The sequence below is a fragment of the Musca vetustissima genome, unplaced genomic scaffold (assembly GCF_032173495.1).
Source record: "Musca vetustissima isolate MV318-11 ecotype Yass unplaced genomic scaffold, APGP_CSIRO_Mvet_v1 utg283607, whole genome shotgun sequence".
Lineage (NCBI taxonomy): Eukaryota > Metazoa > Arthropoda > Insecta > Diptera > Muscidae > Musca > Musca vetustissima.
Genome location: NW_026881135.1, coordinates 36707 through 108795, shown reverse-complemented (window position 1 = coordinate 108795; position 72089 = coordinate 36707). Strand labels below are relative to the sequence as shown.

The window sequence follows — 72089 nt, the reverse complement described above, 5'->3', positions numbered from 1 at the left end:
AGTTTATAATTATTATGTAATTTATAAAATAACAGTTCATGGTTAATCCTATACAAATGGTATATGTTTGATTTCGCTGAACAAATCCCTTTATTACAATTGAAGTAAAGTGTATAAGATTGAAAGACCACTACGATATGGACTTAAAGTGGATTGAATTTTGTGTGAAGTGACAGCAGTAATTAATTTTTCAAGCAATTCTATGACATAACTTAATTTTGCAATTCTACTATAGTTTGAGACGTTTGATAGACTACCAGACTTGTGTAACGGTACTATAAAAGATTTCTTACAAACAGTGGGGAAATAACGAAAATTTAAGGAATAATTAAATATATTAAATTAAATAAATAGCAACGTAAGAGGCGCTGCCAAAGTGTCAGAACAATATTTGAGAATTATGCTTGGTATACTATCTGGATCTGGACATTTAATTGTTGTTTGTAAAAAGGCATATATATTTGATATATTTTGGATAGTTCATAAAGATATGAACTTATGGACAAACTGCATATGAATAAGTAGTGACGAAAAAAATTGCAAAACATTCTGCTATTTCGGAGTTTTTTACGAACTCCTTATTGTTGCATTTCAAAATTGTGAGTTTTGAGGAGACTTTTCTTTTTAAGTTAACCAACTCATAAAATGACTTTGGAATAGTTTTAAAATTATCTTTGATCTTGTTTACGTAATTATTATACAACCTACGGGATTCTATGGTAAATTTGGACCCAGTAACAGAATAATTAGCGTAGTCTATAGATGACGCAGACCTTTTATATTTTCGAAAAAGTTTATTTTTTATTTTTTATATTAGATAACTCACTCGAAATCCATAGATATCTGTCAGAATTTCTAATTGTAACAGTTGGACATTTTGAAATAAATTTATTTAGAGATTATAAAATTGTTGTATTATAAATTCAAAGTCAGTTCGACTCGTACATTGACATGCATTTGTCCAATTTACAGGCGAAATAAGAGAATTAAGCTTTTGGAAATTTACTTTTTTATAGTTAAGACTAGTTTTGAATGAGTTATTTAAACTTTCATTAATTGTGGAATTATGTCTCATGGTTATATATAATGTGGGACGATGACTATCTTCCAGGTATATGTACCCCGGAAGATAATCATCCAGGTATTCTATCATTACAATTTAAAATATTATTTATTTCATTATTATCAAATGTATATTGGTTTACCTTTGCTTCGGATGTCAAAGGCGTTAAACTTTCTGAATCGGACAATGAGAACCATTTTACAGATGGCATATTAAAATCGCCAAGAACTAACATTCTATCGGAAGCATTCATAATATAAATAACTGAGTTTATTGCTCCTAAATGCTGATTATAAATATCAAGATGTGATGAGAAAGGTATCAATATATTGTCCTCTTTCTTGAACTTGCCTAAAAATATAAGGAATTAGTTTCTAATTTAATTAAACTTTGCATTACTTATGCATTTTCTTCCATTTTCTGTAATTTTTATGCAACTTAATATCACATTGAACTTTGAAATTAAAAAATCTTTTGAAAAATGTTTGTGTTTGGTCATAGATACAGATACAGCTAATATTACCGGACACTGTTCGTGACGCAATACTCCCAGAGGAAACAGAGGCTTTACGAATAGGCATCACGCTATCTTCAGAAGAAATTGAGATAGCTCGCCAAAATTAGGCATAGAGTCTTTGGTCCGCAGGCAGGTCAACTTCGAAGATGGGCTATATCGGTCCAATTTTCGAAATTTTTCTGGTAGCCCCATATAACGGCACCCACCAATTTTCGATAATTTGGGGTTCTTGAGCGCGTCTTTCAACCGAATTCGCATAAAATTGGTACATTGGCTTCTTTTTTGGGTACCAAATGTCTGCACATTAAATTATAAATCGTTTTTCAACCGAATGGAATTCTAAGACGATTAGCCATCTAATTATACCTCCTGAAGGAAAGAATTGAGACAGAAAACAAAAATATTGGGTTCGAAATTGACATATGTCGGTCAGTAATTAGGCGTAGCCCTCATATAATTATAACACCAAATATTCGATAATTCCAGAACCTAAAAGAATCTACTCATTTTACATGTTTTGCAACTTTTTACTCGAAAACCGTTCCTTAACCCACAAAACTGGTAAAACATTGAATCAAATTTAAGAGAGCACAAAACAAAATGGCGTTCTCTTTGTAAACTTTTTAGTCGAGAAAATTGGCCGAGTAAAAATGGTAAACAGGAATGCTGTTATGTCGATTTTGAAGTATTGCCATCTAATTTTGGCATATTTACTAGATTTCCGAACTTTTCAAATTATTTTGTACTCTGAGAGCAATTTTGAAATGTTTCCCTTTTACTAGATTTATTATTAAAAAAGTACTGGAACAGACCATATGTAATCTAACTTTGTAATCTAAATAGCAGTAGCTTGAGGATTGTATATTCTACCATGCGTTACATGGTATAATAATAGAAGGTAACAGCAAGTGTTGTTGTACAACAAACGATACAACAACCACATGGAAATTTGTTGTTGTAAGTTATATTAGTGTCAACGTCTTTTGGCAGAAAAATGTAAACAAACAAACAAATTATCAACAAATTATTTTATTTTGAAAATGAAATATTTTCGAATCCTAAAAATAAAATTTGAAAAACATGAATGAAAATCTATATAATTTATATTTCTATCGCTTCCACTTCTTTCCTATAATTAAGCCATTGCCACTTATATGTGTAACACCTATGAAAATGCAGTTAATTGCGAGTTGTTCCATGAAGAAAGATTTGCTTCCTCAAACTTTCCCAGTAGGCAGATTGAGTAAATTTAATACGGGAGCACATTTAATAAAGAACAATTTCAAATTGTATGTGTTCCCAATTTTCCTGTTGGGTGATTTTTAAAAACATAATTTGTCATATTCATATTGACACTAGTATTACGATGGAATCAAATCAGCTGGGATTTGCTGTTACCTTTTATAATTGTACCATGCATGCGTTATTAGGGTATAATGTTTATAAGTCATAGAAATAATCATTTCAGACCCTATAAAGTGTAATTCTTTCACGATTTAAGCATTCCCGACTGTCTGTTATAATCACTCTAGTCTCTAAACGAATTGAAATAGATCTCCAAAATTGCATAGAGTTGTATTTTGTCTGCAGGCAGGTCAAGTTCGAAAATGAGCTATATCGGTCTACGTTTAGCCATAGCCTCCATATATAGGCATAGCCTTGTTATTTTGGTATTATCAAGCGAATTCCCTGAAATTTTGTACAATGGGTTCTTTTTAGCTACCAAATGTCTCCACTAAAAATTATAAATATCGGTTCACTTTTTCTGATAGCGCTTTTCAACCGAATTCGGGTTCTTATTGGTTACATCAATCCACACACATGTCTTCGGGAACCTATGTCAAATTGAATCACATATGTGCATATTTAGAGTTGTTTTTCGAAAACGCAATATCCTAGGCTCAATGTAATACATTAACTCAACAATTTCAAGTACAAAAGCAACTGTGCATTTAATGACACTTAGTTTTAAAATATGGTGACTTTTTGTACCTCATAGAATTACGTTTATTATAAAAAATTCCCTAAATTTAAAAAAAAGTGTCATTAAATGCACAGTTGCTTTTGTACTTGAAATTGGAAAGCGGTTAAAATGACTGCCTTCGGCGTTCTAGTGTTAAGAACATTGTGCAAAATTTGGTTTCAATTGGCATACGTTACGCTATCCTATCGACGCAGAAAGTGATTCTATGGATATTCTCCCGTTGCCCTTTGCTGTTACAAACACAGTGTGGTAAATAAAAACTGCAAAATGTTGCGTGAGTTTCGTGGCGTAAGTGAACCAGAAAAACCCTTCGCAGAAAAAACAGGCCAAATTTTGAAAGTGCAATAATAATGCTTGATACTTCTTATTTAGGTAAATATTGTTTAATGTTCAAAATGTTCACACAATTTGTAGAGTTTTCCCATTCTAAAGTCATGTATATTTGAAGTCGCCTGAGTGTATTTATTAGCGGTGAATTGTACAATATATAATTGTGTTTGATTTATTTAACATATAAAGTTTTATTTTGGCTCCGAAAGTCTTGTAAGTTCACCGAAATCGGATTTACTTAAATTCACATGAATTAGAAGGTAACATTTATTACTTCCAGGAAACAGCATGTGCATCAATTTTTTTGAGGATTGCGAGGTTTAGGTGCCTTCCAAAATGAAGGTAAGCCAAAATGTAAGCATGTGATTGGCCTGCTTTGCGCCCTAGAGAAGAAATTATTTATACCCTCCATTTTTATACCCTGCACCATAGTATGGAGGGTATATAATTTTGTCATTCCGTTTGTAACTCATCCAAATATTCATTTCCGGCCCTATAAAGTATATATATTATTGATAATTGTAAAATTCTAATGCGATCTAGCCATGTCCGTCCGTCACTTGTAATCACGCTATCTTCTGAAGGAATTGAGGTAGGGTGCTGAAATTTTGCATAGGGTTGTCTTTTGTCTGTAGGTAGGTCAAGTTCGAACATGGAATGCATCGATCCACGTTAAGGCATAGCTCCCATACAAGTGTACCATCCAATTTTCGGTATTTGGGGTTCTTGAGCGAGGTTTTCAACTCAATTTTTAAACGAATTCGCTGAAATTTGGTACATTGGGTTCTTTTTGGCTACCACATGTCTCCACTGCAATTTATAAATATAGGTCCATTTTTTCGGGTAGCCCCCATATAAGGGCACCCCAAATTTTTGGTATTTTGGGGTTCTTGATCGCGTTTTCAACCGATTTCACTGAAATTTGGTACATTATTATTTTTGGGTACCAAATTTTTCCATTACAAATTATTAATATCGATCCACTTTTTCCGGTAAACCCATATAACGGTCCCACCTATTTACGGTATTTTGGGGGATTTTAAGCTCGTTTTTAAACCGAATTCGCTGAAATTTGGTACAATGGGTATCAATCTTCTTCACTAAAAATTACAAAATATAGGTGAATTTCTTTGGGTAGCCCCCATATAAGAGCACTTCCAATTTTCTGTATTTTGGGGTTCTTGAGCGCGTTTTTGAACCGAATTCGCTGAAATTTGGTATTTCGTAGTCGCTTATGGTAAAAATCTTCCTACCAAAAATTATTAATATTTGCCCTTTTTTGGGGTTATTCCCATATAACCCACTTCATATATTAAAACATTTAGCTGATTAGTTCCGTGTGTAGGGGTTTTTCCCATATAGGCGTATTCTATAATGTATGGAATTCTAAGACGATCGGTTGTAATCATTCCACTTTTTAACGAAATCCTGATAAAAAAAACTCGAACCTGACGTTTATGAAATATATCGGCCAGAATTTAGGCATCTCCCCCATATAATTATACCTCCTGAAGGAAAAAATTGAGAAAAAATGAAGAATATTGGGTTCGAAATTGACATATGTCGGCTACATTAATTAGGCGTAGCCCTCATATAATTATAACCCCAAATATTCGCTACTTTCTACACTATGTAATCTAAATTTCAGTAATTTGAGGATTGTATATTATACCATGTGTTATTAGTATCAGTCCACGCTTTGGGGTTTTCATTAATTCATTTTGTATTTGGTGTACACAATGGTTTACATTATCCGATTTGTAGGATTACAGGTTTCCTACGGAGGATATCGACATAAAGAACTAGAACATAAGGTTCTATAGTGAACTATATATGAACTATAGTCCTCATTTTGGCCTAGCCCCCATATAATGATGTTGACGTTTTGTGGCCGAGGTACCAGACCAAATGGCCCCATATTCCTCAAAAATAACAGGTTGTACAAAGTATGTTTCAAATAGGATAGTCCGTTCGCATGATATTATAAAATTAATTTTTGGAGGAGTGGGCCGATATTCCTCATTTTGGAACATGTCTATGTTTGGAAGAAATAATCAGATGTGCAAAGTTTGAATGAAATCCACATTTTCTGAAACGGTTTTGGTCCATAGAAACATGGGGTCTAGAACCCATGTTCCGATGAGGAACATTTTCATCGTATCAAAGTCTATACATTAGCCATAAGGCTGAGGATATAAATTTCCATTAAAAATGCTGACATTTGTATTAGGTGTACTATATGGTTTACATAATTGATTTACTTTGTAAAAGGTTATCTTTTAACCCAGCCCAAACATAAAAACAAACACGAAAACAATCCAACGGAGTAAATTCAAAAGGATTTATTTCGTAAGAAGTCATCCAACTCGCCCAACCGGTATAAGCTCTACTCTCTGGAAAAGACGCCCAAGGATCTACTGACATAAAACAAAGTTATGTAAGTTTAATACCAAATTGTGTCCTGGTGAAAATAATAAGCTCTACTCATCTGTTTTTCTATTTCGAAAAAATCAATGACGCTTTCGTTTAAAAAAGCGTTCAAGGATCTAAATTAAATGTAAAATTTTACTGACATAATATAACATAAAACAAAGTTATGTAAGTTTAATACTCATTGAAATTAACAAATTGTGTCCAAAACTGGTGAAAATAATAAGGGATTCTTTACTTAGTATAGTGCGCATTTAAAACATTAAAATTTTTGTGAAAAACAAAAACGCAGTGATTAAGATTGTGTTATACTCGTACCAACTTTTATCAAATAAATTGTCGTCCATTCCCATAGGACAACCAGATGTAAAACCGTATGAGGAAGTGAAAATTTATTCAACGATAACATGCGACGTGTCGCTAGATGTTATTAAATCGTTGCCCGAATTTGACGGGAAAATAGAAATTTATGTGTCGTGGAGACAAGCGGCACATACTCGTGTAAGGTTTTTAAATGATATGATGGAAGTTCGAGGCACTACCAAGCGGTTTTCATCATTAGGAATAAAATTAAAGGATCGGCAGATGCAATTTTAAAGCTATCATAAATAGGCTAGATTTTACGTATTCAGACAAGGCGGACAGTCAGTAATACAATTTTATGATAAAGTGGAGAGGAAGTTTTCATTGTTAACTAATAAAACTATTATGAGTTATGACAGAATTCTAGCTTTAGCCATCAATAACAAATACTGACAAGATGCACTCAGAGCATTTGTTTCCGGATTAAGGAAACCTCTCTGTGACGTACTCTCCGCGGCCCGCGCCGCTTATCTTCCCTCAGCTCTAGCCTTATCGCAAGAAGTGGAGGCGAATCATGAATGATACGTTTTTGCTACATTGTTTGCTAATAGGAATGATGAAAAAAGAGTAGGTCTGAAACCTCACAAAAAAATTCAGTTAATAAAACCGTCTGATTATAGTTATAACAATAATCAACAAAACTATCATAAACACAAAAACCCACATTGTGAAAAGGGTGCTGATGCTAATTTACAGCCTAGAGATCAAACCGAAGAAATGGACTTGGATCCAACGTCGTCTAAATTCAGACAACCGACCAATTATGGTAACGGTAGAAATTCTCACAGACAACCATATAAGCGTCAAGCAGGGTCTGACCGGAGTACTGGCCCAAAATTCCAAAAAGTTAATAACATAATTCCAGATGCTTATTCAGGAGAAGAGCAGGCGGAACACTATGGTGACCTACCTCAATCTAAATTTGAAGACATAAACAACGAATACCTACTACCGTTTGTAAGCAGTAAAACCAATATGCCTTTTGATTGACACAGGGGCTTCCAAAAATTATATAAACCCCCTCCATGAACTGAAACATATAATTCTTGTAAGTACTCCTTTCTTGGTTCACTGTGTCAATGGACAAACACCTATTAAACAAAAATGTTTCGTAAATTTATTCGGCATTTTCATTTTGCCAACTTTAACAACATTAGACAGTATTGTGTTCTTAGACCTATTAAAACAAATCAATGCCAATATTGATTTAAATAATGGATTCATCCTACATAATTCTGGCCCTGAACTAATTGGATTTTTTGAATGTAAAGATGTTAATTTTATAGAAGTCGATAAAATTGATGTGCCTTTCGCAGTTAAGGCGGATTTTCAGAAAATGTTAAAAAAACGAATGAAGGTTTTTGCTGATCCTAAAGAAGCACTACCTTACAACACAAATATCGTTACTACCATTAACATGGAGAACGAAGATCCTATTTACTCTAAGCTATATCCATACCCAATGGGAGTATCTGAATTCGTAAACTCAGAAATAAAAAGTTGTTGGCAGATGGTATAATTCGACCTTCGAGGTCAACTTTTAATAGCCCAGTATGGGTAGTCGACAATCTAGGCAACCGAAACAAACGCCTTGTTATAGATTATCTGAAGCTTAATGCCAAAACAATTGGTTATAAATATCCCGTTCCGAACGTAACAATGATCTTATCAAATGTAGGTAATGCAAAGTACTTTACTACTTTAGATCTGAAATCCGGGTTTCATCAAATTGCCATTCATTGCGACCTACCTGTTTTGGCTCACATTCAACACGATTTGAATGAGCTAAATACAATCGACACCCAGAGAAACACGTTATATGAGAGACAACAGCTCATTTTTATGCCGGTGAAATTCTACATATTTACATTTATTCAACTGATAAAAACATTTCTTAACTTGCGTGGATAAATTCGCTGCGGTACAGCCAAAAGCGATCAGAACGATTCTGGACATAAAATAGCCAATTCTCCAATTAATAAATATTTTTCCAAACACCAAAAACACGTTTAATGTCGAAATTTTCAATTTACCTCCTCTACACAGCACCGCAAACGGGCAGATAGAGAGATTTCAAAGCACTTTTGCCGAGATCTCAAGATGCCTAAAAATAAAAAGGAAGATCGATGATATTGTCGAATTCATCATACTATCGACCATAGAATATAACCGAACAATTCATTCTGTCACGAATGAGAGACCTATTGATACAATACATTCTGCACCCTCTGAGGTAAGAGAAAAGATCAAAAAGCGAATCTGCAACGCGCAGAACAGGCAGTTACATTACATTAACAAAAGTCGTTATGACAAAGTTTATAACGTGAGAGACAAAGTCTTTATTAGGAATAATCGTAGACTTGGAAACCAAATGACCCACTTTATAAAGAAGCTACTGTTGAAGCAGACATGGTGACAACTGTTCTAATAAAAGGGAGGGTGGTCCATAAGGACAACCTAAGATAATCTTTTCAATAAGATTTCTTTTTAATTTTTCTTCTTCTACTTTTGTTATACGTAGGCTAACACTACAATTGCTTCTTATGATAAACCTCACATTCGGATTATATCCCAATATTGGACGGTAATGCTATTATATGGAACGAATATGGGTACTTAAGACATACGACAAACCTTACAATGTACTCTGAGATATTAGACGAAACAAAAAAACGAAATATTGGAGGCCGACGTACAGAGGGTTAGAATAGCCTGTTTTCTTGGATTAATTAAAAAAATTGCAGTATCGTTAAAATTTTTTGCACCCGTTTACCGTATATAAAATTCTACATCACTACTGCCGTTAAAATAAATGTCAAAAGTGGTCTGGTGTTTTTGTAGTGAAACTTGAAAATCAAACTTCATAGAAATTTTTGTGCAAAAAGGCTGAAGAAAGTAAAAACGTTCCCGGTGAAAATTTTATTTATTTTAAAAAGTATTGTAAAAGTTAAACTTTTTTCAATGGAACCATCAAGTTCAGGTTATTTTGCAAATACTTCGTTAACATTTGAATATCAAATTGTATGTGGAAGTGCTTTAAATGTAGTTATTTGTCAAAATGCCACAAAATAATATTTTTATATTTTAAATGGATAAATAGTTATTATTCGTCCACATTCGTGTTATAATTTTTAGTTTATATTAAAGAAGACATAAATCTGTTTTATATGAGTCTAAACGCAACCAGAGAGTCACGAGTCAGCGTCATACTTTTTCGCCGGCGTGAAAACCAAACGAAAGAGTTAGCGTTAGCGGCACAAAATGTTAATTATTTGTTCTCATTTTTTTACAGAAAATTTTACGTTGTGCAAACCAAAATCCATTTGTTATTTAATAAACAATAATGTCAAGGAACTTGGATAAAATTATTGAAAAAATTATTTTTCTTCCATTTTATTATTAATTCGTTAAAAAAACGTTATTAATTCGTAAAAAAAACCTCCACAATCGTTGAAAATATGGTTTTTTTTTTAACAGCACTGCCATATGTTTTGATATAAATTATCATTGCAATTTGGTAGCACTGTTGATTTTAACCTAAAATATGGCAACTCAATTGAGAGCAAATTTGAGTATGACGCTGAGCAAAAATGAATAATATCTAATCTAGCGTCAAGCCGCTAGACGCGAACGTCAGCCGTCGCGATTTCCCGTTGCCAATAAGAAACACACGGTAAACGACTGTCGCTGACTCTGTACTCTATGGTTGCGTTTAAACTCTATTGCAAAATTTTGCGCTGCCCTTTTGTGCCTTTTAGTAGCCATTCATTGTTTAATACAATTGTTGCGGCAGTCAAATTAGCTAAAAGTCACATTGATCTCGCGACTGGTGCTGTTGTTGTATGTTGTGTTTTGTTGTTTTTCATGTTATTTTTTTAAATTAGTTTTCTCTAATTATATTATTGTTGTTATTTTTGTTTCCTTTAATAATATTCTTTATTACAATAATATTTTGTTTTTGTTTATTTTAATAATATTCTTTGTTTTGACAAATAGTGATTTTGTTGTGCAGTTTCAAGTAATCGGGTAAAAGGGATTTTTGATTAGCCTTTTTTCGAACGTTGTTTTTTATAATCGTCGAAGCTTATGATGAATTTAAACGCTCAAACAATGAATGACAAGATGACATTTTAACTGAAGAAATCAATAAACGCACCAAAACGCTAAAAAAATCTGCCGAAATAAAAAAAATAGATGTTAATTTAATAAAAAGTGCACGTGTTGGTTATTACTGTATCCAGTGGCCATGAAATTAATAATGAAAATTTTCAAATATATGCACATAATACAGGACGATTTTTGTTGAAAGGTATCCTTGGTAAAATATGCCTACCACTTTGCACAATTTTTTATTCACGGACCCGAAATTGTGTCAAATGCCCTTTTACATATTGAACAGTTATCAGAAGTTTTTGATGATGCGGATGATGATGTGGATGATTAAATTTAAGATGTATAAAATATGTTTAAGTTCTCATATTGTACTTGCACTATATACCTACACTGATATTTGGCATTACTTAATAAAATTATACTCAAATATACTTAGAAAACATTTTTTAACTTATGTTAATGGTATTAACTGAAAAATAAAGAAAAATTATCCTAACATAGCTTCATTGATTTGATCCAAGAAAACATGCTACTCTAACCCACTGTGCGACGTATTGCATATTGATACCCTTTTAACAACACTCACCGTACATCATCGGCATGCGAGAAGCATCAATCTTATAGGCACAGCACTGAAGGTTATTGCCGGTACACCGCATGCTGATGACTGGGAGGATGTCAAATTGGTCGAGAAACAACTTGTAGATTCCAACAACAGACAAATATAAATAAATACGAAAAACAGATTCAAATATAAAAGTTGGCCAATGCAGTAAACACAATTTTAAATACAGAACGAAAGGTACAAATTGACACTGTTAAACTGTTTGAAATTTTAAAAAAATAATTCTATCTGCAACTTTGGCTAAAATCAATATTATAAGCCCAACAGTTTTGTACCAGTATTAATTAAAAATGTTTATAAAAATCAGAGCAATGAGCAATATACAGATTTCACAATATCAGAACTAATGTATTGGCCTAAAGTAAAAGTAATACGAAATGAGTATTGTTTGCATTTTATCATTAAATATCCCATTCCAATGCGAACATGTCAGAAAATTTCTTTATTCCCAGTTTCTCACCGTAATAAAATTATTCAATTCACTGACACCAACACTGTGGAAAACTGTGAAGGAAAGACTTATTCAGCAACAGATTACAAGCACGCAATATCTTCAAACTATTGTCAACAGATGCCAGAATCAACCTGCGCTCAACAAATCATGCCGGGTGGGAGAGATCGATGATAGAATTGTCATTGTGAATGACGCTATTGCAGAAGTGAAAGAAGCAAAAGAAAATGTAAGAAACATAAACGGCACATTCCTCATAACTTTTGAAAAAATGTGACTGTCAAACGGAAACCAGGAACACTATTATTATTAACAACCACAGCGAAATTTTAAGTTTATCATCTATCCATGAGATTAACTTGCAAAACTTATAATATGTTGGCGACCTTGAAAGAGATGTGCAATTAATTATAGTTTGTGTTTTGTTTTTATGATTATCAGATTACTCTACTTCACATCTTTCTAGCACATCCCTGTCAAACTAACAGGCAACAATGTTGTGTCAGCAATTTTGGTTTTATATGATTTAAGTAGTTTTAGTAGAATAAGTTTTTGATTTTAATAAAGAAGTCAGTCAATCAAACTCACCAAAAGACAAACAAGTCGTTCATTGTTAACTTATATACAGTAAAATCGCGATGATTCGTAATGTCAAGGGACCGACCTTTTAAACGAATTAGCGGGGTTTCGAATTAGCGGGGGGAAGAAAGAAAAAAATACGAATTTACGAGGTTTTTATTCAATATTGAATATACATACATATTTATATTTATGTTTTTTTTATATTTAAAAAAAAATCAACTTAAAATCAATTAATTTTCAATGAAAATAAAAAATTAATTCATAGAGTATACAAAATTAAAAAAAAAACTATTACATATGTATCTGTGGTATATAACATATAATTCAGATAATCTGTGGTATATAACAGAAATTCAGTTTTTTTCTGCAGAGAGTTTCGACGTGATTACGTTGTCTAGCACAAGCTCGATAAGAGTTCTGAATCGTGGACTGGCTAACATTTTTCCAAGCTTTGTCAGCAATGTTCATCGCGTGCAAGATTGTAATTTTGTGTTCCTTTTTATCCTCAATCCTGTCTAAGAGTTGCATTACGACTTCATTGCGATAGAAGGATTTAAATTTTGTATGATGCCCATATCTAGTGGTTGAAGCAGATAAGTTGTATATCAGTTTCGATATGAAATTTCTGCGAATTGGCTGGATATAGAAATGATTTTTTACAGCTTTAAGGTTTTTTGCAGCTATAACATGTGCGTGTCGGATACAACATTTTTCGATGAAGATAGAATACAAACTTTGTTTTATTTGAGTTTGCCATCTCAAGATCCGGACATAACAGCATTATAAAAAAAATCTCATATTAGAGTCTGTATAGAAACATATGTTAATTTTGTCACGCATGCGTTACATATTATCTTACATTATTTAACTGCACTTACCACGGGATTCTGTTGTTATATATATAGGTTTATATATATTTATATGTAATTCTTAGTAAGATATTACTTTATTCGAATTTAATATTCATTATTTATATTGGTTGAGCTAACAGCGTTCACACTTATGACAAATGACCCTATAAAACTATTAAATATATGCCCATGTATATATATATATATATCGTTAGATAAATTGCAAAAAGGCGTAACTAACAAAAAATTGAAAATTGAGTTTTTGAATGAATATTGTGAATGTTAATAAACTACATGTGTTGACAAAGTCAAAGTCAATTTTCAATTTTTTGTTAGTTACGCCTTTTTGCATTTTAACTAACGATATATATAATGACTATAAATGTCCGTTTCCTCGTTTGAACCCATTGTTAGAGGTTCTTAAAATATTCAGTGTTTCGTTAAAATGTTACAAGAAAAAGTTACTTCAATATGCAAATGTTCCTGGATTTTAATGTATATATTTTGTTAAATATTTATAGCTGATTTATTCTATGCTTAATTTCATATATTTTATTTTTTCTTATGTTTTAATTTGAATTTATGAATTGATATCGTTGACATTGTTCTTTATGACATGATTAAGTGATATACTGCTAATTTTAAGCTTTTGGATTAGTGCATGTAATGAAGTTTTTGGAATCGCTCCTGGCCCTTTGGGCTAGGTTCTCGTTTATAAAATAAATTGAATTGAAATGTAGATACTGGAGAGAAACAAAAATGTCGCGTGAGTTATACAAAAATTCTTTGAAAATAGAATGGTCTAAATCTTGAAAAATCAAATATTTGTTGTTTAAAATGTTCTCACAGTTCGCAGAGGTTTTGCATTATTACTAATGGTGCCTAATTACAAATATATTTCTTTGTGGTTTCTATATCAAAAGGTTAATAACAGGAGGCTCTTAATTTGTTTACCATTGACAGTAAAATATAATATAAATATATAATATATTTATATATATTATAAATTAATTTTGGGTGATTTTAATATAAATAAAATAATGATGTAAATGGACCACATTTTCATGACAATCACTATATCTCCGTATTCATATTTAACGAAGGAAGCCATATATCAAGGAAGGAAGCCATATATCTTTTGGCCAATAAAAAAAATTAAATAAAGCGTACACCCCATAGTCTGGACTATGGGTTGTACGTTCTCTCCACGTTATGGGGAGGTGGCCCCCTCGGTCGGCAGGGGCGGGTTTGAGTGGCGTGGGAACGTTCGAAAAAAATTAAGATTTGTTTCTCAAAATTTAACTTCTATAATTTTTGCGCTTATAAACTTTGCGCAAGGACTTTATCGCAAATGGATTTGGATTCCGAACATTTTTCTATATATAATATAAGTACCAAAATTCATTGATGTAGCAAGAAAACATACAAGTCGATTATTAGGAAATTGATTAAAAATGGCAAATTGACAATAAACATAAATCTTCGAAAAACTTATATATATAATACTTACAATATTTTTCTATTTAAAATATTTTAGGCGTCAACATCGGAACTTCTGAAATGTTTAGGCATATTTTTGCACTACCGATGTAAGAAGCTTCGGAATTTCGAGGCCGGAGATGCAGTAATGTGGCTTCGCACAGTAGACCGGAGTCTGCTATTACAAGGCTGGCAGGTATTGATATTATTAAACTAACATACATAAATAAAATCTTTATATTATATACTAGCTGATCCGTATACGCATTACAAAAATTATATCAATATAATATAAGTAACAATTGTGATAGTATTTTTAAGTTTATAGTCAAATGTCTAGAACAAATTGGCAATATAGTGGTGCGGTCACGTTTCTCTACTTCAGATTATGTTCATGGTGAAGTTTATATAAATAAACTTTTTACTTTGTCTGATATTGGAAAAGTTGTCAATGCCCAAATAAGTCACAGGCATTTCATGTTAACGTTTTGAATACTACGGGTGTATCAGGGACGTACGAAGGATTCTATTTTTTCCTTCCTAAATATAATATATCGTATATCTTTATTAAAAATATGTCAGCAAACAAAAACTCCTAGAAGAAGCAGAAAGACGAAAGGGAATAGAAGAAGTGGAACAAGCAACCACAAGCAGTCAAGCTTTTAACGTTCGCTCAACACAAAAAAAAGAAAAAAAAACGTTACAACAACAAAAAATCTTTTACTGGAAAATGTTTTATCTGTAATGTAACGGGACATTTTGCCAACCAATGTGACAAAAAGAAGAAACAGCAAGAGCAACAATAACAAGCTTTGTCTATGGTGACAACAAAAATCATTGTCTACAGTAGCAGAGGCAGATAGTAAAATTAAACCAAGTGTTGGGTACGTCGTAGTGGCGCAACAACGCACATGAAGAACGATAGAGCTATGTTCAGTAAGTTCGAGCAACACAACGAACAAATTATATTAGCAGGCAACAAATGTCAACAACAATAACAGACCATGCAGAACATGTATGATGTGAAAGATACATGTTCTACCATTTCCCAATGAGAGCGATCACGTTTCAACAAAACTGTTGCAGTTGGTGCACTCAGATGTGTGTGATCTGTTTAAAACACAATCGTTGGGAGGCGCTAAATACTTTATTACTTTTATCGACGACAAGTCGAGAAGAATATTCGTTTATTTTATGAAGGCGAAGAGTGAGGCGCTAGAGAAGTTTAAACAATTTAAACTACGAGTGGAAAATGAAAAAGACGAAAATATTGTGATGTTACGTACGGATAACGGCAGGGAGTACGTGAACGGCGAAATTGAAACATTTCTGCAACAACATGGTATACAACGTCAGTTAACTGTGCCGTCTACACCACAACAAAACGGCGTAACAGAACAATTGTTGAGATGGGTCGTTCGATGATGTTTCATGCCGGCGTACAGCAGAAGCTGTCAATACAGCAGCATATATGTATTCGTTTGGTTCGTTTGCGGTTGCATTGGGCAAAACGAAGAAGTCAAAGTTCGAACCAAAGGGCGAACAATTGATGATGGTCGGCTATTTAATGGTGGCGAAGGCATACAGACTGTATGGCAGCAAAACACATCGTATAATTGAACAAAGAGATGTATTGTTTGATGAGAATATTTTTAACAACAACAAAACGGATGACCAACAACAATTCTGCGGAAAAGACGATTACTTAACATTGCATTTAGAAAGAACAGATGACATTGAAAATGTTGCAGAATCACAACAGATTGAACATGTTGATAGCGGTGAAATTGGTGCAGAAAATGTAAAAGATGATGACGATCAATTTAACACAGCCGATGAGGATAGTCAAGCCGAGCTACAGGAAAACGTAGAACAAAAATCAAAAATGATTGCAAGAGGAAGGCCGAAAATTTTCAAGGATAGTAAACCAGGCAGACCACGCAAAGAGTTTAATGTAATGGTGGAAATGAAAATTCCACAAACTACAGAAGATGCGATCTGCTGTAACGAAAAGGACTTATGGTTAGCGGCTATGAATAAGGAAATTGATTGTTTGGAAAGAAATAAAACGTGGACATTGTCAGATTTGCCTGATGGACACAAGTCCATCTCGTGTAAATGGGTGTATGCTTTGAAAAGAGACAAACAAGGTAATATTGAACGCCATAAAGCTCGTTTAGTGGCAAAGGGTTGTAGCCAGCAGTACGGAATTAATTATACGGAAAAGCTTTCCCTGTGGTCAGGTACTCCACCATAAGAATTTTATTTGCGCTTACTGTTGAATATAAAATGCACCTACATCAAATTGATGTAAGAACTGCGTACCTGAATAGTGATTTACATGACGAGATTTATATAAAACAGCCACAGTGCTTTGAGAATGGAAAACACCCTAATAAAGTTTTACGCCTTAATATGGCAACCTATGGCTTGAAACAGTCAAGTAGGGAGTGGAACTCCAAACTGGATGCAGTATTGAAGAAATTTGGTTTTCAATCGACTGATGCTGACCCTTGCCTGTATAAGAAGAAAATTAATGATAATTCGATATTGGTAGTCGTGTATGTGGACGATATTAATATCGGATGTGCTGATAAGCAAATTGTGTTGGAGGTCAAAATGCAAATATGCGGCGAATTTGATGTGTCAGATAGAGGTCCATTACACAATTTTTTGGGTATTGAAATTGATCGGTGCGGCGAGACTGGTGCAATAAAATTTGGCCAAACAAATTATATTGAGAATTTGTTGAAGAAATATGGCATGAGTGATTGCAAAAGGGTTTCAACTCCACATGAGATAGGTTATCAACCAAAGTGTGCAGATAATTGCGCAGCGAAAGAGGCAGTGTATCTTCGGCCACTTTTAATGGAATTAATTGATTCCAATGGTGAGCCAGTGACTCTTCATATTGATAACCAAGGAGCAAAGCAGTTGGCGACTAACCCCGTGCATCACAGACGGAGTAAACATGTGGATATAAAATACCATCATATACGAGAGGTTGTTGGAGCAAATGAAATTGTTTTGCAGTACTGCCCGACGGAACACATGGTGGCAGATGTTCTTACTAAGAGCTTACCTAGAACTAAACATATTTTTTTTATGAATCGGATGAATTTAAGATAAATTAATGTAAGATAAGATACATCCACGTTGAGGGGGCGTGATGAAAATATGGCAACCACACAACGTGAATGTCTCTATTCCTTTTGTTTCTTTTCATTATGTTTCGTTTCTAAAGCTATGCCACTTTTGATTTTTGTTTTGTTACCACTGAATTGTAAACATAATTTTAAATTCAAATAAAAACATTTTAAAATAAAATACAAACAATTATTATTAATATATTGCGTATATATTATATCGTTTGTATATTAAAACAATAATCTGTATTTCAAATCAGGTATTCTATTTGTAAAAAAATGTATTTGTTATATGATCAGTATTTTCTACGGGTTTATGCATATACATAGAGCGTGGGCTTTGCATTTAATTCTACTTTACTTTACTCGACGTTACAGCTGATGCTGTGGTTACCGGTATCGTTATTAATATTTGTAACAATATATTTATATTTGGAAATACATTTTTCTCACATACTACAATCGCATTTCTATCAAAATTTTATATTTCTCGATAATGTTTTAATTATTTTTTTATTTACCAGAAATCTGTTTGTCACATTTTCTATTAGTTCGTCCAAACATGAGACAAACAAACATGTTACTTCTAAAAAAATACTCGGAGTTCGACCACCTCACATCTTACCAATACATTTGCGTACCACCACTCTTGGCACTGAAACTACTTAGAAATAAATCAAAATTAAATCTATTTTCCTCTATTTTCTGAATTTCTCGAATCTTTGAAGCTGCGTTTAAATTTAATTTTAAAATGTGAAATGAACAATGAATGAACAGTGAAATGAAAGAATTTTGATTTAATAATGGTCTGCACTCCATTATAATTCCCTGACATGGTATACGCGCCGTACTGTTCTTATTATGACGGTCGAATATTCTTTAGATATCTTGTCAAAAATCCGCTTAAAACACAAAGAATACAGCACATGTACTTTTTCAACAATAGACTTCTAGATGTATTCTCCAATTAGCTCTATTAACTCGTTCTGTAGTCTAGGACTCAGGCATGTTGAATTTTTGGGACATTTTCTAAGTTTAAGTCTAACGACAGTATTCAGTAGGCTTTACTTCCCCTCAAGGCGATATATTTTCATTCACACCATAAAATTGACTCAATGGCCACTTTAACTTTATACTTTTGTTCTTTCAATATATCTGCATACGTCCATGGGGTGTATCATTTTTATGTCTCCAATATTTTTATACATAGTATTTCATACATCTCAAAAATTGCTAAACTTATGGTCACATAAGTTTTTACAAAAATTTTCCAGTTAGGTATTTTACCACTAATCTGAAGATCGAGACTAGGTAACAAGAAATTAATTACATTTGCACCATAATTTACATGCATTTGCATCTGTTTTATATTACGTCGTTGCAAAGCAATAAATTTTAGAAAATGGATATATTAAAAAATCTAAATTTGAAAAGTAAAAAGCGACGAAAACATAAAAGTTTGTTAAAAAGGGTAGAAATCTTTGAAAATATCGTTTCGATTTTTTCGCTTATTTTCCTCTTTTCATTCTAACCACATACCAGTATGTTTAAAGAGTTAAGCTCCATCAAAAGGCGAGGTTTAATTCATAAGCTCCGTCCAAGGGCGTTGCTATATATATACCAGCTGACTCGGCAAACGTGGTTTTGCTTTATAAATTTTCATGAACATAGTAACACTTGATGAATTCATGAAAAATTTATTAGAAAATGGGAATGGTGATCGCACTATTTTATTTTGAATCTAATTTCATTCGACAATGTGTGTATTCCCTTCAACCAAAATACCTTCTCATTTATTAAGGTTCTATAAAATTTGCGCTATATATAACAATATTTGTCAAATACCAACGCCGATTTTATATAGCCCTCATATATCGGTAGCAGACTTACGGAGGTATTTTTAAGTTTTTAGGCAAAAATTTACAACAAATTTGTGATGCTATACATAGAAGTTGTATTATGTTTATACATTCAGACTTATTTTAACTTTGATTTTTTTATTTTAAAATAATATTCGACTCAAAAAATAAAAATGTAAACTTACCGATTGTCACTAGACAACTTCTTTATATGAAGAAAACAAATTGTTCGACTCTCGTGCTAAAAATATGTTCAAATCACACATTGCAATCACAACTAAATTTTCAACATTGCAAATATGTTTGTTTTCACTAATTAGGAAAACATATATCAAGACGGCGTTGTCCACATCAAACGCAGAGTCCACATTATCCGAAGTTACTCTAATATACATTTTAGGACATACCTTATGTAAAAATATGCCTGATTTTAAAAATATTGAATGAATGTACATTTGTGTTTATGATTCATAGTTGCAAAGTGTCATCTGACGATATATATTTTCACTTTCGCATATGGCATTACAAATGGTACGACCAAGTTTCACTTGTTCACTTGTTCAATGCCCAAATAAACCTAATGGCTCATTTTTGGCATTGTTAGTTACAAATGTTTATATTAATGTTTTAATATTTAATGTACATATTGTGTACATCAATATTGTTACGAATATAACTTTAGATTTAAGTTAATTTAGATGAATTCCGTTAATTTAAGAATTTGAATTGTAACGTAAATTTCTACTACGCAGTTTATTCGAATAACTTCACAACAACAACTACTGTATAGATTTTTCTACATCCTTCCATTTCCTCTTTCATTGTCAATTTTGTTGTTCACGTACAATTCTTGTTAAACGTCATCATTGATGATCGCTTAACTCCTCTTTCTTTGTTACCCCTCGCCTGTATATGTGTTGTTGTTAATGTTCACTCAATGTAAGTTTGTATGTGTTTGTTGCATTGGTAGATTGTTCGTAATCTAGGTGTTACCAGATCGTCTAGAAACTTCTGTAGCGACAGGCAAGGCTCATATAAATAGGGGAAATGGCAAGGCAGTTAGTCAGTTGTGAATCAGATCGCGAATAGAAATCGTCAAGTAAGTACGAACTGTACTGGGAAATAAAACAACGTCTACACGGGTAAAATCCAAGAACGTATCAATTGGTGTCAGAAGTGGGATTACGATAATACTACGATAAAGTTTAAGGATCTACGAGTGGAAGACTTCAAGAAGGAGCTCAATAAATTGGTATTGTCCTCTACTGGCAACAAGGCTGAACTACAAAGAGAATTCCAGAAACACGAGACGAATGTTCAAAGATAATTCCAGAAAGTCAGAAGAAAACTCGAGACGAATGTTCGAAGAAAATTCGAAAATAATGAACGAGAAACTCGAGTACATTACAGAAGTTATTGGAAGGAGAGTGGAAACCGTGGAGGTCCAAATTAAAGAGTTGGATAAGAAAGTGCAGTCGGTTGACGAGAAATTTCTGGCCCACGACAACAGGTTTACGAATCTGGAGAAGAAAATTTCGGAAGTGGAAATTAAAGGTGGTCCGGGGCGAGTTCCTGATAACGCACTAAAAATCAGACCTCCTGTATTCGACGGCTCTACGTCATTCAATGTTTTCAAGTTACAGTTCGAGATAGTGGCTTTTAGAAATTCTTGGAACGACAGCGACAAAGCGGTTGCACTACTTCTGGCATTGAAGGGCAGTGCTGCTGATGTTATGCAGAGTATTCCTGTCGCTTCTAGAAACAACTATGAAGATGTTATTGCTGCTCTGGAACGTAAGTACGGTGGCGAACATAAACGAAACATCTACCTTATGGAATTAAGGGGAAGAGTACAGAGGGCAAACGAGACGTTACAAGACTTTGCAGCTGAGGTGGAACGTTTGGTGCTAATGACGTATCCAGGAGAGAATCACCCATTGCTGGACCGTATGAAAATCGAAACCTTTGTGAATGGCATACATGACCCTGAGATTAAATGTGCAACATATGCGTCACCAAAAGCGTCATTTGCCGAAACCGTGTCATTTGCCCTTGCCCAAGAGACGGCAAGAATAATTGTTAAGCCCCAGACCCACAAGATTCGCCAACTGGAGACCGAATGTTGCGAACCCAAATCTCTTGTTAACTCGATCAAGGACGCCATGAGGCAGGTAATAGAAGAAACAAAGTTAGTAGGGATGACTAAGCCCAGGATTAGATGCTACAACTGCGATAAAGCAGGTCATATTGCGCGCGAATGCAGAGCTAAGCGCAAACGATCCAGGTCATTGTCACCACCTCCAACGAAAGATGGTAGAAGAATGGCTCGACAGTCCACCAATGAGTCACCGTTAAACAGAATAGAGCACAGAAAAGGCGGAAAACACGGTAATGCTGGTGCCCTGTCTCGTCGGCCATGCAAGGTAGAAGGCAGGCATTGCTCAAAGGCTGAGAGTAAAGAGAATATCGTTGATGTCCGACTATTGCAGTTTGAGTCGGGTGAAGATTGGTCGACGGAACAACGAAGAGATCCCATTCTGGGCAAAATAATTTCGGCCATAGAAACGGGCAAGCGTCCTAGTCGCAAAGAAATTACCTCCGAAAGCCCTCTTTCAAAATCCTATTGGGCCCAGTGGGACAGTCTACTTATAAAAGATGGTTGCTTATATCGTAAATGGGAAAGTGAGGACGGTAAATCTCACCAGAACTTGATCGTCGTCCCAGACTCCAAAATAAGAGATGTCTTGTCGGAGTTTCACGATGGGCCAAGTGGAGGACATCTTGGCATAGCAAAAACCGCTGAAAAGGTAAAGTAGAGATTCTACTGGGTCGGCTGTCAAAAATCCATTGCCGACTGGATTGCCAATTGTGAAAGGTGCATAAGAGCTAAAGGTCCAACACGGAAGAGTCGAGGCCACATGCAGCAGTATAATTCAGGAGCCCCTTTTGAAAGAATCGCAATGGATGTAGCTGGACCGTTCCCAATAAGCGACTCTGGGAACCGGTATGTCTTAGTGGTCATGGATTACTTCAGCAAATGGCCAGAGGTTTATGCTATCCCAAATCAAGAAGCCAGGACAATTGTGGATGTGTTCAGCAAAAATTGGATTTGTCCCTATGGTGTTCCATCTGAGGTTCATTCCCATCAAGGTAGGAATTTTGAATCAGCGATCTTCAAGGAAATGTGTGACTCCTACGGAATCAAGAAAACCAGAAAGACGCCCCTACATCCACAATCAGATGACATGGTGGAAAGATTCAATCGCACCCTGGAAGAACATCTACGGAAAGTGGTGGACAGTGGCCAACGAGACTGGGATGAGCATATTCCAAAGTTTTTACAGGCTTATAGATCGGCCATTCAGGATTCCACATCCCGGACCCCAGCCAAAGTTCCGTTCGGAAATGAATTAAAGCTACCTGGCGATTTGATATTCGGTGCTACCCCAAACAACGATGTGAACCAAGAAGAAGACAGTCAAAACTCTTTTAGTAAAGTCCACGATGCAGTTCGCCATCGAATAAAAATGGTTCGCAACCGCATGAAGGCAAGGTACGATCGAGCGGCAAATACCGATGGGTTTCTAGAAGGGCAACTGGTACTATTGTTCAATCCACAACGAAAAAAAGGACTATGCCCCAAATTGCAAACGCACTGGGAAGGACCCTACAAGATTGTCACGAAAATAAATGACGTCGTTTATCGCATCCAGAGGAGCGACAGTCCCAGGTCGAAGATGAAAGTTGTACATTTGGAGCGAACAGGCTTAAGCGGGGGGCAACTACTGTATAGATTTTTCTACATCCTTCCATTTCCTCTTTCATTGTCTATTTTGTTGATGACGTACAATTCTTGTTAAACGTCATCATTGATGATCGCTTAATTCTCTTTCTTTGTTACTCCCTCGCCTGTATATGTGTTGTTGTTATTGTTCACTCAATGTAAGTTTGTATGTGTTTATTGCATTGGTAGATTGTTCGCAATCTAGGTGTTACCAGAAACTTCTGTAGCGACAGGCAAGGCTCATATAAATAGGGGAAATGGCAAGACAGTTAGTCAGTTGTGAATCAGATCGCGAATTGAAACCGTCAAGTAAGTACGAACTGTACTGGGAAATAAAACAACGTCTACACGGGATTAAGTAAAATCCAAGAAAGTAACAATATGTTTTTAATTAAACAAAAAAATATCCCAATTTATACATATTAAATATATATATATATATAAACATAAATCCTCGATACCAAATTTAGATAATGTAGAGAGACAGAAATATCTTCAATATTGAGTGACAGTGACAATCCAACAGACAGAGAGACGTACAGTAGTCATAGCTAAATCGATATATTGATTCGGATCAGTTGTCTTCATAAAAATAGTATAGCAGCAGTTGGTCAATGTACAAATGTCATTCAAACAATCAAACACACTTATACAGTTAATCATTATTCTACCAATTTTGAAGAATGGAATGTAATGACCAAGATAGTGAAAAAAGTTCCGTTAGCTTGTCGATTTTTTGAATTTCTCTAGCTTGGTGAAATTTATAAAAAAAATTACTGTTCATTAAAATAGTAGTGGTCGAAGTGAATGCAAATAAAACAAATAAAATAGCCAGTAATAAGCAAAATCAAGTGTTTTTTAAACAAGATCTGTATTGCGACTTGATATTTTAAATAAATACTATTAATTTACTTAATGATAAGGAAAAGATAGCTCGGCTGAGACAAGGAAATTGATAGTAAAGCTGAAGATGAAGGAAAACGTAGAAAGAAATATATATATATATATATATCTAAATCTGAACCGATTTTCCCAGTTTCAATAGGGTTCGTCCTTGGGCCAAATAGACGAGCTGTGCCACATTTCATTCAATTCGAATCATAAATGCGACCTGTACTTTGTTTACAATTTAACGTGGACAGACAGACATTCGGACGGACGGACATGCATAAATTGACACACGGACATGCATAAATCGACACACAGTGTGGTGAAGGGTATAAAGACTGAACAACGTGGCCGTAGACTTAGCACTACAAATTTGATGGATAGGCGTATGGTACGGTATAGTAGGATGAACCCCTCAGCGTCTTGGGAAATGATAAAAACTAATTTAAGGGACCCCCCCCATTCTCGGGGTCAAAATTTATTTGGTGTAATTCGAAGCTACACTAAATCAAGAATGTCCCTACATAATTTAAAGTGTAAATCTCAAGAACTCTTGAAGATATAGCCGATTTATTGTGTCAGCATCGAGTGACGGCTAAAGGGCTTCTCAAACTATAAACGCGTCGTTTCTCTTTTGCGAATGGCGGGCAAGATAACTCAAAACTAATAACCCAATCGATTCCAAATTTTTACACGTTTCTCTGTGAGTGTATTGTTATCGTATGAACTAGTATAAAGGCAATCGGTGAAGATCTTCCTTATTTTTTAACTTGGTTTTTGGTCAAAAATCGGCGATTTTCCAAAAAATATTTTTTCAAAGGTCCGCCATTTTATTAATTTTAGAGCGAAGTCAATAATCCTAGTTCATACGAGAGCCAGACATGTACTCTTTCTAACCGTTGGAATTTTCGGATTCCGATGTTCCAGTGAGGATTTATCATGCCCGCCATCAAAAATAAAGACTTCTCTTTAATTACAAAAAACAACAACAAAACAATTACAAAGTGTTTTTGTAAATTATTTTTCTTCTCTTTCAAATCTTCAAATGTATATGTGCAAAGTTACAAACCTTAACAAGCATTGGTATTGATTTACCAGCCCATTGAAAATCTTGAAAAATTAAAATCGGAAATGGGGGGTGGTGTTTCCCTTAATATACAAGTCAACGCTGTGACAGTATGCCGGAGGTTGATAGAAAATAATCTTTATGTCAGAAGTCCTATAAGGGTTCCCCATTAGCAAGGAAGCAAGCCAATGCTAGGTTGAGTTTTACAAAATCTCATTAGGCGGGCTACTAGACGTAACATATTATGTATGGATGAAACCAAAATTGTGTTATAAGGCCCCAGACAGTATGTTCGACGTCCCTTAAACACAGAATACCAATCTCAGTACACAGTCAAAACTGAAAATTATGTAGGGTCGTCGGGTCGTCATTCTATAGAAAATTTGTTGGCAGATGTAAAACGATGTGTGGTCAATGCCAAACCAACCAAACGCCGTTTGTAGGATGTAATTTATAAGGGAATTACAAAAAAAAAAAAAAATAAGCCAGAGTTATGCATGTATTAAACAATTGCTTTTATTCCACATTTTTGTGTTATTTTCGTTTTAAATTACTTACTACTATTTTTATGAACAGCAAATTTTGACTATTTTCTTTTATATTATTTTTTCATTAGAAATAAATATTTTTTCGGAATAAATGTGCTGAAAAGAATAAAACAAAAAAAAACTATTTATTTGCGCAATTAAATTAGAAAAAATAACTGTTTCTAAACAATTTTACTATTCAGTACATACAACCCAACTGCACTACTATTTTAATGAAATTTCTAAAAAATTAAATTTTTTAAAGTTATGTGCTTTTAAATATAGAATAGAGGGCAAAAATATGTACAGTACCAATTTGTGTATACAGTCCAAATTATTTAAATCGCTTCGTTTTCGAATAGTATGACTTGTACCATAATATTAATTTTTGATTTAAGTAAAAAAGGAAATAGAGAATAATTCAAAATGATTTCTTCGTCGATACTGCATTATTGGTTGTCTTGATATTGGGCTTTAATTTTCCAGAAATAATATACTGCATCTCCCGAATGCAAGGATGTAGCGACGTCAAATTTTGGTTATATCCTTTTTAGGACAGTTGCATTAAATACGTACACATAAAATCGTTCTATGATAGCGGAAAAAATCGAGGGTAAAAGGGTTAAATGAGTCGCTTGGTGCACATAGATAAACTCCACTTTTTGAAAACTATTAAATTTAGGTATCAAAGTCACAACTTTTTTAATTATAATAACTTTTCTGAATAACATAAATTATCGCCGTTATGTATAGTTGAATTCATATTAAGGAATATGAATTTTAGGAATTTTAAAACCAGCATATATCGTCTAATTTCTCAACTTTTCATTTTATGGAATTAACAGATATGTGCACTGAGCAGCTGAAATTACTTTTTCTTTTTCAGATAATTTTCATTTAAGAAAAAATCGAAAATACTAATTTAGGGTAATAAAAAAATTGTATTTTATATTCTAAAATTCGTAGTAACAAGTGTGTTTGTGTGTATATATGTAAACAAATACCAACTGAGAGTCATTTGAAATGATCTCGAAGACAGTGTAAAAGTACATTTACATAAACGATTTTAAATTGACTCGATTAAAGAAATCCAGAAATACACCGAAATTGTTTACACATAACTTTAATCATGATCCAAATGTCGATCAGTTGATGTTAGTTAGTATACATACAAAATTATTTATTTGCACCAAAAATATCTGTTTGCAAATTTAAAATGAGAAGAAGAATTTTAATTTTCATTTTTACATTTGACAACCGTTAAATATAAAAACAAACAACATGCGAAATATATATATATATATATATAACAATTTGGAAAATCCGATGTCGGCGGAGGAAGGTGCTTTATCTGAAAATGTATCACGTGACAAAGCAGGGGATACAAAAAAGTCTTGGGTATCAACCAAAAATCATCAGAGAAATCATTTGAAAATTTTGTAACCCAAATTCATCGAAGTCTAGGAATATCAACACCAATTCAAAAGCTAAGGGCACTGTTTTAAATGCGTGTGAAGCATTGAAAATGCCATCAGAATCAAACCATCTCTCAAAATATATTTGCATTGCTAGGAGACATTGACGTCCTTTTCGAACCATCTGTTCCAAGAGCACAACCATCACAATCACTTACCAAACAAAATGTAGACAAGGAATCTGTCGCCGCTCCCAGAAAAGAATTCGGATCGAAATCGATTAACAATCTTAAAGGTTTCTGTCCCCCTATTTTTTACCCTCCACCATAGTATGGAGGGTATATTAATTTTGCCATTCCGTTTGTAACTAATTGAAATATTTATTTTCGACCCTATAAGGTATATATCATCATCATAAATGCAAACACTTTTACTAATTTTACAGGAGAAGCAAATAACGTTACAAAATCTATAAAAATGGAGCATGGCAGGAAATTTTTTCAAAGTTTAACCACATTATAGATCCATATTTATTTTTTGAAAAAAAAAATAATTTTTTGATTTTTTAAGATTTTATGTCAGTTTCGTCCTTTTGACTTCATATTTTCGGAAACAAAGGGACGTAACTACAACACAATAGTAGTACAACATAGTACAAAGCACAACATAGTGTATACAGCGTACCAAATTGAGACAGGAGTGACGTGTGTTAAGATTTGTTGAAATCGGTTCAGATTTAGACATAGCTCCAATACATATTTTCGTCAGATTTTGTGTAAATGGTGCATTAAAGCCCCTATATTTCTTTCTATTTGCACGAAATTTTGCATAGCGTACTGAATTGAGTCTAAGTTGATGCGTGTTAAGTTTCGTGAAAATCGGTTCAGATTTAGCCATAGCTCCCACATATATTTTCGTCCGATTTTGTGTAAATGTTGCATTAAAATCCCTATATTTCTTCCAATTTGCACGAAATTTGGCATAGCGTAGTGAATTGAGTCTAGAGTGATATGTGTGGAATTTCGTAAAAATCGGTTCAGATTTCAATATATTCGACCGATTTTATGTAAATGTTGCACTTAATACATTAAATATTTCTCCCATAGCGATAGAACTTTGCACAGGGTACTTTTCCACCCAGTGGGAAACAAACAAAAGCCTTAAATTTGGGGCTACCATAAAAAATTGGCCGATATAACTCATTTTCAATATCAAACATCCCATTAATATAAGTTTAGAATTTCTATACTCAATATTGCGAGCTTTAGTATTTTACAGGAGTATAGTTACGTCTGTTTGCATTAATAAAACATACAATTGTAGTTACGGTTTTTGAATTTCTTTAATTAGATCGCTGTTTTTGACGTTAGATTTCTAAAATTTTGTGTGAACATGTATTTTGATTAGATTAATGGATATGTATTATATCCATTAATATTATCTAATGTATCTCCTCAGAAAGAATGTGTGGAATTGAAATCCCCACCTATTATAAAACCATAGTAATTTTGAGAAAAATTATACAGCACAGCTAAACATTCATTAAATTTGGTATTTTGACTCCTCGAAACTTATATGATTTTTTTATAACAATTACTACTCCTTGAGAGCTGTAGTCTATAATAAATGTATAATTTACGGATGGTTTCAGCGATCGTCAGGAGACTTCAAAAGAATTTGTGATTCAGTACCTTATTTTCCGAACGGAGCTTCATTTCTTGATCATTATATTATAAGCTCAAAATTAATAGATCCAGTAGTACCGAACTTTCAAATTAACACTTTACCAACATTTTCAGATAATTTCCCCGTAAAATTGCATATAAAATAATCGTCATTATCGATTTTGTTAAACTCTCCCAGATGTTACTAATTTAAGTTATGTGTAAAAAAACTAGATTATTATATAGACAAATTTTCCAATGTGATAAATAAAGCCAACACCAGGCATTCGAAAAATGTTCGTTTAGGAAAGAAAATTATAGTTTCAGATGAAATTACAAATCTTTATAAAATAAAATTCATATGGCAACCGAACTCGAGAACTCCAAATTATCGTATGTTATCAAAACAAGTGCAGCTGCTAGGTATCATGATAAAAAGGCAAGTTGAAATTAAACCAGTTAGGCTATTTCCCAAAAGAGTTAGACAAATAAAACCATGTCCAATTTATCATAAACAAGTTTATAATATTGCTGGTTACAAGCGTAAGTCATATATTAATAAGTAATCTGAGAATGACGATGTAAGATTGCGAGAATATTTCGGAAATATATACCAATATTTACTACAACTTGAAATGGAAAGCGTCATTGAAAGAACCTTCTTCAGGTACTGAGCCCTTCTTCAGGTACTGAAATATATATGAAACACGTCGAATTTATTACTTACGCTTTTCAGAAAGCAAACCAAATGATAATTTAATAGCACTTGGAGATTTTAATTTACCAAATGTAAAATGGATTGAAAATACCAAAAACAATGTGCGATAATAGTAACAAATTTATAACCCTTCTAATAAGCTCTGGTTTGTTTCAAATGAATAAAATTTCAAATTCTTTGGACAGATTTCTCGAACTCGTATTTGTAAGTCATCCTAATGATATTTCAATTTTTCAATGTGATCCAATTGTTCACCCTGAAGATAAGTACCACCCAACCCTAAATCAGCGGATTCCACTAGTATTCAGTGAAAAAAGAAATAATTTACCCAGTAAATCAGAATACTGTTCTTCAAAAGCTAATTATGTTCAACTGAATTTATTACTGAACTCTGTTGACTGGTCTAAGCTTCAATCATGTAATACTCTAGATGAAATGGTGCATATGTTTTATTATAAATTAAATGATTTCATATCCAAAACTGATCCGAAAATTAATGCCAACAAAAACACTGAACCACCATAGAATGCTCCAACTTTGTCAAAATTTAAGAACCATAAAAAATTTTATGGTTCTATTTTATCGAAATGTCAACATGGATTTCGGAAATCTCGTTCCACCATAACAAATCTTTTGGAACTAACCACATTAGTAAATGATGGATTCAAAAGAAAATATCAGACGGACTGCATATACCCCGACTTCAGCAAAGCCTTTGATAAAGTCCCTCTTTTATCTAACAGACACAGTTCAAATGGTAAAATTTCAAAGCGCTATTTCTAAAAAATACCAATACCATCCGGTATTAAAGTACGCAGATGACGTGAAAATATTTTACTCTTTCAATAATCCGATGGGCCAACTAAAACTGCAATCCGACCTTAGTTGTTTTTATGAATGGTGTTAAATCAATTTATTGGAACTAAATATTTTAAAATGGAAACTTATGTCCTTTTTTAGATTGAAAAAAAAAAAAATTGATTGACATTACAATCATAATGAACGCAGGGTGGAATCTGTTGTCTCTATTAATGATCTAGGTATCCTTTTGGATCATAGATTAAACTTTAGAGAACACATTGTTTTAATGACTAATAAAGCTTATAAAAATCTTATTTAAATTTTTTTTATTTAAATTTTTAGATTAGATTAGATTTTAGATTATCATGTTACTAAACAGCTATACATTTCCTTTGTGGGTCCCAATTTAGAATACGGTTCAATAATATGGAACCCAGCATATACTATTCATTCAAATTCAATCGAGTCAGTACAAAAACATATTCTATTGTTCTGTTTAAGATGTCGTGGTTGGGATGCACAGTCATTGCCGTCATACGAATATAGATTAAGTCTGATTAAACTACCAAGCTTAAAGAGCAGACGATCCATGCTTAATGTTAAAATTCGTTTAAATATTATTCAAGGAAAATTTGTTTCGGAATTCATTTTACAACGAGTTTGTTTCAATGTTCCTATTAGACCAACTCGCAATTACGAACTACTTCGAGTTGCTTATTATACTACAAACTACTCTAAAAATTATCCTTTACGCCGACTTTTAATGGATTTCAAAAAAAAAAAAAAAAAAAAATGCGCATAAAGATGGATTACGGGAAATTCTATTCATCAAGCTACGAAATGCTCATCGTTTTTCGCCGTATTTGGTCTAAATAGGATTACGCGGTGAGACGTACGCACTTTGAAAAATATAAAAGCACTTGATGAACCATGCAGTTATATTAGTAGAGAAAACCAACTTCAACTCATTCGGAAGGAAATTAAAAATAATATTTCAAACCAATCGAGACCAGTACAATTTACGCACTAGACCAATTAATTATACTGTCGGTCAAACTATTTTCCGATGTAATTTTGCACAAAGCAATGCAGAAAAAAGTTTAACTGACTCTTATTTTTCTACCAGCTAAAATCAGAAAGAAAGTAGATAATGTCTATTACGAATTAGAAGACTTAGATGGTAAGCTTCTCGGCACCTACCACGCTAGATACATAAGACCATAATTTAATCTAATTCCGATTAATAACGTAATTCAATGATCGATATTACTCGGTTTTCTGGGAAATCATGGTCCGCTCAGATTCTTATATGCCTAATTGCCAGTACTTTTAAAAATGCTTGCTGGGATGTCGCCAATTTTTTCCTACATTGTATTCCTACTATTTATATTAATTCATCTCTAAAAGTTACAAAAAAGTGTCCACCTATTTCCCTTCATTACAACTGCATAACCTGAACTAAGCAATTAGCCAATCCACCCACACGCTTTAGGTTAGCCCAGAGGAGGCGGGCTGGATTCCAAGTCATAAGGACCGAAATTCGACTCCCAGCCAGGGCAATTCTTTTTTTATATTTTTGTTTTGGAGAGTAGTGGGGCCAACATCGTATCCGTCGTAGTATTAGTAAGTAACGGATGGGTAAAACGATCATAATTCTGTTAGTTACATTTCTTCGTTGTAAGTAACGGTTGGATAAAACGATCATTATTTTGTCAGTTACATTTTTTAGTGGGCTCTCACTAAGGGCATTAGTGAGAGCCCACTAAAAAAGTTGTGAAAACTAATGAAACGTATGAACACGACTCACATAGCTTCTCAAAAAAATATAATCGTTATTTTGTTCGCATACATTGTTGGAGACAACACCTAAGCCGATCGTAGTACAATCGTTGCATAACAGAAAAGTGAATAATTTAATAATCACTAGTTTTCGCATTATATCAGTTTGTAATTGATTAAATTAGTAAAACATAAAAAAGGTGAATGTTATGAAATTTTAACATTGAAATAATATTTATTAACCAACAAAAAAATTACCCTTAAGAAGTTTTGAGTGTCAAGCTTTTTACTCTTTGCACGAATAAAAAATCCATTATTAAACCACTAGGTAAGCAATGCAATGGAATTACATATTAATATGGGTGTCAGAATAGTTTGTATTTTCTTTATATTTGCATTTGTGGCAGTAAATACCTTGCATATTTTACTTCGGCTTATAATCTTCGGCCGACAACATACATCATCACCTTACTTTTGCCGCCAAAAAAATAGCCAACCTCAAAAATCACAAGCGACAAAAACCACTGTGTGCGCCAACACGTGCACACAAAGGATTGCGCAACCTGGTATTACTCCTTATTATAATTGGAACGTATTGTAGCTGATGTTTTAAAAATAGATTGCTTTGTGGAACGTAACATCATAGAATCCACAGTGGTTGTTGGAGCGGGCGATGTAACGTGCAACGATTTAACGCTACATGTGAATTCTGGAGATACAGTACATTTTTTTCTGAAAAATAAAAGCCCAATATCAAAAAAATCATATGCATCATTGACAGAAAAATCATTTAAATTATTCTCTATATTCTTTTTTACAATAATCAAAAAGTAATTCTGATGGCAGAATTCGTACAATTCGAATATGAAGCGATTTAAATAATTACGACTGTATACACAAATTAGTACTGTACACATTAAAGCTCACAACTAACATTGGGCCATAAAGGGTCAAACACAGACACATACACTACAACAACCTATATCCTCAATCTACACATATACATCTGTTCATCGAGGCATCGTCGAACATCATCTCTATGTGCAATTAAAGGATATGCAAGTAGTAAAAGTCCTTAAAGGAGAAATCATGAAACAATCGTGAGTTTTAACACAAATTCATTAAAATATTTGCATATGCTTAAAAAAGACTGTTGTAATGTAATCAAAAGGATCCACATCTACTAAACTGTCCTTTGAACCAAATTTTCATTGAGCCAACGGAATAACATTGTCGAAAATTCGAATTCCCTTCAAATTTTTTTGATTACATCACGAATCTTCTAATCCTTTTTACAGATATAATTGTTTTAAGTTAAGTAAAAATCGCCTATTTTTGACCACAAACTAGGTTAAAAATAAGGAAGATCTTCACAAATTGGCTTTATCCTAGTTCATACGAGAGCTATACACTCCCAGAGAAACGTGTCAAAATTTGGGACCGATTGGATTTTTAGTTTTTGCGTTATCGTGCCCGCCATTCGCTTCGAGAAAAATGCGTTTAAAGTTTGAGAATCACCCTTGCCGTCCCTTGATGCTGACACAATAAATCGGCTATATCTTCAAGAGTTCTTGAGATTTTCACTTGAAATTTTGTTGGAAATGTCTAGAATTGGAGTAGATAAAAAAAAAAATTTTGACACCGAGAATGGGGTGGGGACCCCCCATAGAATTATGTATAAAAATTATTAAATCACATCTAATTTCTTGAACTCTTTCTTTTTATAAATGCATATCTTTTCAAGCTAACTGATTTGTAATTATATGCTTTCTATTGCCATTAATATATTGAAACAGATTGTAAATTTTCATAGAAATAGTTCATAATCTAACTTTGTAATCTAAATTGCAGTAGTTTTCATTAATTCATTTGTATTTGGTGTGCACAATGGTTTACATAAATTGGTATAGGTTAACTTTTTGCTATAGTCCCTATATTTTCATTTCAAGTATATGTCAGTATACCTATGTTCGGCCCGGCCGAACATAACGCTTTTTCCCTTGTTTATTTAAGATTCATTCAACTAATTCCAAAATAGAATACTTTGACAGGGCGGTTGATATCATGTGGGTCTCCTGTTCGAACAAATGCCTAAGTCATTATTTGAACATTAACTTTAATACTTTACTTCAGGTCTAGCAACAAAAGTGACTTGTAATAAAAATATAAAAGAAGTCAACTGATATTTATTTTCTTTATAATTCCATCACAAAAATTTTCTCCCCATCGACTGTATATTATTTCCGAGTTTTTCATTTCGATTTCTGCACAAAAGCATTATTTTTCTTCTAAAAAAGAGAATGAAGTATAATGTAATGCCATGGGTACCTGAACAACACCAAATACAAATTTCAGCATCTTTTAATGAAAACCCCAAAGCGTGGACTGATACTAATAACGCATTGTAGAATATACAATCCTCAAACTACTGCAATGTGGATTACAAAGATAGATTACATAGTGTAGTAATTAGCGAATATTTGGGTTAATAATTATATATATATACATAATATATATATATATATATATATATATACAAAATACCAAATTACAGCAAGTTCGCTCAAGAACCCTAAAATACCCGAAAAATGGGCCTATATTTATAATTTTTAGTGAGGAATTTTTTTACCCAATAAGAACCCCTTGTACCAAATTTCAGCGTATTCGTTTTATAAACGCGCTTAAACCCCCCAATATACCGTAAATTGGAGATACCGTTATATAGGGGCTACCAGTAGACCTATATTTATAATTTGTAGTGAGGACATTTGGTACCCAATAAGAACCCATTGTACCAAATTTCAGAGAATTCGGTATAAAAACGAGTTTAAATCCCCAAAATACAGTAAGTTGGGAGGTACCGTTATATTGGGGCTACCAGAAAAAGTGGACCGATATTTATAATTTGTAGTGGGGACATTTGGTACCCAAAAATAACTCAAATACCGAAAATTAGGCGTGCCCTTATATAGGGGCTACTGAAACTATGGACATATATTTATAATTTTTAGTGGAAAAAATTTTATTTATTTATTTCAAAATTCAATACACAGAAAGCTTCCTAGCCAATTATTCATGTATTGTAGATTATTATAAAATTCTAATACTATGGTAGTAAATAATATAACAAAAATTCAAGTAATAGAATTTACGGTAGTTTCAAAAGAAAAATTAAATATTACGGCTCCCCAGCCATATGAATATTGAGAATTGTATGAGTGTATAAGATATAAATATTAGAGTCCAGTAGCAAAAGGAAAAGTTGACATCAAAAATTTAAGAATTAAGTGTTCAGCCGAAAATAGTCCCTCAACTTTTTCTTAAAAGTGAGGTAAGAATATGAAAACACTTTCAAGAAATTTGGCAAATAATTCCAAACTCTGTAAACACGCACCAAATACGGAAGTTCTAATTAAAGGCACGTCGATTTGTACGTTCCGCGTTGAATGTATAAATGAAAACTGATTAACTATTCACCTAGGTTGTTGGAATTTAATAAGTTTATAAAAATGTAAAAGATTTCTTTGATTAATATAATCTTAAAAACTGCATCCAAGAAATATTGCCATACATTTAAACGTACGAACACATATTTGAAAAACATATCTTACAATTTTGCGAATAATCCGTTCTATTCAATTTAAGTTGTATGTCCAGGTACCAGAAAAAACTTCAATTCCCTAATTCACCAAAGACATTAATAAAGAAAAAGCAAGTCTTTTCCTTACAGGTGTAGGTGTATACGCCTTAAGGCTATAAAGTCTCCTTAAAATAAGACAAACTTTTCTAGACATATCATTAATATGACAACTGAAATTATGATAAGAATCAATATATACTTCAAGAATTTTCATAGAATTTACTGAATTCGGCTGAAAAATCATTGTTTTTGTTTTCAGAGGATTTATGTCTAACTTATTATGGGCCAGTAAGTTAGAAACATGAAGTAAATGAGAGTTTATTGCAAAATCAGAATCATACGACTTGAACATCAAGAAAAAATCATCAGCAAAAACGTACGGATCACAAATTGGTATTTTTAACGCAGTAACTATATCATTGATGTACGACAGAAAGAGATTCGGACCTAATATTGACCCCTGTGGTACGTCAGATGTCACAAAGCCGATAGAAGATTCAGACCCATTTACTGAAACATACTGTTTTCGATTTAAAATATATGAATTAATTAATAGACACGCAGATTTAGAAAATTTGCAGTGGTCACGAAGCTTTTCAAGTAATACACAGTGCTTGACACGATCAAATGCTTTAGTGACGTCCAAAGAAACAAGCGTACAACTTGAACGACTGTTTAAATGTTGCCTAATTGAGTCAGTGATAGATAGTAGAGCCGAGGTTGTGTTATGATTTTTTCGAAAAGCAAACTGAAAAGGACTAAAAAAGGAGATTCGACGAAACTGCTCAAGAATTTGTTCCTTCATAACATTTCCAAGAATTTTTGATAGGGATGGCAGTATGGAAATTGGCCTATAATTTCTTCTGGAGTTTTGACCATCTTTAGATATCGGAATTATCTTCCCAAGTTTCCAAGCATCAGGAAAACTGGATACTGTAAGAATAGAATTACAAATATGTAGCAAAACAGAGGAAATAGCAGGATGGATTTGTCTAATGAACTTAATTGGTATAGAATCATAACCACAGGCGTTAGATTTAATAGAGTCAAGGGATATTGAAAGTTCGTTCTCAGAAATAGGTCGAAAGGAAAAAGCATCGGGATCTTCAACAAAGCTATCGAAGTCAAAAGAAACATCAGTGGAACTCATATTGCTCAAAAAGTAATTCGCAATAGCTTCCACTTCACTTTCCACATTTTTACGATCAATGCAACCTAACTGATGAAATGTCTTCCACATTTGTGGACCACTTACATTTGTAAAATATGAATTGCCAAATTGAAAACGTTTCTTCTTAATTGTGGACTTTGCTTTATTTCTTAAACGTTTATAAGCCTTCGAATTTGCATCACTTGGGTTTTTAATAAAAGTGGAATAGGATCTATCCCTATCTTTTCTAGCTTGTCGAATTTCACTGGACATCATCCAAGTGTGATCCCTAGTATTTGTTTTAACTCTTGCTGTTGGAACACAGGAGTGAAGTAAGTTAACAAAATTATTTAGTATCGATAACTTGCAATCAATATCATAAAGATTATATATGGAACGCAAATCAAATTGATTAATTTGTTCCGAATAATCTTCGATCCTGAATTTGTTGTAATCTTTATACTCGATCCATCGTTGCCTCAACTGAGATTCAAATATAAGAGAAATTATTATAAGAAAAAAATGGATACTGAATCTGGGTATTGTAGGCTACATGAGACAACTGACTTGTTAGAAATAAATCTAATAGAGAGGTACTATTGCTAAGAAGACTAATATGAGTAGGCAATGAGTTATGAACGCAATGGAGACCACATCTATTGACAAGCGGCCGGAAATTTTGAGATTTTACTACATCAAACAAGTTATAGTTAAAGTCACCCATTATAACAATAGTAGATGAAGACTCTCAAAAACATCAACAGCTCCATTAGGTAAATAAACAACACCAACAATAAATGAGGAGTCAACACCAAAAATTTCCACATATAGTGACTTACAAACACCATAACGCAGCCCCCTGAAAATAACCTTATAACGTAATTTCTTTGATATATACAAACAAACACAGCCTCCCCTGTTAAAACAGCGATCAGCTAATCAATGTATAATTGGAGAGGTTTAAAGAACTACAGTATATATTAGGTTTAAACCAAGTCTCCGATATTCCCAAAATATCTAACCCACAATCACAAAAAATTTCCTTAAACTCTATATATTTTTTCAAAATAGTGTTATCCGTAGCTACAGGACCCATATTAACGTTAGGACTCATCAATATAGCAGTAATATTCATATATTTAGGGAAACCGAATAACAAAAATTATGTATTTTATATAACCTTTACAATATGAAAAAATTTAATTCATTTATGGTTGTAAGAAAAAAATATAGCTATAAATAACTCCATAATGCATAAAGATTAATAGAAAAACATTAAAAATGTTGAAAATTACATTGATTGCTTTTGAAGAAATCGACACATTCTTGAAAATTCAAAATTTTGGAAACATTGTTAGGCATGATAAATTTAACTTTAAGTATTTCTCTGTTAATAAGATTAAATGAAATAATTTTATTTTCTTTTTTAGTTTCAAATAAACTTTCCAAACTTTGTTAAGTACACACGAGCTCTATCAGAACCGCCAATTACATCAGAAACTTTAAGGGATTTAGACTTATATATGCTGCCATAACTTCATCTCGTTTGCCAACATTTTTAAATTTAATAAGAATTGAATGTTTTTTTCTTATATATATGACGCTATCAATGAGTTCCGAAGCAATATCAACTTTGAGAAGGCCACATATATAAACAGCAATATCATTTATCTTCTCAAGATTCTCCGGAACGCCAGCAACAATAATATCCGCTCTGTTCAATCTGTGTTGAAGACAATGATTCTGGAGCTCAATTCCAAAAATTTATTTTTAAAAAGACACATCATGGGAACCAACAAGATCTCTGCACTCTTGAACATCAATCTTTACCTCCTGCAACCCATTTGATAAATCATTTCGCATTTCAGCCACAACATTTTCAAAAGTTTTTTTGATTTCAGTTTGATCTTTTTTCATATCACTGGCAAGTGAACGAAATGAGTCTCTTAGCGAAGCAAACTGCTCTCTCATCTCCGCTTTAAATGTATCCTCAGTATAATTCCTGGGATTTTCAACACAGTGTGTACATGTATATGCTAAGTTTTGATTTTTAGCCAGCATACTAAATAAGGTCTTAGAAATGTTCTCACAATCTGCATGAAACCATATATCACATTTACTTCATAATATGCATCTAGTGCCAGATGTATTTGAGTTACATATTCCACAAGGATAATTCATCTTCAAAAGGTTTTGCTGTTTCAGCTACAATAGTAATGGTGGAATTGACAGATGATCTTTCTTGGTACCCAATAAGAACCCATCGGACTAAATTTCAGCGAATTTGGTTGAAAAACGCGCTCAAGAACCCCAAAATACGAAAAATTGGGGGTGCCCTTATATGGGGGATACTCGAAGAAGTGGACAGATATTTATAATTTTTAGTGGAGACATTTGGTATCCAAAAAGAACCCATTGTACCAAATTTCAGTAAATTCGGTTTAAAAACGCGTTTAAGCCTCCCAAAATACCGTAAATTGGGAGGTACCGTTATATTGGGGCTTCCAGAAAAAGTGGACCGATGTTAATAATTTGTAGTGAGGACATTTGGTACCCAAAGAGAACCCAATGTACCAAATTTCAGCGAATTCGGTTGAAAAACGCGCTTATGAACCCCAAAATACCGAAAATGGTGGGTGCATTTATATGGGGGCTACCCGAAACAATGGACCTATACATATAATTTTTAGTGGAGACATTTGGTACCCAAAAAGAACCCATTGGACCAAATTTCAGCGAATTCGGTTGAAAAACGCAGTCAAGAACACCAAAATATCGAAAATTTGATGATACCCTTATATGGGGGCTATGCCTAAACGTGGACCGATATAGCCCATCTTCGAACTTAACCAGCCTGCAGACAAAAGACTCTGTGCAAAACTTTGGATATCTATCTCAATTCCTTACTATAGACGGACGGACGGATCAAGAATATATATACTTTATAGGGTCGGAAATGAATATTTCGATGAGTTACAGACGGAATGACGATGGTAGTTGGTACGCCGAATGCGAGGACCAGTGGACCGTACGGTAGGGGGTATATAAATAGCGCCGTGTGCCGTGAAAGTAATGAAAAAAATCAAACACAGAGGTTTCTTACTAAATATATTCAATGTTTATTGTTGGTTGAGTAGATGGTAACGAAATTATCTTTGTATGCACAACAATATGTGCTCTCAACGATATGCATGGTGTCTGTCCGAATGACAATATGGTACTCCTTGATGGTTCAGGGAGTCGGTAAAAAAGTGACAAATAATTATTAGTTAAAACGTCAAAAGCGCTAACCCAAGGTTGCAATAAACCGTAGCGCATACATTTTAACTAATAATTGAAGATCACAATAGTGGTCAATAAAAAATATAATTTATATACAAATCTAAATTAAACATTCTGACCCCTTGAAACAGCAAAGTATGTTTTAAAAAAATACGATAAGATAGGTACGATTCGAGTATATAATTTTATGTAATAGGTACCATATGTGTATAGTGCAGTGGGATCATTAGAATTGGAACAAAATGTAGGGAGTGGAAACGCATATGTACCTGAAGTAACAAATGCGGAATCCAACTCCGCTACAACGATATGTACCATGCAGTCGCAGATGAATCTGCAGTTACAGATTCGGACTTCCGACATATAATAGTATGAAGCCGCAAATGAACCAGATTCGGACTTCAATCAAGCTATTATTTTCCCGAAACGATATTTGGGTGCTGGGCCAAATGAGGTACCTCTGCATTTGTCTCGAGACCGATTTTTACTACAACATTATTTTCCAATAAATGTTTGTTAATGCAGTATTTTTCGGTTAATTGACTCTACGGTTAATTGGTTTCCACGCTTAATTGAACCACATGATGGGGCAAAAAATATTTCATAGGAAAATACATGTAAATTTTCTCGGATAATTAAACCCTGTTAACTGATTTCCCCGCTTAAATGGTTCAAAATTCATGTCATCAAAAATCAATTTCCTTTTACCGGTTAATTGCACAATAATAATTGAAAAATAATCTGCCATTTTTTTACATACATATTTGACATAATTTGTGAAAAAGACTAGGTGGCATCTCTACTAATTCAAAAGATATGTTTATTAGTAGTTCTAATTATACGTGATTACTTTAATTGGACAAACTATTCAATAAAGCGGGTTCGGATAATTGGTTCCTCGGTTAATTGAACGAAAATTTGTGCAAATTTTGATGTGCAATTAACCGAAAAATACTGTAAATGTTATCAAATTTTCCTTTGACATTTTTTGTCACGATTTCGAAGAAACAAAATCTAATTGTCGATTTTGGACTCCATCCGATGTGGGGGACACACATTTCGAGGAACGGAAAAACAAGGGCTGAAGCTGACAACAATTTTGGCGAGCTTGACGAAGCCGCTGGGGTCACAATCGAAATAGAATTATTCGGTTTTGTTGACTCGCGATGTAATAAAGAGTGGTGACGTTGACCACATTTCGAACAATTTATTGTACTAGTACAATTTACTAGTTTGTGTCCTTCTGACAAATAATTTATACAATAATCTTCTCGCTTCACAAATACAAACCTATTTGCGGGGATGATTCAATGAATTTCTGGCACAAATGTAGGCGATGGGGTTTCTCACGACATAGAGAACACGATTTTCTAACTGAAGGGGGAGACAAACGTTTCGATAGGGGCTTACAAGCTGTATTTAGCGAATTAGATCTTTCAAAGCAGTGAATGTTTTCTCGTAGCTTTCCAAACACACGAGCTTGTTTATCTTTGCGAAAGAAAGCTGTCTAAATCTTTCTACGAGGAAAGACCCGATTTGTTTTTAACACTTTCTTCCCATAAATCCTGAGTAGTTCTAGGTAAACGTTGTTGACAAATGAAAACGAGAATCGGGTCCCATTGATCCGTTGGGACATTTTAAGTCAACATTGACGATATGACGCGTCGAATCTCTTTCAAACCGGATATAGTTTCTATATTGAGAATGGAAATGTTAAGTAACAAGGACAGTTGACGATTTACAAAAATCCGAGTATTTTCGAATTCTGTGTGGAGTGCTTTCCAAGATAGAGAGAAACCACAGTTGGTTGGAGGAAATTGCAAAACTATTTCCCGACTTCTCCCGATGATTTATGTCGCAAATAGAACAAATGTTCAACATCAGACAACTTGGAATTATTTATAAATATGCCGCTTAATTGGAAAATGTTAAAAAACAACAAGAATAAAATACACAATAGTGTTTTTTTAAATATTGTAAGGGGAGAAATCTCCAGATTTGGAAAAATTACCCTTTATTATATTTTTATTAATTTTATTATTTATGCTGAGACGGAATAAGTCAAACTATGACAGTATTCGTCTGCAGGATGCTTGCTGTTGTAGCCTTAAGGCTTCCAAAGTCTAGCATATATTTTATTTTATTTGGTTTTTCCAAAATAAAACACTTTGTTTTCAATTCAAACCTTTATTATTCGCAGCTCGATCGCAATAGAACGATGCAACATACGAGGAATAATTCTGTTTTAAGAGTAAAAAGATGTCGTTTGGAATTAACGAAACAAAAAATTCAGCATAATGGATGTTTATTTTTTAACCACCTGCCCAATAATATAAAAAATATAACAAGAATTTCATTATTTAAAAAAGAGATAAAGTCATTTTTATTAAGTAATATTGAAATGCTTCTAACGTAATTTTTTTTTTAACGTAATTCATTTTTTTATGTTATTTAATTTTTTTATCAATATTTTTTTTTCATATGATAAAACACGTATTTTGATTTATATTGTAAACCAATTCGCCTCAATAAGGTCTTGAAGACGCTGAGGCAAAACATACATATTGTAATAATATATATTTGAAATAATAAATACAAAACAAAAAAAAAAAAAAAAACATCATTTCTGTGACCAGCTAACCATTAGTCAAATCCATTACATCGTCTAGAACTTAACTTAAAATTGTAGCATTGAGAGCATAATTTGCATAAAAAACATGAGAGTCATTTGAGTATATGTGGGTGAGCGTAAAATTAAATATTGATATCAATTGAGAAAGAAATATTGATTTTCGTTAAAAATATTAATAAATGAGAGCAATTACAACAACAACAAGTTGCCCTTCTTCGTTAAGCGATAGAAGAAGCATAACTATCGTGTTAGTGCTGTTTACTGGCTAACATAGCTTTCTTTACAGGATGTAACCTAACAGTCTAGTTAACATAATAATGAATTTAGCATAAATATCGATTGTAATATTAGTGTTATAATGTAATATAAATAATGTGTTGTTGTTGAAATAGACTGCTACAATATTAATATTGCAACACCCTAATACAAACTAATGTACCGAACCAAATTTGCCGACCAAGGTAGTGTAGCTAATCAATCTAAACGGACACAATAGAAAGAGGAATAAACAAAAGGTATACCTCCCATGTAATTAACCAAGGTAAGCTAGGTACTCGACCTAAGCGGACATAACAGAAAGAAGAATAACAAACATATTTTTCATTCGTTTGTTATGTTAGTTCACTGATCTAACAAAACACAAACAACAAGTGCTGATCAGAAAACAACAACAAATCTAGTAGTAATGTAGGTGGACGTCAAATAGTGTTGTTGTTGCTAGCAACTAACAAACAATAAATCGTTCTGTTGTTACAGCAAGAAAAGGAATAAATGCAACAACAATATGCAATATTATTAGTCACAAACAAACGAAACAATATTGCAGTTTTTGCTTTTATGCAGTAAAGCAAAATGAGAAAAGTATTTTTTCAACAACAACAATGTTTTGAGGGAGTACCAAAGGAACGAAATATTTACTGTTTTGTTGTTTTACAAAAACACAAACAAACAGAAGAAAAGCGACGATTTTGGCGACAATGGAATTTTCGTTTTTTGTTTTGATTGTGAATGCAAGCATATAAATTACAAGCCACGATTGGCGGGAAACAAAGGAAAGTGGTGACAAAACGACCTTTGAACAAAACCGTAGGAGAGGGGGTGTAGTTAGACCGTGAAATAAGAGAAGGAGATAAAACACAATTGTTTTCGTAATAAGTATTCAATAGTTTATTGTTGGTTGAGTAGATGGTAAACATTATTACCTTTTGGCAACGATATGCCTGCGCGCAACAATATGCGTGATGTCCGTCCGAATGACAGTATGGTACTTCTTGATGCTTAAAGGAGAGGCGGTAAAAAAGTGACAAATAATTATTAGTTAAAACGTCAAAAGCGCTAACCCAAGGTTGCAACAAACCATAGCGCATACATTTTAACTAATAATTGAAGATTACAACAGTGGTCAATAAAAAGTATTATTTATATACAAATCTAAATTAAACACCCTCCATACTATGGTAGAGGGTATAAAAATGGACGATTTCGCTCGTACAGTATTTTTCGGTTAATTGCACATCAAAATTTGCACAAATTTTCGTTCAATTAACCGAGGAACCAATTATCCGAACCCGCTTAATTGAATAGTTTGTTCAATTACAGTAATCACGTATAATTGGAACTACTAATGATTTAAAAAAATCCAATGTCAAATACAAATTTCATTAGCAATAAACATATGTTTTGAATTAGTAGAGATGGCACCTAGTCTTTTTCACAAATTATGTCAAATATGTATGTAAAAAAATGGCAGATTATTTTTCAATTTTTATTATGCAATTAACCGGTGAAAAGTAAAAGGAAATTTATTTTTGATGTCATGACTTTTGAACCAATTAAGCGGGAAAATCAATTAACAGGGTTTAATTATCCGAGAAAATTGACATGTATTTTCCTATGAAATATTTCTTGCCCCCATCATATGGTTCAATTAAGCGTGGAAACCAATTAACCGTAGGGTCAAATTAACCGAAAAATACTGTATACATTTGCTGTTATTGACTTTGATGTGTAGGGATCTACTTTTCAAGCACTATTGTTAATATTTGTTCAGATTCCTCCAATTCGACTAAAGACAAGACAAAGCCGGATTTTAACTTTAAGTTTGGAGACTTAAACTTAAATTCTAACTTTAAATGTATGAAATAAAATACCTAATATTTATATCAACTCGATATAGACAATAATTATTGTTAAACAGAAGCAATTGCAATAATTGCAATTGTAGTGAAAAGTGTTCACCGGTATTATTTGCAACTTAATAACGGTTAAAAGTCAAGCTTCTCATGGAATATCAAGTTAAATATAGCATTAGAATTTTGTATACACATTACGCGTGAGTTTGCTTATTTCGATAGCCATAGTGAGTATTTGAGATCATGGGAAGCCACACAACGACAGCCGAGAGAAAATTAGTTCTTCACCATGCTGAACTAATTATATTGAGGCACAAAACCCAGAATCGAATTTGCAACAAGCCGAAAACCAGTGAGAAAAATATATTTAATAAAAGTGACAAAATGTGATTGCTTCGACAAGTGGCCGATAATCCAAAGCTAAGTGCAACTAAACTGAAATCACAGAAAAATATCTGGAATATCAGAAACAATTCGAAGAATTTTGCGTTTGCAGAGTTGCACTAATAATTTCATTCATATTCCCCAAAAATCGGAAAATCAGATTGGTGTTCGTTCAGGAACACGAAAAAATGATTTTGCATTTTGGAAATCTGTTATTTTTGCTGATGAAAGCAACTTTAACTTGTTTGGGACGGATGAACCAAATAAGGTATGGCGGGGACAGTGATCCGGCTCGAAGGACCACTGTTTGAGAAGTGTTGGGTTTAGATGTTAATTCGGTTCTGATTTTATTGTAAATGTAAATTGACTTAAGAGCTAGACCGTCATAGAAATCTTAGGCTATCGTATTCTATGCGCTTATCATTAGAAATGCTTGTTTGTCCCTTGCTGAGTGCACTATCAATTGGGCATTGCCTTTATTATTCATGCACCCCAGCATCGCACACAAGCATTATCACTTACACGCACTATATATTTTTATGATAGGCACTTAAGTATTTTATGATCTACATTGTAAATTATGTTAATATTTTTATGAACATGTGGAGAAAAGGAGATATCTATGGGAAGAGTTACAATTTTAACAAAATAGAGATCCTAAGCATACTTCGAAAATTGTTAGAAATTGGTTGTCTAACAAAAATTGTTATTGCTCAAATGGCCAGCACAAACGTACCTTAATCCTATGAATAAACACAAATGAAATGGTAAAGTATTAAAAGTGTAAAAAAGAGAGATTGTTGATAAAATATTCAAAATCACATAATATTTTGATTTTTTTGTTATAAGTGCAAAAGTGTAGGAATTGCGTTCTACTTAACTTCAATTATTTTCTTAAAGTAATGCCCATATTTTTTTATTTTTCATAAAAAATTTAATATAATAAATAAGTAACCAAGCCTGAAACATTTACATTGGGATCTTAATAATTAACGATTTTGTATGTTTTGAAGGAGGAATTTTCCAATATTCGTACACTTTTGCTTATATATATATATATCATATTGTGATATGTTTTACTTGCTAAATAATAAATTCGTATTTCTGATATGTACAAACGTTTCTATTGTCATTATTCCAGGATGTTGCTTTCATTAATCCTGCAAATGTTGTTTTCGTATATATGCTGGTTAGGGAATTAGTCAACGGAGAAGAGACAAAGGAATCGGATTTACAAGCTGCCGTTCTTACCTGTCTATATTTATCATATTCCTATATGGGAAACGAAATTAGTTATCCCCTAAAACCATTTCTTGTAGAAGACTCGAAAGATAAATTTTGGGACAGGTAAGAAAACAATATTTATTTGTTGCATCGTATATATAATTTACATCTAATTTGACCTTTAACTTTGGAGGTGAGGTAAATTTTACCCCATCGCTTATTTACATTTATCTTTATTTCCAATGTCTGTGAAATAAAGGCCCAAATTGTATATAAATAAGGTATGTGTATATATTTGAGTTTATTTGATTAATAAAACAAGTAAATTCTATAAGAAATTATTTGAGAAAATGTATAAGGAAAAATTTTGTGAAAATTTTCACCTCCCAAGCTAAAGGTTAATAATGATGCTGTAGTTTTCGAAATATGTAGTTTGCTTTTAATAAAATTATAATACATTTGTGTTTACTCAAGAAACAGTCCTGTTTCTGATTTTTTCAGTTTTGCATGTTAGAGCGCATTTAGACTACTAAACCCAATCGATTTAAAATTCAATTCATCTAATCATGTTCACAAATCCAGTGGATTATGAATGACATATACACTATGGAATTGATATTTGAGATCGAGTGGATTTCGTAAATGTAATCGCTTTTATTGCGATGATCATTTTCATGATTTTTAAGCCAGTTTTATTTCTTTCGAGTCGAGCTTAATGATCGAATATTTGTAATGAAAAGGAAAGCTAGGGGAAGAAAAACCTCGATCATTAAGGTCGACTCGAAAGAAATGAAACTGCCTTAAACATTATTCAAATCATCTCAATCATACAAATATTGAGAGTTTGGTACCCCAATTAGCATATATCGGCCGAAAATATATATGGCAGATATATTAAAATCATAGCCGATTTTAACAAAACCTAACACTCCATTACTTCAATTTTGTCTTTGGAGCACCATTTTCATAAAATCAGATTAAGATATATTAGGGAGCTATATCTAAATCTGAGCCGATTTCAACAAGACTTAACATGTGTTATTCTAGACTAAATAGGTAAGCTTTGTAAAATTTCAATCAAATCGGAAAAACTTTGGAGGATTGAACACCCATTTACATAAAATCGGAGGAAAATATAAATGGAAGCTATATAATATCTGAACCGATTTCCACGACACTTGAAGCACTACGTTCTGTACTCAATACGACACGCTATGGAAAAATTCGTCATAATCGGACAAATCTTTTGATCTTGGTGAGGCATTTATATCAAATCGGACGAAAATATATAGCGGGGCTATATACAAATCTCTTCCACGGGAACCTGCAACTATTTAACGAAGGTGAGTTGAATAACGCTATGAAGTCCAATATCTGACTTTGTGATAATGGCTCGATTCAAGAGCAATGTAAGATGCGTCACCGTAGTACAGTGCCATACTTAATGAAATTCGCAGAGAAGATATAATAATTCCCATTTAGAACAGAAAATAGCACGGTATAAGATGGAATTCTTATTATAAGCGAAATGAGATGGTATAAAAGCGATAAATTTCCCACAGAAAACGTCAACTTTGTATAGTGGAAAAAGAGAATTGAATTGAAGTAGGAATATACTGAAGATGCTAACGACACTGTGAATTATTATTTCTACGCACAATAAACATACATTCTTAATGAAATTCGGAGAGAAGATATAATAATTCCCATTTAGAACAGAAAATAGCACCGTATAAGATGGAATTATTATTATAAGCGAAATGAGATGGTATAAAAACGATAAACTTCCCACAGAAAACGTCAACTTTGTACAGTGGAAAAAGAGAATTGAATTGAAGTAGTTGGAGACATATAAACTATTATATGACGGTGTGATAAAGGAATAATTCAAAGTAATGTAAGACACGTCTCTGTAGTGCTTTGCGCCAACGGAATATACTGAAGACTCAGTAAAATATTATTGATAGTGAATTCATAGAGTAAGTAAAATTAATAAACAAGACCAAACAAGGAGAAAGCATGAATGTAGATAAGAAAACAATAATGGTAAGGGACATATAGGAGCCAGGCAATCAAAGATCGCAATGGTATGCTCAAATTCAAAGATGGATATTGAAGGACTCCATATCATAAATTCTTCGATTTTTTTTCAAACATTTGTATTTAAAATGGTTTTTGTAGAAGTTACACATAGCTTCTGAAGACAATATTCCCAAAAAAATCTAACCGAGGATCAGTGGTGAGTTGCAAAACTATAATCTTCACTGCCTTACACCTTGGTTGACAATTCCATACGCCTGACTATTTTGCAATAACAAATGGTAAAAATGGTATCCTAAACACATCACCAAGATGCAGAGGAAATCATCCTAAACCTAAATCCTTTTTAAAGGGAGCATAAGATGCATCTGAACAAATGCAAAACAATTGAGAAAAGACAAAAGGAAATTACTAGAAAATTTGATAAACGCAGCCAGCCTGAGAAAGCTACAACGAAACTCATAGAAGGGGAACTAGCAAAAAAAGATCGCAATGGTGCGCTACTTACTAACATACGATGAAACATCAAAAATGGAGAGAACATTACGAAGATACCGAATTATACAATAGCAGTCCAACGGAAAATGCGCAAAATATATGGAGTAACACTCCAGTTTAAACGAAATAAAAGCGTAAACAGTACAGCTGCAAACGGTGAACAAATATAATAATGAATGAAGTCTGCTCTCAGAGAAGAGGCATAATTTGAAGTCTTTCATGACAACTAGAACAGTGTTGCTCAGCGCTTTACATCTTCGTAAACACAAACTACATGTATTCTCTCTCAATTTAGATTTGCCATTGTTTTGCATAGGCGGGAGAGTATGTTACAAATACCAATTCAAGTAATATGAGCATCACTGAACCAGAGGACTTAAACTATGCGGATGATACATTTCTTCTCTCTAACAAGTTACCCAACATGCTGTCAAAATTGAGTTACTGGCTCGAGAATAATATCTATTGAATACATAGTACCAACAAATAAACTAAATATAGCGAGAGACGCATTTGGACAACTGCAATATACATATATGGAGAAGCTCACTTATACCCAGCAAAATCAATAAAAATAATCGAAGCATGTGCAAAATTGTTTCTGCTATATGACTGTGAAACCTGGATTGTGTCTAACATTACCACACAAAAGAAATGATTTATAATGAGTGCCACAAGATCATATGAAGAAGATTCTGGAAACTATTCTGTATTTATATTTGTTGAATTAATTACTATATTTAAACTTTTGGTCAATATAATAAATAGTGTAATATTAAGATTTGTTTTCTTATTTCGAAAATGTAAACCACATTGCAAACTAATTAAGAATCGGGAATTTGTTCCACGCATATGTACCAAAGATCGTCGATATTGTACTAAAACAATAAAGTCAATTATTTGAAAGTGTGATGTTAAAAAGATTGCAATTTGCATTCGGCAATCAATTACTTTGTTGTACCACTGATAAAAATACAGTAGAGCTCTGTGTAAATTTAGATCAGTGTGTTAGCGTAACTGAGAATTTCTCATCAAAACCGACTGATGAAAAGAGAAAATATGTTTAACCATCAAAGCTATCGTACTGTTTTGCGCATAGCTGATCAATTTAAAAGCTGATAAAATGAATTTCAATTCGCCGAGCAATATATAATTTAAATGAAATCGGTGTAAAAATATATAAGAGCTATATTCAAATCTAATTCGAGTTCATACATTTCACTCCTGGATGTTTATGGATCCACTTCTGCGGCAAAGTGAAAAAATGAATTGATTATAGTGTTGTGTACATCATGATATATGTTAATTTGCTTCTCTTTTTTTTTTTTTTTGAAAATATAAATCCACTTAAGTGCTAGACTGTCATAGAAATCTTAGGGCATCTTATTCTGCGTACTTATTACTAGAACTACTTGCTTGTCCCTTGCTGAGTGCATTATCAGTTGGGCATTGCCTTTATTAGTGATGCATCCCAGCAGCGCACACAAGCATTATCACTTATACGCTCTTATATATGGAAATATATTTATGTTAGGTACTTAATGATATTTTTATGAGCATTATCCGGGCCGGCAAATTGACTGTTTAAACATTCGGCACATTGGGAACTGAATCGCTGCGATCCGTTAATTATTGACAATAGTAAAACTAATATAAATGCTAAGAGTGTTCTCCGGGCCACCACTGTTTTTAACATGTGTTGAAATTCTTCAGGTATTTGTCCTCCGCCGTTGTTGGGTTTTCTGATATTTGAACGACATAGACACCTGTTGCGTCGGGGACATACATGTCCACCTTGGTTGGTTGCGTGGATAGCAGATCCTATAACGTCGGTCACGTCCACGACGTGGGCCGCCGTCGCCACCACCTCATTGTGATTACCACAGTCGTGATCATATTGTTCCTAATTTATTAACGCCATCTTGCTGCTGTCCTTGATCACCACCTTGACGGCGTCGATTTCTACGCCATGGCATATTGCTGACGCTGTTTATCGGCCGCATATTGGCTACTACGTTCCGGTTCTCCGGAGGGGCCGGTTGCATTTGCAGCCTCATTGCCCTTTTCGCCGATAACAACATCGAATTCAACAATTTCGCCATCGCCAACGGAGCGTGCGGCTTTTTTGGTATTATTTATGATGATCGCACTCTGATGGTCAAACATATCTTCTTTAGTGTCGTAACGATTAATCAAACTATATCCGCTTTTGGTAGCAAAAATTTCCTTTACAGGCTGCGGCTGTTAATTGTTGTTGCTGCTTGGTGTAGTTCTCAAAAGAATACAGCCCATCTTCGTGTTCTGCCCCACGATCGCTGCATCATTCCGAACTCCTTTCAATATTTGTGGGAATATGTCATCCCCAATCACCAAATCATTTTTTTCTGACTTGTTGAAATTTAGATCGGTCAGATTTACATTTCTGATGCTAATTTCGGCAGAACTAGGGCTTCGACATTGATTTTAGTACTGCTGAAAAATCTTGGTCTTATTTCGAGCAATACTTTTGATTTTGCCAGTTCCATAATAGTCTCTCCGAGACCTTTCAGCTTCACCTCGGTCTTCCTCTTTGGTAGTCGTAGTAGCTGCGCTGTATCCTCTAAACCCGATGTTATTTGCTGCTGTGTTGGTTGTCATTGCCTTAGAGTTGCTTACTTTTTCAAAATGAACCAGCGTGAACACTCTCATTCTTGCTATCGAGTAATTTTCTTAAGCTGGATGCCGATTGACTATTTATATTCTACTCGTCTCCCAGGTTCCACTCGCTCTGCTACCTCTTGTTTTTTTGGGATCTTCATAAGATCTCTGCATATCTCATGCACGCTCATTATTCTGTCCCATATGTTGTCCTTGAAGTACATTTTAGTCTCGAGCGACTTCTAATGCCGCTTTCCGTACCATTCCGGATTTAAGTTTTTTAGAAATCTCAATCATTTCTTTAAGAACCTGATTATGTCTATCTGCCGACACTTTTTTGGTTATTTGTAAATTTTCCTTTTGGTGTCTTTTTTGATTTGTTATATTTTTATTTTGAGAATTATATATTTTTTAGTTTTAATATTTTCCCTATTTTGGGTTTTTTTAATTTTTTTAATACTATTACTTTGATGCCAATTATGTATTTTTTATTTTGACGGCCGCTGCTTCTTTTTTCTCGAAGGACCATTGTTGAGAAGTGCACTGAATAGACGTTAATTCGCTTCTGGTTTTATTGAAAGTATAAATCCAGTTAAGTGCTAGAATGTCATAGAAATCTTAGGGTATCTTATTCTGTGCACTTATCACTACAACTACTTCCTTGCCCCTTTCTGAGTGCATTATCAGTTGGGCATTGCCTTTATTATTGATGCACCCTAGCAGTGCGCACAAGCATTATCAGTTATACGCTCTTATCTATGGAAATACATTTATGGTAGGTACTTAAATATTTTATGATATACACTGTGTAAGTTATGTTCATATTTTTCTGAACAACATCAGACGGTTGTCCGCCCTGTAGAAATTTTAAACGAAATATCAAAAACTCATGGAGATATAGTTGTTTATGGTGTTATCATCAAACGACGCCATGAGAGCTTGTTTACATTAAGGGGTAATAACTCAAAAACATGTATATATTTATATCACTAATATTTGAGGTAGAGTTTCAAAGGTTGTTTGCCTTAAACTATTTTCAAATATTGGAAAAAATATGTAGAATATATTTCCCAAAATCGTCGTTATTTGTGGAGATCCCTACTATTCAAATATCAAAACCCAATCCATTAGTTCAGTACAATCAAACGTCACCCTCATGTATAATTGCAAGGTAGTAGTTGTATATATAACACAACTACTACATTGAAATTATACATGAGAGTGACATAATAATAAATATTCAGAATATAATTAATATTAGTATATTTTATAAAGTGTATTACTTTTGATTTGTTTTATTTTCTATTCTAGGTGTCTCTTAATTGTCAACCGTTTAAGCACTAAGATGCTCAAGATCAACGCAGAACCAGGATTCTTTACTGAAGTATTTACAGAGTTAAAATCGTGCGGTCAACTACTTGCTAGTTCTAATCGATCACTTACATGTGGAGCTGCTTGACGCATTTTTGGAGCAGAAATAACGGTCAACTTTACATTTTCTGCACAACATTATTGTCACCATAAAATAAAACATAATCAACTTTGTTGTAACTAATATTAATATTATTAGTTCTTAATACAATCCCCGATAAATTTAATAGAGCTATTTAATTCTCTATGTTCTAACATTAAATAATTTGTGAAAATAAATTTAACAATTTGGGATATTTCACTGGCGCATTTATAATGCATCCCTTCTTTACATATCTATATGAAAGCGAACGTCAGCCGATTGACGGATGAGATTTCTTTAAATGAGTAAAAGTACGTTTAGATTAACAAGATCCACTATATATCTTTTATTGCCAACATTATTCTTATTCTTATCAACTACATTCAAAATAATAAGTACTCATATTATGTATGAATTAAGTACTTTGGGTTTTGTGTGTGGTGTTGTTACACCTTCTTTATTCGAGTTGTCTTATCAAACTGAACATATTAAAATACTTAAAGCTATAAATGAACTAATAATTATTATTTACTACAGCTGACTCTGCGTGACTTATAGAGTATTATATTGCAATTCGTTGGATAAACAAATATGATGAAATAATCGTATGTTTGGTGTTGGCTAAACAATGATGATGAATATTATTGCTGACACTTTGCCTCTTGTAGAGTGTTTTATTGCAATATGTTGGATGAACAATTGTTATCGTTCACATCGTCTGACCAAAGTATTAGGTGGGACAATGTTTCTCTGTTTGTGAAGTCAATCATATGTCGAGTCTTCTCAGTAAAGACAATAAAATTTCTTCTAAGTAGTAAATTTGCCTCCCGGGAGACAATTTGGTTCCTAAAGCAATTGACCGGTTTGTCTGTAGACTCAATGGTGTATGCCAAAGATATGATTAGTGATTATCCTATTCCAAAGTATTCAAGTATTGAGGCTCAAAATGTTTCCCGGTGCACATAGATTCTACATTCAGAGTATGGATGTTCTGTCGTGAAAGGGCGTTCGCCACATAATTCTCCTTTCCAGGTTTATAAATAATTTCGGCATTATGTTCATCAACAAATGCTGCCCACGTTTTATCTTAGCATTCGGGTTTATATCAGAAACTGCAACCATATAAAAGGTTCCTCAATTTTTGAAGAGCCCAAACAATAGGCAAGAGCTCTCGCTCATTAGTAGCATAGTTTTGCTCTTTATCTTTAAGGGTTCTGGAAATCATGATGATTGGCCTCCCCCCTTGTGAGAGAACAACTGTCTGTTGTAAGATCAAAAGGTTTTTGAAGTCAGGATAAAGAAGCATAACTTCTTCAGAACAAGATTTCCTTTAATCTTCTAAATGTCTGCATTTGTTGTTCTTGAAAATTTATTTTCACTCATCTTGATTGGGAAACACTATTCTTGCCGTTTTCGCCCTTTAGAATACCTGTTAGCGGCTTGGCGATAGATACGAAATCTTTAATAAGACATTTGTAAAAACTTGTCAATCCTAGAAACGACGTTACGTTGAAAAGTGCAGAAGGTGTTCCATAATTAAGGCCGGGGGCTCGTTCTGATGTCATTTCTGGACACAACAAAACCGAGTTATTCGACACTTTCCCGAACGAAATGTGACTTTTCTCGAGAAATTCTCATATTGGCGCGTATAATCTGTCCAGTACCCTCACAATATATTTCACATGGTGTTCTTCGGTTTCATCGAAGGCCCTTTGGAAATTGCTGGGGGCATTTTAAAGGTCAAAAGGAAGACGACAAAATTCATATTTGCCATTTCCAACTGAGAATGCCGTTTTTTTCACGATCTTGTTTAGATAGAGCTTTTTGATGGAAACCTGATTTAAGGTAAAGCGTCATAAAAAATCTCGCTTTGCCAATATTTGAGAGAATAACGGGTATCTGGTGTTTGTCATCGACCGTTATACCGTTCAGTTTTCTGAAGGTATAACTAATCTTTTTTTTTTGGTATTACCGTATTCATCCTTGCCCTTTTTATCAACAACCCAAAAGGGATTATTGTAGGGTGATCTGGAAGGCCGTATTATGCCGTTATGTAGAAGTTCTTTAACTTCATTTTTAACAAAATCTACTACACCCGTGGGATTTATTATGAACGGGATCACTAGAATTAGCTCTAATAGTAGCTATTATAAATAAGTGATTCTTTGCAAAAACGCCCGAAAATTTTTTGATCATTTCCTTAAATTTTTCCGATTCGCGTAGATTCGTCAACCTCCATGGGTTCTATTTGGTTATTTTCGTTCCTGTTTGAACGATTTGAATTTCTTTTAGAAAAATATGGATTTTTACTTTGAACATTTCTGTGTGCGGAATGTGCTTCACTTTTATACTTATCTCTGTCCTCGCGAGATTTAGCAAAATTTGAGACGAATTGGTATCTTTCCCGATTTGACCCAACCTTTTGGGCCAATGCAAATGCTGATGGTAAGTCGGATGGACGAGTGGAAAATAATACGTTACTCAAATCTTTTTTGTGCCAGAAATGAAAACGCGTAACGCATCCATTCTGTATTTTTCGCTCATACAGTTTGCGACAGCACTCTCATATGATATGGTGGTTTCATTGGTAAGTAATGTCAGTTTCTTTTCTACTTCATCATAGAATTCTAGTAACGTCTATTACCCTGACGAAGAGTGGACAACTCTTGTTCAATTAAATAAGTTGGATGCTTATCCGAATAAGTAAAGTCCAATCGGACAATAATAGCCTTAAAATTTAGCACTGAGGATATGGATAATACCATATCGGCTTGACGCTTTATTTTATTTCGAATTATTACTACAACCTGGTAATGTTTAAAGCTTCCATCGTAAGGCTCGAACAACTTATAAGCTGTATGAGCAGCCTGGCGCCATGAAACGTACGATTCATGATTGTCTTCAAAATCTGGTATGGAATATCGAAAATTTGTTTTTCATATTGCTCTCTTTAAACTTTCAAAGCCGCCGATATGTCAGAGTTCAGAGGTCCTTATATTATTATTGTCAGATCTTTTGTGTACAGGAATTTGATTAAAGGAATCTATTATAAATTCCACTTCTTGGACAAGATCGCGATTATTCATTAATATCGGAAAAAAACGATTAGACTTTTTTTCAAATTTTCACGAATTTAAAAAAAAACAAGCGGAATTAATTTTAACTATTATCGAAACTAATTGTTGTTAAGAACCACTCACTTTTTATTAAGATATTTATCATTCATTTTAAAATATTTGTCATACACTTTTTTCCAAACACTAGATTTGTGTTATTTAATATTAATGTTAATAATAAATGTGCTACTTAATATTTACTATCGTACAATCGTATACGTATAGACTCCACTTTATTAGTGTTTTGGAAGTCCCCACCGCTGATGATGTTCCTCCTTTTTCTATATTTTTTTATTATTATAATTTTAACCCTGTTGGGCGCCAATTAAGTGTTTTGGGTTTTGTGTGTGGTGTTTTTACACCTTTTCATTCGAGTTCTCTTATCAAACTGAAGGTATTAATATACTTAAAGCTATAAACGAACTATAAATTATTTTGCTGCCTCGTATAGAGTGTTCTATTGCAATATGTTGGATGAACAATTGTTATCGTTCACATCGTCTTACCAAAGTATTAGGGTGGGACAATGGAGATTGTGTTAACTTATACATAATATGATTTCAATTCAAGAAATGTTTACATTGTAAAAACGAGATATGTTAAGATTTAGCTTTTAAAATATAAATTGTGCTTAAAATTTCATGTTTGTATAGATTTATAATTTTCTACGTGATTGGAAAAAGTCAAAAATTTTGGAAATCATACATTCGATTGTTGTAGCATAGATTGTATTTTATGTTTTCTATTTACAGTAGTGTTGGCATGTTATTTGGGATACCATTTGTATGTTGTTTTTGCAAACTAGTCAGGCTGAAACCCTGTTTGATTTTTTTATTAAAAAAAAAGAAACAAATATGACATTGTCCGCCGTTCCATTTCTTTTTTGTTGGGATATTCTCCCCAGAAGCTATTTTATTGCTTCTTTACAAAAAAACATTTCATATCCAAATGTTTAATTTCGCAGTCCGAATTTCACACCTTTCCAGGAGAGACAAAAACAAACTAACTTTCCTTTGAATAAAGATTTTTTAAATCTGTAAATGCATTTTTTTTTTGTATTGTATGTCCATTTTAATTTTAATGCATTTACGTAAAGCCAAAATAAAAAAATAAATATTTGCGAGAACCATATGCGTTTTTTGGGACTTAGAGCCTTTTCTGTTGCCTTTTCATATTTTCATGGACTTAGGTCTTTTTCTTACAACTTGTCTCTCATTACATTTCTTAATTTCTGTAATAAATGTGTACTTTTGTTAATTTTTTGCGTGCTAATACTATTTATTTTATGAAAAATATGAATAAAAATAAGTAAAACGTCGTTAAGTTCGACAGGGCCGACCTTTTTATACTCTTTGTACTTACCGACATCCTCAAATTGTCATACATTGGCGGTACAGTCAATTTTTCGATAATTTTTTGTCGATGATTGGACACCTAATGAGAACCCAAAACAACAAATTAGAACCAATTCGATTGAAAAACGTATCCAATATACCGAATAATGGGGGACAACTCCAAAACTTGGACCAATATTGATAATTTTTAGTAGGGAGATTTTGTACCCAATTAGAGTCCCAAATATAAAATTACAGCCAATTTGAAAAACGTGCCCAAACCAACCTACATTTCGAATATTGGGGATAACGTTATATGGGCGGTACCCTAAAAAGTAGACCAAAATTTATATTTTGTTTGTTGGAAGGTGTTCTACGCCATAAGTACCTAAAATATCAAACTACAAACAATTCGGCAGAAAATCATGACCAAAATCCTCAATATGAAAAGTGGATTTAGAGTCTTTACATGATGTTAAGTCAGTGACATGTGATGAATTGGACTTAGTGCATTTAATCATCAAAACAAATACAACAATAACAAATAAGATAACTATATTTTTATTCATTTTTAATGGACTTGTGTCCTTTTCAAATTAAGCCAGCTATTTGCTGATTTAAATTCTACAGCATTACAATTAACCACTAATTGTGGTCGTAGTTGTTGATCACGGCCTTGCTGCAGCTTTCTTGCCCATTGCAACATCACTTGCATTATCGTTCTCGTTGATCGTAGACTTGCTTTACCGCTTTCGTTGAATAAACATATCTCGCTATCGTCGTTAACGCATGCTAAGGTAAAGTCTTGTTTCTCACGAAACCCATTAACTTTACAATAAAGATTGAAAATATTTATTTAAACAGTCTTTCGTTTTTCTTTAATTTCTCATTAGAAGCCATATTTTTATTAGGCTAATATTTTGAATTTATTTTTTGAAGAAGTGATTATCTTTTGGTGCAAAAGCATGTTTGTATTTAAAATTATCTCGATATAGCATTTGGTCCGTAGGAGCCGGATAGAAAATTGCATTGTTGTTGCCGGTCTCCCAATACACAACTCTCACGCCTCCTAAACATTTGGCCGCATAGAGCCGGACAGTAGCCAGTTGCCTAATTGTTGTTGTTTCTACGCAGAGAATCAACTTCGGATCACCTCTCATATGAAATCACTTTCATCTCATCACCACAACAACAAATCACTGTACTAACACCACGTACGTAATCTCAGATTTCGTTCAAAAGTGAACTACAGAGAGTGTTAGTATATTTTGCTTGTCTTCGAATTTGCATAGTAAAGAATTTTTGAATTGGTCGACTTTCAATTATACCTACGCGCTTTTCGTTAATGAACAAATATGTGTTTTTATTATTGTTTTAGTTGAATTGTTCTAAATTGTTAATTCGTATTCTAACCATTAGTTCTAACTCCATTCTCATTTGACGTGATCACAGCTTCTAATTGCAATAAAAATGTCTTTTGGTCGCCTTACATTAGCACTTCTTGTTTTAATACGTATTTCCCCCATATAGAAGTAGTTTGGATATTTCTTTGTACTGATATCCCTACGCTGCGTTGATCGTTGTTGTTACCTCTCCACAAAATTTCCAATAGTCTCTTGTTTCGAAAATTTGCATTAATATTGCATTCCCCACCAACGTTTGGTATATTTGTTGCTGCATTTTTCACCAAACGATTATTTTGCTTAGTATTGTTCTCCTTTTAAAACAATAACAATTGCATATTATAACAGTCCACGGATGTTTCGTTTATTGTTTGCATTAATCTCCCACCAACCAAACGAACTTTGTTTGTTATTGTTGTTCTACTGTGTTGATCAATTCTCACTGGAGAATTTGCATTATTATTTTGCAATAACAACACACGAACTTTTTATACCCTCCACCATAGGTATTCTGACAGATAATTGAAATGATAATATAGGGAACATACCAAAAAGTGAACCTATACCGGTAATTCTACAAATCGAATGCAAATGAATTAATGAAACCCCCAAAGCGTGGACTGATACTAATAACGCATGTAGAATATACAATCTTCAAACTACTGCAATTTAGATTACATAGTGTAGAAAGTAGCGAATATTTGGGGTTATAATTATATGACATATGTCAATTTCGAACCCAATATTCTTCATTTTTGTCTCAATGTTTTCCTTTAGGAGGTATAATTATATGAGGGAGATGCGTAAATACGATATGTTTCAAAAGGTTCGAGTTTTTTTATAACGATTTAACGAGACTATCCCACACATTTTATATCGAACCTTTATGGTTTCATCTCTTCGTAGTTATTTTTGGACATATTTTGGGCGACGTGGGCAGCGTATATCTTTAAGTAATTGTCAAATATGAAAAATTATCAAAATATGTTAATTTTTTACAATTAATTGGATTGTCATGGCCTTGAAAAAACTATTGTATATAAAAATCTATATATGTACATATGTATATGAAAATGAATTGCTTTTCGTTAGTCGTTAGAAAAATTCGTGGAGCTTTAGGGAAAAAATCGAAAACCGAGAAAAATTTGCAAAAAATTATTATGAAGCATATTTGCATTTCACGCATTTAGTATCGAGCTTTTTTGATTGCACCACTTCGTTTTTGTTATTTGGAGATAATTTGGTCAACATTTGGTAGTGTATCGTCCCTTTAAGCCTTCAATTGTCAATTTTCAAAATATCTTATTTTTTTCAATTGGATTGACATTGTATTGAAAACATTTTATGTGCTTATACAAAAAAATATTTGAGAAGTATATCATATGTATGTACACATTTTCCATATAATGCACGTAAATTTTGAGACAAATACAAGGATGGAAAATCAGAAGACATTCTGAATCGAGTTCTGATTTTAATATCCATTCCCTAGATTATTTTGCTTGAAAATAAGAGTAATAGCTTCCATAGGAACATTTTGTTCCTTAAAGTACCAAAATGTTGATATTCCACGGGAAAGACAACACCTCGATAGCAAAAATGTGTATTACAGAGGAAACAAATATACAATGATATATCTTTTCCTAATTCTATCATTAAACTCACCTGGAAAGAGAACAGAAAGAGAATGCCGATAAGATCGAACTGTTCATATCTTATATACCGAAAATACCGAACAATGGGGGATACCATTATATGGGGACTACCCTGAAACTTGGACCAATATTGACAATTTTTGATGAAGAGGTTTTGATCATCCAAAATATAATATTACAGCCACTTTGGTTGAAATACTGGATCAAACTCTCCAAAATACCGAATATTGTGGGTATACCTCTAAATGGGACCAATATTGATAATTTTTAGTAGGATTCATTCTTTTAAATAAATCAACCAAATGTCAAATTACAGCTGATTATATTTAAAACGTGTCCAAATCCCTACAGCATCGAAAAATGTGGAGTACCATTATATGGGGTCTATTCGTAAATACTAAATATTAAGTGATACCTTTATGTAAGTGCTATCACAATACTTGGGTCAATATTGATAATTTTATGTAGGGATATTTTCTTCTCAATAAGTATTCCTAATATTAAATTAGAAGCAATTCTGTTGAGTATTGGGGTACCGTTCAGGGACGTACGCAGGGGGCGGCCCTGGGGGCCTGGGCCCCCCCGAAATGATTTTTTTTCACAGTAAATTTATGTTTGCAACAGCGAATTTGTTCATTTTGTACTACCGGCCCCCCCCCCCCCCCCCCCCCCCCCCCCCGAAATGAAATCCTGTGTACGTTGCTGGTACCGTTATATGGGGGCTTCCCTAAAAAGTGAACCAATATTGTACATTTTCAATACCAAATATCTTATGAGTAGTTTCAATGTAGTTGCAAATTTTAATACTCTATCTTAAATCGTGGAGGGTATAGACAAATATGTTAATATTTGGTTACCGCTATGCGGAAGTCTTATATATTGGGAGAATTTAATTAAATCCGAAAGTCAAATTTATATGTGCCTTCAAATTTAAATTTGTTTCACGAATTCAAATATTAATAAATGTATATCCATCAAAACTTTTATGTGCAAAACATCAAATTGTAAAAATCCAGTACTGAAATGTTACTTTATGTGTGCTCTGATAAATACAAATGTATTAAAAACAAATCTAAAAAAATATACATCAACAATATTGCTAGGCAAGACAACGTTTGCCGGGCCCGCTTACATTAGCACTTCTTGTTTTAATACGTGTTTCCCCCATATAGAAATAGTTTGTATATTACTTTGTACTCCTTATACTTTGATCTCCTTACGCTGCGTTGATCGTTGTTGTTACCTCTCCACACAATTTCCAATAGTCTCTTGTTCCGAAAATTTGCATTAATATTGCAATAACAACAAAATCATTACTCAGTATTTCGTCGTTTGGTTCATTTGTTGCTACATTCCCCACCAACGTTTGGTATATTTGTTGCTGCATTTTTCACCAAACGATTATTTTGCTTAGTATTGTTCTCCTTTTAAAACAATAACAATTGCATATTATAACAGTCCACGGTTGTTTGGTGGACAATAGCAACTTTGTTTGCTATTGTTGTTCTACTGTGTTGATCAATTTTCACTGGAGAATTTGCATTATCATTTTGAATTAACAACACACGTGCATTCCACGCGCATTTTTCCAGCGTCACCTTTGTATAATAGACAAGAGAAAAATCGTTAAGTTCGGCCGGGTCGAACTTTTTATACCCTCCACCATAGGTATTCTGACAGATAATTGAAAAGTGAACCTATACCGGTAATTCTACAAATCGTTTTATGTAAACCATTGTGTACACCGAATGCAAATGAATTAATGAAAACCCCAAAGCTAATAACGCATGTAGAATATACAATCGTCAAACTACTGCAATTTAGATTACACAGTGTAGAAAGTAGCGAATATTTGGGGTTATAATTATATGAGGGCTACGCCTAGTTAATGACCGACATATGTCAATTTCGAACCCAATATTCTTCATTTGTGTCTCAATTTTTTCCTTCAGGAGGTATAATTATATGGGGGAGATGCGTAAATGCGATATATTTCATAAGGTTTGAGTTTTTTTATAACGATTTAACGAGACTATCCCCTGTACTATGGTAGAATAAGCCTATATGGGGAAAACCCCTACACACAGAACTAATCAGTTAAATATTATAATATAAGAATGGGATTATATAGGAATAACCGCAAAAAGGGGCGAATATTAATATATCGTATATCTTGATCAGGGTAAAATTCTAAGACGATCTAGCCATGTCCGTCCGTCTGTTGTAATCACGCTATCTTCTGAAGGAATTGAGATTGGGTGCTGAAATTTAGCATAGGATTATCTTTTGTCTGCAGGCAGGTCAAGTTCGAAGATGGGATATATCGGTTCACGTCAAATTTGGTATATTGGGTTGTTTTTGGCTACCAAATGTCTCCACTACAAATTATATATATAGGTCCACTTCTTCTGGACGGACATGGCTAGATCGTCTTACAATTTTACCCTGATCAAGAATATATATATATATACTAGCTGACCCGGCAAATGTTGTTTTGCCTTATCAATATTGCATCAATATAAGGTTAAAAAACATTTGCCACTAAGTTTCTGTCAATAAAGTATTAACTGGTACCCAAATGCAGATCCACGCACATAACAGTTTGTAATTTGGTGGTACTTATTTCACCAAATGTTTTTTTTAATAATTTTTGGTTATTGCTCCAACGTTTTTACATTATCTTATTTTTCCTTCTTGAAGGATTCTTAATTACAATATCATTTTGTTCATGTCCAACTGTCCTTTTGATTTTTATATTGAAATCAGTATGTATATAAGTCGAAAAATTTTAGATGGGGCATAGAAATTTAGTGGTTTCCTCTCAGTTATAGGTATATTAAAATTTTAAACAAATTGTTAATTAGTTTTCAGATTGCCGTTATAGATATGTATATGTTTGCTATATATTCTATAAATAGTTTTTGACAGTTATGGGGGAAGAGTTTGGCCAATGTTGACGCTGTATACCTTCTTTTAATTGTAAATGCTTGTTTTATATCTTAACTCTAAATCGTAAAATGTTGTAATCGGATTTTTATATCCTCACATTTTTTAACAACTTGATTTTAATTTAACATTTGAATAAGTTGTTGTTAAAGGTTACATAGGTCCACATCCAAATTTCAAGTTGTCGGCCAAAAAAAAAGAAACATTGTCGAAAAAGTAATACACTTTTTGACAAATATGAAAATGTGATTTCATATCCAACAGATGGGCTCTATAGAAAATAAGACAAAACTTCAAATATCTGACAGGAATACTAATAATGTTATCACATTATTAATATTAGAAATTTTATGAAATTAGAACTTTTGATCTAACTTACTCAAAAAACCATATGTCTTAAAATACAACATAAAGCTCGATACAAAAATTGGGGAATTGTAAATATTACTTAATATATTTTTTGATCACATACGATTTATAATTCCTTTGAATCGTCAAAATCGGCGTGGACGTTCTTGAGTTACAAACGATGTAACTAACACAACGTCCAATTATTTCAATTTCCCGACTCTTTGATGTTTTTCTCAACATTTTCTTCGTAAAAAAACTTCCCAAAGCAATTAAAAACAGCCGAAAACGTGAGTGAAATCGGCACAGTCAATAAACCATGCACGCATTATTCACATCTTTTAAAAAAACATTTGAGGAACCATAAAGGCCCATATAAGTTAGGATTCGAATTTAAATGTATTGTAATCGTATATACCGAATTACTAACATAAAAACATATGTCTATGTATTGGCAATTTTCTCAACAATATTCCTGGTATTGTTTCCTATTAAGGACACGATCAAGTTTCGTTCAGTGACCCAGATAATACATGGGATATGTGTTGTATTTATAAGTTCAAAACAATTTTTCCATTATTGTGGGATTTGAAGCATCCTTATCCTAAAGTATTTGGAAAGAAGTAACAATATATCCAATTAATTGCCTTTAATTCGGTATTTCCCATAGGGTAAGAAACTTTTTTTTTTTTTCTTTATTGATAATATAATAATTATTACAGTTCATTATTTACATAGTTCCACGAAGCTATTATAGGCTTGTATGTGGAGTAAGAAGTGATTACAATTTTCATTGATTGACTAAAATTAGCTGTAGACTTCAAATATTATTATTTTATTGCTTATAATTATTAATTACTTATTTAAATAATGATTTTTGAGTAATTTTATTCTAATTTTTTTGTTGCATTCCTGCATTATCGCATTTGGTAGTTCATTTAAGATGGTAGGCAGACTAACAGATAGTGCATGTTTTCCATAGTCATTTTTAAATGCTGGGACTATATATCGGCCTTCAATTCTGCGTCTAGTGTTTCGTTCATGGTTTAGTTTCTTCGCTAAGTTTGCGTCTTCCATGAATTCTTTTATGATTGAAATCGAATATAAATCCTTTACATTAAGAATTTTTTGAGTTGCGTACAGTTGTGTGGTTGGGCTATTGTTATTAGTTCTGTGTTGTGTGCTGGCTGGTTGTTTTTTGCTTAATGATTTGACAATTTTGTTCTGTGCAGATTGCAGAACACTCCATATTTTTGCATTTCCCCAGGCAGTAATCCCATGTCTGAGATGAGATTCCACTAACGAAAAATATGCTTGTTTAATAACATAATAAGGTGCGCAATTTCCAAGGTGGTATAGACCATATGATGATTGCATCAATTTTGTTTGAACATGGTGAATATGAGACTTCCATTTAAAATTATCATCTAGAGGAACGCCTAGATATTTATAAGTTTCAACTATTTCTAGATGAGAGTCGCAGTTGTCGTTCTGCGATTGATTGAACACTATATCTTTTTTATGTAGACATTCCGTATTGTGAAATGTTATTCTAAAGGTAGTTTTAGGTACGCTTCTCGGTCTAATATGCATGACTTTAGTTTTTTTAGCATTTATGATTAGACCGCTATCATGACACCATCTCGTCACTTTATTTAAGTCATATTGAAGGGAACATACAGCATCATTTAATGACTTATTGCTGATGATTATTGCTGTGTCGTCGGCATATGTGTATGCTGTGCTGTATTTCAGTTGTAATATCATTTCATTTGCGTATAGGATATATAATATTGGGCCCAATTTGGATCCTTGTGGAACGCCAAATTCACTCGGCATTTTACTGCTCTTTGTGTCTCCTATATTTACGCAAAAAGACCTGCAGGTGAGGTAATTGGCGAACCAGTTCAAGATTTTTCCTCGTATGCCGACTTTTTCTAGGATGTTTAATAGTTTCTTGTGTGGTAGAGTGTCAAATGCTTTGCTAAAGTCAATGAATAAAGGTAAGCAATTTTTATTTTGGCTCAAAGACGTGTTGATGTTATTAGCGAATAGTCCTAGAAGCTGATTTATGTTTTTACCCTTTTGAAAGCCATATTGTTCTTTGTTAATTACCTTATATTTTTTTAGAAAGCTGTTTAGTCTTCTCGCAACTATTTCTTCTAAAACTTTCTCTATTACCGGTAGAATTGCTATAGGTCTGTAGTTATTGTAGTCTGATTTGTTACCACTTTTGTGTATAGGTTTGATTAGGGATTGCTTCATTAAATCAGGAATTATGGCGTTATGAATGCTATCGTTCACAAGTTTTGTGATTATAGGTGTTAGTACGTTTGCATTATATTTTAGGTCTATTGACCTTATATTGTCTATTCCAGGACTTTTTCTTGGGTTTAATGTACATAGTATATTATATATTTCTTGTTCACTTGCATATTCTGTAAACATTGAGTTTTGAAAGATTTTTTCTACTTTTAAGTTTAGAGTTATTATTGAACATTGATGAACGATATTAAGAACATTTTGATTAAAGTTTCTAGCAAAGTTTTCGGTGATGTTCAAGAGTGATTCATTTTTAAAGCTTTTTAGTAGAGTATCGTTATTATTTTCAGATTTTGACCCGGTAATTTTGTTTATCAATTTCCATGTTTCTCTAATGTTATTTCTGTTTTCTATAAATTGTTTATGAAAATAATTGTTTTTTGCATTTTTTATAATTTTATTTAGCCTATTATTAAATCGCTTATATATGGTTTCATTGGTTTTGTTGTTTTTGTTACGAGTCCATTTTTTATATAAATTGTCCCTCATATTGCAGCATCTCAAAATGTATTCATTAAGCCAAGGGAATTCATTTCTCTTTTTGAATTTAGATTCTTTAACTTCCGATTTTTTGTATATTTCGTTGAAAGTGTTATAAATATTATTATAAAGCTCGCTGGTGTTACTGGATTTGTTTAATATTTCCTCCCAGTTTGTGTTAATTATTTGAATGTTGACTTTATTTGTGTATATTTTACGTTTTTCTTCTATTTGTTCCTTTCTGGATTCAACCTTTTTCTCATTATTTAAAAATCCGAAAACTGCAAAATGATCTGATATTTGTAATCTCACTGTGCCTGCATGTCCATGTATTAAATTTTTATCCATTCTTGAAAATAAATGGTCAATACAAGTTCGAGTTTGGACCGTATTGTCCTCTCTTGTTGCCATATTGATCATGCAATGTAAACCATATGAAGATAGAATATTTAAATAATTTGTTGCTAAACGATTGCGCTTTATTAAGTCAATATTAATGTCACCCGACATAATTAATTTTTGTTTTCTGTTTACATTGGCAATTAGATTTTCTAATTCCTTTAAGAATACTTTGATATTTTGGTTTGGTGGTCTATAGATTGCTATGATGATGATTTCTTGGTTGTTTATTGGTTTTATTATTAATTTCATTGTTTCGGCTGATGACATTTCAGTTTCCATTTGGTCAAATTGTAATTCATTTCTGATGAAGACAGCTAGGCCTCCACCCATGCCATGTCTGTTCTGAAATATTGCATTAAAGCCATTTATATTATAAAATCTATTTTCATCATCTGTTATATTTGTTTCGCACAATATAATGATTTTTATTTGATGTATAATTTTTGATAAACTGGCTATAAAAGCCAAAAAGTTTTTCCTTAATTGCCGGTATAGTTTTTGGTATGGGCTTCACATAATGCAACCGCTCAATCTTTACCATCGTAAAAGAATCTACGTATTCTGCCTACCACCTCGAAATTCGTAGATCTGAACTTCGAAGTTTGTGGAATAAAGTCCAATGCACTTATGATGAGTGCAAAACCTTCCTGGCGATATCTGAGACTTTACAGGATGATTAAATTAATGTCGTTGAGGAAAAGTACAACGCTTCTTTTATTGCATATACTTGATGTATATCCACCATTAACCGCCACCTTAATCGGCTTCAATCTCCAGCTCTAGAAATGTCTTCTCTTGCTATAAAGTAGTAGCTCCAATCCATCCAGCACATTGTTGAATATCTCATCTTCCGGTATGCCCTTGAGCAAAGCCGTCGATTCGGTTTATGTGCAGTCCACCATCTCTCTCGTTACTCCTGAACCACCTCCAATAGCTACACTTGTCCACCTGTCGATAATCATAGTTTTGTTGTTCCACATATCCACATTGAAGTTTTTGCTGGGGATTTCATATCTTGGCCCACCTTTCGGGATCTCTTCTCCACCTTATTTGTTAAAAATTGTATACTTTCGACCACCGGTGAGGCTCGTAAAATCGTTTCCAGATTTCCACTCACCAGTTGTAGTTTCGCCATAGCGTGGAAAGCCCTCGCCGATGGTTATTATAACAAAAGTAGCATAGAAAATTGTCACCTCAAATATTTTTTTGAAATCCCCTCTGCAGAAATTGAAACCATTTCTAGTTTGAAAATTATCCAAAGTGGGATAAATGGTTTCCTCGCTGCAATGTCAGTCTATGGCATCGCCAATCCAATTGTTTATATTTGTTTGCAGCGTTTGCCAAAATTAACTTTGACACTGTGGAAGCAAAGCATCAAAAATAAATCGTCATTGTCGACTTAGAAAGATATAGATGCATTCCTTACCGATCGGATACAAACATTAATTTGCATTGAACATATTCACCCTATAAATCATTTGTTGATGTCGCTCCACCTCATTCACCCAATAAATTATTGTCGGGACATCACACAAATTTTTTTACCCCATCTCCAGCTAAAACTTCACCTTTCAAAATTTCTTTCACCACTTGTCCTGACCAGAACCACCATCTTCGACTCTGTCCCCAGTTTGTAAAACTTTCGTTCGAGGACAAATTGTTGATAATCATGCAGTTAAAAACTGCAAAAGCAAATTTAGTTGCAATTCCTGTAAGCAAATGTACCACAACCTTCTTCACCGGTCACATATAAACAGTGTTGCTTCGTCAAATCCTCTTCCGGATTTTACCAAGGTCAAAAGTCGAGGGCAGAATTCTTCGAAAAAAACCTTCTGCGGCTTTTACCACAGTCAAAAGTCGAGCACCAAAATTGTCGCGCCCGCCTTTGAATACAAAAGTTGCTCATCCACCGATACCATACCCTTCCCATGGCAGAAATTTGCTCTTGGGAACAGCAGTGGTTAACGTAGTTCATAATGGAAAACACACCCTGTTCGTGCCATTATTGATCCTTCATCCAAGGTATCTGTTGGAAGTAAGAAACTTATAAATGTACTTGGCATTTCGGCTCATTTAAAGAAATCCAAATCTGCACCAAGAGAAGTTTGTTCTCTTAAGTTGTCTTCTCCCAAAAACTCGTCTAAATTTGTTGAAGCAAAAGCATTTCTTAGAACTAGTGTTGATAGGAAATTGTTTTCGCATCCACCTATTTCAGCTTTGAAATTTAAAATTCCTTTAGAACTAGCTGACACATTTGATTGCAGCCCAACAGATTTGCTATTTGGCGCTGATCTTTACCACCAAATAAATTAGTTTTAAATTCGTTGTTGGCTCAAATGTCTATTTTCGGGTACATACTCACAGGTTCAGTTCCTGCCTCCTAAAATAGTTTGAATACATAAATCGCCCATTTACTAAACTCGTGTTGTTTGTAATTTGTAGATTGAAGCTCACTTGAAATCTGAATTTACGTTCATATATAGTTATTCCAATTAAATCGTTAATTGCTAATTTGTCGGTCGTAGCAAGGGGGCCGGAATGTATAAGTTTGATACGTTCTGACTCAATTTCCCGAGCTGAGTCAATCACGTCTGCTGATTGACACCACGGGCATCTCCTCGGCAAGTTCCCTCAGCGGATACCGTAGAGTGCAGATGCCACCGAGCGATGGTTGTTGCTGTTTTGCTCTCCTTTCTGGACCTTTTTCTCATTGGAATATGTAAATGTATTATTAAATGACAACCGATCCTCAGCGATCACCGCAATCCTATGTGTTCTCATGAACCACAGCGTTCACTTGTCGACTAATCTCCTTAGAAGTATCTTACTAACTAACCGTCTTGTCGAGCTAACATCTACGTGTTAGCAGTAACAGGCCTGTGGCGCCACCACCATAAATTATAGAAGGTAATTTATTTTTTGTTACGAAAAGAAAGAAGAATCATCAATAAAATTGAGATATTTAGAATAGTTAAACTAATAATCCTTGTGTTTTATTGGCACAACATCAAACACACTCTATTATATACTTATTATTTTGGCCCTGTGTGTATATGGCTGAATTGCGGAAAAATTGGCTACTATTAGCGTTGTTAGTTTTATTCGTTCAAAAAAATTTTTATTAATTCATAATTCACTCATTTGCTGCAATACCGGCATAAAACTTGATTTGGTAGAAAAAAATGTGTTTTAAGTTTAAAATGTTTTTGACATAGCTGAAGTGAAGTTTGTCAAATAATTTGAATAGTTTTTATTAATCGATCTGTATATGCAAACGTTCAACAATATTGACTCTAAAAGATAGCTCGTTTAATGTTATTAAGTTCGGACCGGTCGTATATCGGTTCACGTTTTGACACTTTTTCAACCGAGTTGATAGTAATTGGTAGAGATGGACAGTGGGTACATATCCGGTAAATTGAATAAATACCCTTTTGCGGGTATTTCTATATTGAATCGGTAATACAACATATTACACCGTATTTCCTGGTTTCTGTTATCAAATCTAGGGGTAGTTTTAAAATACTTTAAAGACTTGGGTAACTACATGGTTAAATACCCGTGTATTTACCCAAAAATAGGGTATAAACTCATTAACTGGCGAACTACTTGACATAGGCGGCAAAAATTTTGCTCATATGCTTTTAATGTCAAATGTTGATGCTCTAAGGAAAACCCTAAATATGTATAAAAGATCTCATACTATAATTATTTGTAAACAGTATATATTATCAAGTTCCGCTTATTGTGTGAAAAGAAAATTTGTTTAATAGTAATCTACGATAGGTAGATAGTATATATAGCAGATAGTATATATATAATAGCAAGGACTGGTGTATGTTATCCAAATCGTTAAAAATTCAGACTTCTAGTCCAAAAGGTTGCCTTTATCCAGATCAATTCACTTACCATTTTGTACACATTCTCCAATTTACCGATTACATTCAAGCTATTAACTGGTACAAACCATATTTTGTAGACCTGTTTTTGGATTCAACGATTGAATTTATTGAGCTCATCAATGTCATAAAAAAGCTGAAGATGAACAAATCCGCCGGTCAAGATGATAGCACATATGGATTTTATAATATTCAGAAAGTACTGCAGCTCTTAGCCAAATTTTGTTTGTCAAGTGGTTAGCCAGTTATTGAGTTTATATCCAATTTTTTTTGGTAAATAGACGGGCATTTACTCACGGAAATAGGGTGTAAGATAAGTATTACTGATTCAAAATAGTAAATACCCAAACAAATACCCCAAATGTGTGTCTACAACCCCTTGAGTATTTACCCGGTAAATACCATCTCTAGTAATTTGCTACATTTGGTTCTCATGGGGTATCAAATCTTCCTACCGAAAAGGCAATATACTAGCCCTTAACATTATTTGTGTATTTGAGCGAATTCGCTTTAATTATCGAATTCTTTTACGGTGTAAAATTATCAATGTTCTAGAAGGCTGATTTATATACAAATTTGTGCGGTGTATATATAGGTCTGAGTTTTGGTATAACTGCACATAAAAGATCCTCTTCTTTTTCGATATTAAATTTTCAAACTAGGATGTACGCAATTTT

General features: G+C 33.3%; 1 protein-coding gene across 1 annotated transcript; it reads left to right on the top strand.

Annotated features, from left to right (window-relative positions):
* The first annotated feature begins 14843 nt into the window (after positions 1–14843).
* LOC133327177 (cyclin-dependent kinase 5 activator 1-like) lies at positions 14844–53612 on the top strand. Its single transcript, XM_061535742.1, has 3 exons — positions 14844–14984; positions 46797–47002; positions 53366–53612. Exons 1-3 carry the CDS (start codon positions 14937–14939, stop codon positions 53511–53513), a joined length of 402 nt encoding a protein of 133 aa, XP_061391726.1. The 5' UTR covers positions 14844–14936; the 3' UTR covers positions 53514–53612.
* Positions 53613–72089: the final 18477 nt, after the last annotated feature.

What these genes read in the sequence shown, in the direction of transcription:
- LOC133327177 (XM_061535742.1), top strand. Translation starts at nt 14,937, where the DNA reads ATGTGGCTTCGCACAGTAGACCGGAGTCTGCTATTACAAGGCTGGCAG. An exon ending in TGCTATTACAAGGCTGGCAG is followed by an intron (nt 14,985 to 46,796) that starts GTATTGATATTA and finishes TCATTATTCCAG; the next exon opens with GATGTTGCTTTCATTAATCC. An exon ending in AAAGATAAATTTTGGGACAG is followed by an intron (nt 47,003 to 53,365) that starts GTAAGAAAACAA and finishes TTTCTATTCTAG; the next exon opens with GTGTCTCTTAATTGTCAACC.